Raw genomic sequence first — 70,775 nt, 5'->3', positions numbered from 1 at the left:
TGACAATTCAAACTAATGAAATGGTCTTAGGTGGGTTCCAGCCCTTATATTTGCCTCTGTCTTGCAAAGAAATTCCGTTTAGAAACATGGAAATGTGCTAATTAAAGCCAAATCGTCGGAGGAGACGCCGTGTGAGGTTTTTTCAGTCGTGTGTAAACGATTTCTTTGGTATAAATCATGGTAATGCGAGGTGAGAGGCGAGATTCTGAACGTTTGAGTAGGCAGCGTGACGGTGTTTGTCAAATCGTAGCCGCTGCGGGGTCTCGGCGTCTGACAGGAGGAAATTGACTCGTCTCCCTTACCTTCCCAAGCTGCTTGAGGACTTTGTACGTTCATTACTGGCGAGCCTCCAGCGTGTTTCTCTACCCCGCAAAGTGCGACCGCGCCACATATCCCAGACTGTGAGGCCTCTGAACTGTCAGCTGTGGTTAAAACTGTATAAGATCTCTCAGTTGACCTGCATGGGCAAATAAATTCACTCAGCTCACTTATGCCAGTTCAATCTTCACGCAGCAGAAGGCTGAAAGATGCTTCCGGTAATATATTCTTCAAAATGTGCGTGTTGAACAGATTTCTCAGGCTGCTTTACAGTGAGTCTGCGTGCAGTCGTTGGCTCGACAACAGCAGAGGTCGTGTGTGACACTGTCATTTTTCACAGATGGCGTGGAGGCCGCTGCGGCGAAATAGCCGGAATATCAATAGGCTGAGTCTGGAGGGGGGGAGGGGAGGTGACGTGGGTAGAGGGCACCTTAAAATGACGATCCGGCAATGCTGTGGGTGATTTGTTGCAAATCAGGATGAATATAATTTCCGCAAAGTGCCGTCTAAAGGTCAGGGTGAAGGAAATGTGAGGTGCACGGCAACGAGGGTCGAGAGAGAAATAACAGGCAGAGCGGCGAGTCGGAGTGTGAAGTGAAAAGCGAGTTATTTTCATAATCACAAATACCTACATCTGTTTCTCCGGCTCCACTGCCATTTCCTGCCTGTTATCAGGCCATTACCTCATCACGGCCACTTAACGCAGGCAGCAGCAGGGGGGCGGCAGAGGGGGGGCAGCAGCGGGTTCGAGGGGCCTCGTCGCACCTGCTCAGGCTTTAATCGCACCATCTCCAGCATTCCGTTGAACTCCACGCTTAAAAGCAAACGTCAAACTATTGGCTTGATATTTCCATGGCTTTGGGACGGAAGAGAGCGATTTGGGAAATGAATGCAAATTTGTAATTAAAGATCAGCAGCTTAAGCTTCTGGTGGTTACATAAGCACGTCCAGAGATGGCGGGTCATGGCGATGGTTATCCGAACCTTTTTCATTTCCTGAACCTTTTTCGTTCCCCCAAATAGGCGGATATGCATCTGCCCGCGCACGTCTCCACAATTTGCCTTGAAAGTCAAATCCCTCTGAAGTGTACTCAACACACACTCAGGGACAGATTGAACCAGTATTTACCTCGGTGGAAACTTTGACTTGGCAGTAGAACCCAAAGGCCTTAGGGGATCCTTTTAATGTGAAGACTTACATTTCCTCGTGCATATCAACATGATCCCAAGAGGAGCAGGTCAACTGAGCTGCAGTCCAATCGATGGGTAGCGCTGAAGGGTTCTATACCCTCTGTGGACCGGCGACGCTGCAGCAATGACGGGTTTTGCATTGCAATCACGTTCGGCTACAAACAGCGAGTAAACAAAGGCCTAACCCTGAACGCCCCCGCTGAGAGGGCCAGCAATGAAAATGCATATAATCATTGCAAGCAGGGGGGCAAGTGCCTCAGGCTTTACCTTGGATCAGTGCTCAGACGTCGGGGGAAGAGGAGTTCAGTCACTAGGTAGTCAGCCAAATGCATCACTTTGAGTGCAGTTACACACCCCTGCTCCATTTGTTAAGTGTTTTCCTTATGCTTGACGATGCATCTACAGCGCAGTAAGCGAAAGATAACACTTGTTGTGCGTCCCTGACAAATCCTGACCCGACTAAACGCTTACTTAGCTGAAACTGACTGGAAAGCATTTAACCTGCCATGTAACCAAAGCTGCCAACGTTGTTTATTACCTCGGCACTGTTCGCTCACCAGCCATCTGAGCGGCCTGGAGTCAACTGGAGGAGACAAAGTGAGGGCAGAAGTTGTGGAGAAAAGGCTGACTTTGGCCATTTCCGCTTCCCATAGGGCTGAAGCAATTTTCAGCTCTAGTGATCCAGCTAAGGCTCAACACAGAACAATACTCACTCATTTACTCATTTCCTCCCATGGCAGCAACCGACTTGTCTCTTTTTAAATACAATAAACAAAAAGCTAATTGGAGCTGGGAGTATTTAGCCGTGCACATAAAGGGAATTTATCCCCCCGAACGGCCCTTTGTTTTTTATTGGCCCTTGAATTCTGTTACATGTTTACATCTACACATGTTTACATCATCTACATGTGTGAAATCTGTAAATAAACCCTAAAAGAGTAGAAGGGAAGGTTTTTTATGTTAATAGTGACTACGCGAATGACCATTTATAAGGTGTAAAATCTGTACATTCGTCTCTATAACAGCATTAAATCAGACGTCATGCAGGTGAGCTGAGTGATTGATAGTCGTGGCAGAGTGGCGCTGCTGCTCTACCCAGCCGACAGACGCTCAGCGGGCCGCACGCCAGCATTTCAACAACGCCGACGCGAGGATGTATCATCTTTGTATTCAGTACGACAACCTCGCTGTAAATCACTTACACCACAAAACAGCACAATGAAACATTCATTTACCAGTTTATCCACAGGATTTATTAAAAAGTAATGATGTGATGTTTGTTCTCACAAAATGCATCAGTAATTAATTTGAGTCTTTCCTCAATGAAAGATAAATCAGGATGATTAAGGGGACTTCAAGGTTTTAGTATCAGGCAAATGGAATGGTTAGGAAGGAGGATAGTTATGTTCCTTACTCTAAGAAAGACCAAGACAAGCAGCACAAGACGTTTGCTTTGCTCTGGACAAAACTGCTCGAAACTATTATGAGAATAAACCTGGATCTGCACAAGAATTGACACGAAAGCACAAAACGCCTGAAGGAAACTTTTTGCTGTGACAGATGAAAGGTTTCTTTGTAAAGATTTGTTTGCAGGCTCAGTTTTTGTTTGATGAAAAAAGACTCACTCAACAATTTTTGCTTGTTGTGATTTCTGATGCTTCTATTTGATTGGCAACGAATATGATCACTGTTGGTACAAATAAGATGAATCATCTGCTCTCTGAAACAGGCAGGACATAATTTGACCCCTGACCTTCATAACTAGGATTGTTGAGATGCAAAATGATGCCAAAATGGACAGAAAAAGCTCCCCGCCAGTCATAAACAACATGGTGATGTCACGCAGCACATGTGGTAATAATAAACAAACACCGAGTCATTAATAGGAAATTAGAGGTGAAATGACTTACTGGAGCAAACAGTTCTGCATGAAGTCTGAGCAGAATCATCCCAGTTCTTTTATCAGCTTCAATCCCGTCAAGAATTCCCACAAACAGACAGCTTTGACTCTGACTTACTTTGGAAATCTCTTTGCCAGGGAATCTCAGAGGCTCCGGCTTTAATCTCATCAAACTTTCCTCTGAGCCTCACAACAATCACCTGCACCTGGGATAAGGAGATGCAGCTGGAGGGGAGGGGGAGGGGATATCTGTGACATGTGAACACTCACCTGTCATGATGTCATTGTACGACACCAGGCAGCACCGCAAACACAAGACGGAGTGGAGGAGCAGATACACATTGGTTGTAGTGATTAATGAAAAACCTCCTGTTTGTAGCAGCAACAGTGGAGTATTTGCATCAGTATTTCAATTTTGCAGATTTTAAGAATATGAAGCAATGGAAGGAAATCCAATAATTGGCATCTAATAAAGGGTTAAAATAGTGAAACACTTTTCAAAATGTTGCATATTTGGTGTTTTTCAGGCATTGTTTCCTGTTTACAGGCCAAGTGTGTATGAGTCACATACTTTTCTCACAAGTGTCATTTTGTTGATTGTAGAGCAGTGATCTTGTGGACTTTTAGGGCTCCTTACGAATCCTTGACATCAGTCTGGAATAAGCAAACCACTTTGTTTTCCTATAATTTTGCAACATTAACGTGTAAGCCATCAGATACCTCTTCAGACGTTCTATTCAGCTCTCATTTAAAAATAGATCCGACACCTCGCTGAGACAAATCAAGACCAATTACCCTGAAAGAAGTCTAATAAGGTAATGTAGGTGATGTTCGCTCCAACTTTCAACACTGCAAAATCTCAAGAATGTGCTCGACTGCTGTGTTTGCAGCATGGAGGGGTGGGATGAAGAAGAAAAAGCCAAACGCAGGCTTTCCCAGGATCAGCCCTGACTTTGTCTGCAGCAAGGCTGACGCACGGAAATGACTCACAACACATCTGGACGGAGGCTTTAAATGCAGGCCAGGGCTCCCCGGAGACCTTTTCAGCGACCCACAGCTCTCTGCTTTGAGCCGGAAAGAGGATTTGCGTGTCTTTATTTCGCTGTTGCCATGGCGCAGCTTTGGCAATGTCGTGGCAGTGAATTCAGGTGTGGGAACCCGGCTTACGGCAGCTAGAGGTGGACTAGGGCCGGCTGCTCACACGGCCGTCAACGCTCATCCACTTTCTCTAATCCACTTGTCTCAAGCAAGCCACAAGTGTCCCAATCGTATTGTTGGTGTTTTTGACTATAAATCAGTGGACATTTTGTGGGGATTAGGCCGGATCAGCTCCATGAGTAATGCAATGATTAGGGATTTCTGGCGTGGCAGATAAGTCATGTTCACGAGTCACACAGCAACTGCACTCAACTGTTACAGACCTTAAGCTTAAACGGCAAAGTTGCGGCAAACGCAGCGCTCGTACCGAAGAAATGGGTCGCCATGACGATTCATTGACTCTGGCTGCACTCTCACACTGTTTGGACTTCATCAGGTGGTCAGCGGGATCAGTTCTGGCAGAGGAGGAGCGCACGCTTGGACGTAATTAATGAGATTCTAATATTTACAGGAGCAGGTGTGCAATCACATGGCTTAGTCTGATTCATTAATCATCAACATGCTGGAGTAATTTGACATCTAATCACATAATCCAGGTGGATTAGTGCATCAGCTTTCCTTTATGCTGATTTCAATGTATAATGTTGGCGCTATGACATCAGCTCACACACACAGATCAGAATAAGTGAGAATATGTTTAAAGTACTTAAAGTTTCTATTTGCTGTCAGGCAACTTTTCAGACAGCGTGTATGATTCATTCTCCTTCAATCTGTAATGACAGCATGCATATCACAGGTTCTACTCTAACTTGTTATTTTACAATGCAAAACTCTGGAGGGCAAAGTTAAATCGCTTCTCCCGTCCGATGACATTTACATCATGAAGCACAAAGTGAGTGAGTGATGGAATCTGACGAGCGGACGCCTTCCAAAACACACAGCAGACAAACCACATTGGGCCCCGTATCAAAGAGTCGAGCAGTGTACGAATCAAAGCTGCGCCGACGACACGGGGGCCCCGTGTTTAAGGTTAAAAGCCAGAACCTGTCAGTCGCTTTGGGCATCAAAGGTTTTTTTTTTACGCTGTATGAAGGGAATTTTTGAGTGCAAGTTGGAAAAGGACCTTTGAAGATAAAATGTCAGCTCCAATTCCTTCAATAATTCCTTTTTAAGTGGCGATTGAACACTTTGTAATGTAGACAGTGTGGTCTACCTATCTATCTATCTATCTATCTATCTATCTATCTATCTATCTATCTATCTATCTATCTATCTATCTATCTATCTATCTATCTATCTATCTATCTATCTATCAAAGCAGTAGACTTCCTTTTCTTTTTGCATGAAAAGGTAGGAATGAACGTAGCTTGTGTTTCATATCCTGGCAGGATTGGGAGGCCGCAGCAGTCATCATTCTGATCTAACTCGACTTTTCTGCTGCTGCAAATCCACACTCAGCACCCATTCATAAGCTTAAGCGTTTACAGTCTGCAATTTCACTTTTACCCATAATGGAGCAGGTGTCTAATGGAGAAGTGTTATTTATGCGCTGATTATGAAATATACCCGTGCCAGTGATCTGCGCCGCTAATTACCGATCTAATTGGTGTACAGCCAAAATTGTCACTGTGGCTTGATGAATAGCTTTGAGGAGAGCTAAAAGCAGATGTAGCAGAGGAATGGATACACACGCAGATACACACACCAGCCGCCGTGTTAGGAAAAGGCACAGCGTCGATTCGAGGCCTTTCTGAGTTCAAAATGCGACGTCTGTCTGTCTGTCTGTCTGGACGCTGACATCACCCTCTTGATGAATAAGAGTTGAGCTTAAATTCGTGGATCTATGTTCCAGTCCATTCCTGTCAGGCTGTAATGAGGATTTCAACAATATCTACCAAAATGTGGCACATTCTGTAGAATTAAATGTACTGAATATAACTGAAAGTATCCCGCTGTTATTGTTGCTTTTACTTTCCCATTTATCCTCACCACTTTGAGAGCTTTATTGTCTCAGAGTTGCATAAAACATAAATTCTATCCAGGGAAATATCGATATGATAAAAACACATACAAACCTGCTCAGAGGTGTTTTATAACACCAACCCTCTCTTCTCTTTTGTTCTCTTTCATAGGTTCCATCTGAGTAGGAGGTGGCAACAAAAGACCAAATGCCATGGATGTATTCAACTTCACCAACTGGAATGCCTCTGAAGGCAATGAAACCGAAGTCGTGGAGGAGAGCGAGAGCCCCTACAAAACCGTGGAGGTGGTGTTCATCGTGTTGGTGGCCGGCTCGCTCAGTTTGGTCACAGTTATTGGAAATATCCTGGTCATGCTTTCCATTAAAGTTAACAGGAACCTACAGACTGTCAACAACTATTTTTTATTCAGCCTTGCATGTGCTGATCTAATTATTGGACTGTGCTCTATGAACTTGTATACAGTCTATATAGTAATAGGCTACTGGCCCCTGGGGCCGGTGGTGTGCGACTTGTGGTTAGCCTTGGACTACGTTGTCAGCAACGCATCCGTCATGAACCTTCTCATCATAAGCTTTGACAGATATTTCTGTGTCACTAAGCCCCTCAGTTACCCTGTCAAAAGGACCACCAAGATGGCAGGAATGATGATTGCAGCGGCCTGGGTGCTCTCCTTCATCCTGTGGGCACCAGCCATTCTCTTCTGGCAGTTCATAGTTGGCGGACGAACGGTGCCAGAAAGGGAATGCTACATCCAGTTCTTCTCCAATGCCGCTGTCACTTTTGGCACGGCCATCGCCGCCTTTTACCTGCCTGTCATCATTATGATTCAGCTCTACTGGCAGATCTCCAGAGCAAGCAAGAGCCGTGTAAAGAAGGACAACCGGAAGCCATCAAGTGCCCCTCCAGAGCCTCTGTCACCTGCTCAGAGGAGGAACAACACACCGAAACCCAACAACAACAACGTACAAGGAGATGTCACAGAGCGCTGCCAGACCCAGAACACTGAGGATGGGATGAGCCAGCACGACGGAAAACTGCAGAATGGCAAAGGCCCCTCCTCCACCACGGCCGAGGGCGAAGTGGAAGGAGAGGACATAGCAAAGGAGAACTGCGGCCCCGGAGAAGAGAAGGAGAGCTCCAACGACTCCACCTCCGGCAGCGTGGCCGCGTCCAACCTGAAGGAGGAGGAGGCCGCGCCCTGCAGGCCCGACAACTCCACCGCCGAGCCAAGCCAGCCTGCCCCGCGGCAGCGAGCCAAGGCTGGCGGCTCCAAGCTCACCTGCATCAAGATCAAGACGAAATCCCCCAAGGGCGACTGCTACACACCGTCCAACACCACTGTGGAGATCGTCCCGGCCTCTGAGCGGCAGAACCACGTGGCGCGGAAGATCGTGAAGATGACGAAGCAACCACCCAACAAGAAGAAGAAAGCAGCCCCGTCGCGGGAGAAGAAAGTGACCCGCACCATCATGGCCATCCTGGTGGCTTTTGTGGCCACCTGGACTCCCTATAATGTCATGGTGCTCATCAACACCTTCTGCTCCAGCTGCATCCCCAACACAGTGTGGACTATTGGCTACTGGCTGTGCTACATCAACAGCACCATCAACCCAGCCTGCTACGCCCTGTGCAACGTCACGTTTAAAAAGACATTCAAGCATCTTCTGCTCTGCCAGTACAAGAATATTAGGTCAGGCAGATAAACATGTGCCACTTGGGGAGAATGGTATGTTGATTGTGTTTGTGTGATTTGTGTGATTTGTGTGTGTGTGTGTGTGTGTGTGTGCGCGTGTGTGTGTGTGTGTATGTGTGTGTGTGTGTGTGTGTGCGCGTGTGTGTGTGTATGTGTATGTGTATGTGTATGTGTATGTGTATGTGTATGTGTGTGTGTTTGTGTATGTGTGTGTGTTTGTTGGTTTGTGCATTTTTCTGTATGTGCCATCTCTGCGTGTGTGTGTGTGTATGTGTGTGTGTGTGTGTGTGTGTGTGTGTGTGTGTGTGTGTGTGTTGTGCGTGTGTGTCTATGAAAGGTGTTTGTGGGTGTGCGAGCCATCACATGACACTTGCGGTTACTTTCAGCCATCTGTCGTTATTTTAAAGCGTCTTTCTCAATAACCGGTTGTAGCACTTTACACAAATCCAACTGATGCCACTTCCGCATTGGGATGTGTTGTGCAGACACGGCGCAGAAAAGAGGGAGATGAGAGTGAGGAATTTGGTGTCATTTAGAGATGGAGAGTTGGAAAGTGAGCGAGGGGGCGAGTGAGTGGATTGATAGAAGATGATCTGCGCCGCACGAAATAACAACAAAATTTCAAATGGGAAAATAGGGCTGACTGAATTTACAAACCTCCCACTTTGAAGTTCAGTGAAGACACCTGTAGATAACTGTACATATCAATGTATACTGTGTGTGTTTGCGTGTGTACACCCATGGGTGCACCTCTGCCTGCCTTCATTCTTGTCTGTCTGTTTGTCTGTCTGTCTTCGTGTTTGTCTGATTCCCCTGAGCGAGATAACTAACTTGTCATGTCAGTGTAAATTGCCTCTGACACGGTGGCATCATGGCTGGAAGCGAATTCCCGCATTTCCGGGGCTAAGGAGGCCTCTATAGGAATGACTCGCTGCCAGACACAGTAGCAAGAGGCCATTTAAACATTTAAAGGTTCACTGTGGAGGTTTTGTTTAAATAAATGTGATTTTTACACTGATTCTCACCAAAATATATCGGGGGCAATTCATTCATAACAACTAACATAAGATAACATGACAACTTCCCCCCTGATTCACCAAAGCGTTTTAGAGACACCGCTTCACTTCCTGTTTGACGCTGGGTTTGTGTGTTTGGAGCGTGTTACAGGCGTGAAACACGTCCATTTCACTGTTCCTTGTCTGTGTTGGTAATTTTTGTGGCCTTGGACGTTGTGTTTAAAGTGTTTTGTGTTTCATCTATGTTTGCGGCCCTCACTTTCACTCCCTGGTGGACATAGTAACAAGTACGTATCTACAGTGCCTCTACTGGTCAAAAACCCCACAGTGTACCTCTTAGATTTCAGTGTCACCCGCACACGGGATGTTTCCCAGCACCCACAAGACACCAAAACATCCATTATTTGCATTTTTAAAACATTTTTAGCCGCTTTTACCACCGCAGAAGTTAACATTGCAGCAGATATAGAGACTCTGTAGGATCATAACAAGAGCCGACGGACCCTGTTGTGATCTAGGCGGATGAAAGCTCGTCACTAAATACAACCTGTCATGTATCCTCACATCGATCGCACACTAACATGGAAGAACAACAAACTCAATGAAGGTTGCGACCGCTGATCAAACACAAAACATGGCACTGGATTGAACAGTGGGAATATTTGATTTGGCTGTAATTTATACCGCATCGCTTCAATCCGCTGTACGAGCGCGAACAGAAAGCGTGATGTTTACTTTGCGGCGGCCATTAAGAGTTTTCATCCGTGTATGTTGGCTGTCGAGTCATCGCAGAGAGAAAGTGCCGGAGTGAAGCAGGTGGCTGGAGCTCAGAGCTGTGGCGTGTTATTACTGCGTGTGGATGTGTGGGAGACTTCATTTAATTCTGTTGATTAGCGAATTGATGTCACAGCGCGTTCTGTGCCGCAATCTGCAGATAATGAAAACCCTTGTATGTACGTGTGTGAGTGTGTGCTGAGTGACGTGTGTTTGTGCGCTCCAAGATTGGAGTTTACTTCCGATCACAGGCTAAAACCTTGTGATTTAAATAAGGGCTACTTTCACATTTTGATGTGTACGGCGCGTTCAGTCTGACACGAAGGATTTCATGGAGGAAATGAGTTCCGAGACGAAAAATCGATGCGTTTCGTCCACAAATTAACATAGAGACATGTATATTTCGTGGACAGAATGACAAAAGTGTAATTTCCATGTGGTGTTATTTGTGTTTTGTCCATGCAAATGTATAGATAGGATGTTATTCTGTACACAGAGGTAACATCAGGACTTTCCAATTTGGCATGTGAAATCCTCCGTGTTACACCTGACGGCCCATATATGTGTGCTGTCTCCTATATATGTCTCAATCTAACATCTCATTAATCCCATATAAATCAAATCTCTGCATCAATATCCTGCCATCCGTCGCTCCTTGCACTTACGTAAGCGCGAGCTCCTGAGCTGGAGCCATGAATATGCAGAACACTTGTGCTATCAGGAGGTTGCCACGGCGGCTGGTTAGGCGGGGAGGCTTTCCAAAGAATTACGCCTGAACTGAGCAGATCCTGGGGGCGGCGTCCTCAAAGACAGCTCTGGGACGGATCCTATAATGAAAACTCTCCGCCAGCCTGATCAGATTATGAGACACCTACTTTGGAGATTAAAGATCGACCATTACACGCTCAGCCTGCGCTCGTACGCCGGCCCATTTAGCGGCCGGCTCAGCCCTGATCCTGTTATGGTCTCTGCCTCTCTTGTGAGGTCATGAATGTAATGTGGCTGGCGTGTACGTTCATTAGCCCGCTGTATTATTCATGCTCCTATTCATGCTTGGCTGCTGCGTTTCAATACGCAACTTCCATTTCCCACACAGTGTCGAGCAGTAAATGGCTCATGCTTTCATACGTGTATCTATTGTATGTGTGATCGACGTAGCACATAGGGTCATCAGCATAAGTGTTAACATTCTGAAGACATGAGGCTAAAATTACAGGAAAATAGAAGTTATAATGGTATATTTCTTCAATTGTTTTTCTTTGGCGGCCTCTTTGAGGGCTTCCAGAGTGTATCAGCTGTATTTGGATAGATTTTTGTTTCCCTGGACTCGTTAAGGCTCTTAAGAGGGTTTGGCAGCGTCTTTGCCGTCAGTTTATGAGATAATGTTAAAACATGCGGCCTTGATGCATGGTGTAAGCAAACGGACGGCCCGCGCCTCGCTCTCCCAGCAGGAACCCAGGCATCTATCCAAGTCCGGCATCCAACCATCCGTCACTGTGATAAGTGGAGCCGTGTCTGTCTTCTGTCACATATCTCAGTAGTGGGTAAGAGCCTTGTGGAATATCAGATTAATCTGAGCAAAGCTGTCGTTTGAGTGATACCAGCGGGAGAGTAAGTGGATCGCGGCTCAAACGGTGGTCCGGCGCTCCCAGTCGGAGCAGCTGCTCGGGTGTTGGATGGAAGGTGACAGCAGTTTATCACTCCTGGAACAGAAGCAGCGAGGCTTCACATGACAAAGCGGCCCGACGATCAGTGGCACCGAGCGACGCCACGTCGACACCAAGAAAGTGCTTTGTTCCCTGAGATCTTGTTGCCAGGTTGTTAAACAGACGAGAACAAACAAGATGTTCCTGCTCAGGCATTTTGTGTTGGGAAGGGCGGGGCTGGGATTACTTATAACAGTACGCAATGGAAAGAAGTAGCAGTAAAAGCCAATCAGTAATAAAAGGAAAAGTATTCAAAGTGAAGACGGCGCTGTGCCGTGAAGACGAGCGACAAATTAGGAAAAAAACTTCTAGAAACAAACAATGCTGGAGCACGTTGAAGCTTTAACCTCTTTTCTGCTTTTATTCATTCCCCTTGAGTGTCTTGAATGAGCTCCCACATCTCCCCAGAATTTAGTTCTTACAGTTTTACATACAAACCTTGCATAGATTCAATTCTGGAGCATTTGGAAGGAGATGAAATAGATGTGTGCCACTGAACTACAATGAGGTAAATGTGGCAGAGCATTTTCCTCTGAAAGTCGCTCCTGTACCACAACATCAGGCGGCAGAGCTGGACGTAAGCGGCTTGTGACAGAAGCAGAGAGCGCTATGAGGTGACAGGGCGAGAGGGAGCGGCTGTCATCCACGCTGGGCACAAAGCTCGACTGATAGCCCTCCGGAGGTGTACACACTGTCCGAGCATAACAGATAAGCCAGCCTTTGTATTCATGGTTACACGGGTCAAGGCAGGTGGAGTCTGTCAACGACGAAACCCAAAGCAGGCTCACAGGCAGGAGGACCAGGCTGAACGTGGACCATGTTTGGAGAAGTCGCAGCCATCGCAGCGGGTCAGCCAAGGGTTCCGCTGCAGGAATTTCGAACAATCCAGACGAACGCAGCGCTGTGGCGTAAACACGCTAGCCCCTCCCCCCTGTGCTCTTTTATTGCAGCTCATTCTCCTGTTGTGCAAACATAAAAATCCGCCTTAGTGATTCATACGTTGCGCTTTGTGGTTATTATGATTACACCTTCAGGTTTTATGAGCCCATTGAAATGCTTATACCCTCACACACACACACAGACACACACACACACACGTGTCCCAGTATTCATCCGTCTACGCTCAGGCATAAACACAGCGTCTCCATTGTAATCAACAGATCATAATGTGCCGTCAGAGCCAGCTGGGCTCCTCTTGGTACGGCTTATGTCAAAGGGCTAAACTCCTTTTACGGAGAACATTTGACACATAACGTTTGTCAGAGGTGATTTGGGATTTTCAGCGGTTGGCCATGTTGGGAATCGTTTTGTTCCCGGCCCGTGCAGAAGTAGAACGCAGTGTGGCGATGATTGCAAATGCAGCATCGGAGGAGGCCGCCGCAATCACGCTCGATGAGAATCCGCTTGGATACAAACGATATATCGCCAGATTGTACTGAGCAATTTCAAGTGCCTTAGAAACCGTGAGGATGATGATGATGATGTTGATGAAGAAATTGCTCTTTTATCGTGATAATTGTGTGTGTGGGTGTGTGTGTGTGCTGAAAGCTGTGTGTTTGTCAGCTCTGAGCTCCTGCAGTGAAGGTTTGGAGAGTGGACGAGCCGAAATCATGATCTGGTTGGACGCATCGTACAGTCGCTCACACAGCAACACGAGGCGCAGAGGGCAGCTTGGGTTGATTCTCCTTTGTTTGTGTGTGTGTGTTTGTCTGTGTCTAAGTGTGAAACCCTCCAGATTCAAAATGTGCTTTTGTAATTTTACTTTTTAATTTAGTTTGGCTTCAGTTTACTGCTCACAAAGCTGCACTGTGAAAACAACAACACATTTTTGCCACAATGGACTTTCTCAAATTATGTGACGAATAATTTTCTAGAAGAATTATATTTATGAAATGTAATCATCAGTTCTTCCAATTTTGCGGATTTTATTTAAGATGCCTATTTTTCATCCAATGAGCAGAGGATGTGCAGACTTGGTTCAGCTGTCAGGATATTCAAAAGCACAAAAACAAATATCATCCTGTCTCATATTTGAAATTATATATAGAATGTATTAACATTATTTTACATTTAGAAAGTAGAAAGCCAAATTCAACAAAAAAGTAACATTTCTGTCTTTCGACTCTGCAGGGTTCGTGTGTGTGCTCGTGTGGAAAATTGCTCTCGACAGACAAAGCGAACCCCATGTGTCTGCCATGAGATCAGCTTTGTCATTGTGTGTGTGCGAGTGTGTGTGTGAGTGTGTGTTTTATTTTCTAACAGACACGAAGGCGTCAGACTGGACAGAAATAAAGAGGCACACATCAGGGAAGAGGCTCACCGTGTGATTGTCTCCTCCTCCATCACATCTCCTCCTCCATCCATCTCTCAATAGCAACAGGCTTCCAAAGACTCACACACACACACACACACACACTTAAACAAACACACACACACACACACGCAGAGCTTTGTGTCACACTGAAATCAATATATAGTACATTTTCTATCACCTTTTATAAAACTTGGATTGTTTTATCGATGTACAAAGTACAAATGTTCAGTGTACAGCCAGAGAGTTTTGCTTTTGTGTGAAAATGTTAAATATGAACCTAAAGAGACGACTTATGGACCATGAAAGTGTTTTAAAAGCAAGATTATTTTAAAAGTAGAAGATTTATGAGTAGATGAATATATATAAAAGTATATATTTGCTTGCTAAGACATGGATTATGTAAAAAGTCTGACTGGATCTGAGAAGTTAGTTTTGCGGAAACCTGGACACTGGAGTTCAAAACGAGCGGCCCAGAGGGAATCGCATCGCGTTCTGCTTTCGACTTTGATTTAATGTGTAAATTCTACGACGAGTGGACGAGAAACAGCTTGTGAGCGACGTTAAGGCCTCAGTGTACTTGCCTGGGAGAAGAGCTTTAAGGACAAAAGCGGATCAAAATTGGGGGAAAATGGCAAAATTTGACCAACAATTTCCTTGACGATTAGCATCGTCAAGATTGTTCGCAGACATCGACAAGATTATGGACACAAACCCTTGGATAGAATTCTCCAGGAAGTTTAAAGGGCAACGATCCCGACTTCCTTTAAGTCACATGGCCACCATCAGGCAACACCAGACTCTCGACCACACTGCACCCCCTAGTGGCTGAAGTGGCATGACGCGATTCTCCTGCGTGCGGTACACAGAGGCCTTATATGGAGAACACTTTGTATTGTTTTTTTGCTATTTTAACACAATATCTTTGGGGGGGAAAACTTGTCGTGGCTCTGAACTGCTAAGAGTCATAATGTGGAATTTAAAACAAAATCAAAAATAACAATTAAACAAAAAACGATAAAAAAAATGCGTAGCCTGCCGCAAGTGTTAAATGTACATACAGGTGTTCATTTTTCATTTGCTTAGGTATGTAGATGTTTATTGCGTATTCACTCACTGTGGTTTGTGGCTCCTCTTGGAATAGGAAAAAGTATTTTAACAGTCTATTGTTTGCATTGTATATATCTATATTGAAGTACATTCTATGTAATTCGGATGCGGTACATTTGAAATGTACATAGACGTGTTTAATAGCTATTATCTGAGGCTGCGTCCACGCCAGGCTGGATACTTCTGAAAACTGGGGTGTACTGACGGTGTTCGCTCACGCAGCGTCGGATACGTTGTCGCCAGAGGCCGAGTCACATGAACGGGCAGCATCAGCGTATTCGAAACGTTCCTGGCTTTCCCGTCCACACTGAAACAATCCCAAAAGCCTTGTTTTCAGTGTCTTAGTGTGGACGTAAACCCTGAGAAAAAATTTGCGTTTCCTGAATGTATCGGCGTTGATGTGGACGCGGCCTGAATGTTCCGTCCCAGAATTCCTCATTTCTGCTCCTCCCCCCCTCCTTTCCCCCAGAACTTGGATATTTCCTGTACAGTAACAATGGTATTGATTTTCTTTTGATGCATTCTTGATTGATTACTCGTTCTGGACAATAAATCTGAGTGTTTACTCTCACCCAGCCACCTCTGACACTGTAAGATGAACTGCATTAAGTGGTTTACATTGTGCCATATTCTCTCAGAATGGAATTCAAATAAAATTATACGAAATGTGTTTGAAATGAGGCATTTTCATTGTTTTTTAAAGTTTTATTTTGGTAAATGTAATATGAAAGAGGGGGAGTTAAGTGGAAACTACAACAGCGACGACTTAAATGTTTACACAGCCGGGACCTGTGGGTATAAAATGAGGTACAGCAGAGCAGCAGGAGGGATTTTAACCAACAACCACTTACAGTTTTCACATATTCTCATGCAGCCTTCGCATAACACTTAGCCTTTGACGGTAAAAAGAAGGAAAAACGTTTATTTGAGCTATTTTATGATTTTTTTTTCTTTCACATTAATTAAGCAAAGACATTGTCGGCTTCGTGTCGAGCAAACCGGTTCATTAAGTCAGGACACGGAGCAAATAAGTGTTAGGCTAAGACAAATCCTATCCAATTTGCTCTTCAGAAACATAATCCTAAAATCACATCATTAGGTAAGGACACTAATAAACAAGTCTTTATATTCCATATTCATTACTTGTACCACTGGGGGTTGTTACGTCTCCTATCACAGGCATACACATTTCTACAGAGAGGACGGAGTAAAACTACAAGTCGGATTCCCGCTGGTTCTGTCCTAACGTCGGGCTACGGGGACGGCGGGGACGGCACGAGGAGTGGCAGGGCTCAAAAGGGGCGGTGCTCTTGCCCGTCCGCCCCTCCCCCCCTTCTCTCCTCCTCCACAAACGACGGCGTTAGTCCATCGGGGTGCGCTCTCGCTTCTTGCCCTCCTTCTTCTGCTTCTTTGAGTCTGGAAGACAAACAAAGAGGTAAAGACCCAAGATAGTTTGGTTACTTTGAACATATCAAGCGTGCAGGTTTTGATTCATACTTTCCCTCTTCTGCCAAGCAAAATAACTCCAAATTTAGAGATTTACGCAGTCAACGACAGGATTATGTGCTCCTTTATACACAGAGAAGGCTCCCTGCTGTCTCACGCTGTTTTTGTAGTTTTAAACATCTAATGATCTGCCACAAAAAAGCTGCAAAAGCTACTAGACTGCAAAAAAAGGCAGAACTGAAGAATTTCCGACAATTTATGAGTCTTCTACAATTCTTTCCTTTTCTAAAAGTGTTCCCTTATTTCTCAAGATTAAAAACAAGTAGAAAAGTAGAAAACCATACACTCCCTTGAGTTAATTATGTATTTCAGATGCTGTCATAATGGAAATTGGTTCTTTCTGAAGCAGGGACATTTTGATCAAATCTTAATTAATACATTTTCACATTATGTCATTATTTTGAAACAGCGCCTCCAGCTGGCAGCTATGAGCAACTCTCCTCCTAGCATTCTGAGCACACTCGCTTGAGGAACGTCTTCTTACAAAGCCAAACTCCGAACTCCCATAGCCAAGGGGAATCTTCAGACGTGGGAACTCTCTTGTCCATGCAAATGCAGAAATTGCTCTTCCGTCCCACTCGTTCGCTCGTTTTTTATTTGCTTGAGGCTTTGTCAACACATTTGTCTCCCCGGGGAGAGAGAGACAGAGCGAAAGACAGAGAGAGTCCCATCTCTCTCTGTCTCTCTATGTCTATACTTCCTGCTGTATTTGCACATTACACAACGTCGCTCTCTTCCTCCGCTTTGCATCTCTCTGACATGAACTCAACATCGTCGTGCCGCCGCTGCTTCCTCTTGCCCAGACGTGTTGAATGCGCTCGCCGCTTTCTTTTGTTCAACACAACAATACCTGCCCGTCCAGCCACGAGGCAGAAAAACTAAAATGCCTGCAAAACAAGTTCTATGGTGGCAGTCTCGTCTGTGTGAAGCCTTTTGTGAATTTAAATCAAATCTGGCACCCAAACACTCCCCCGTGTGTTCCAGCAGCAGAGATGGTGAAGTTGGGGGGGGGGGACAGGTATACACTGTCACTCCTTCACACAAACTGCAAAAAAACAGAACTCAAGACAGAAAGAGAGAACGTTTTCCTCTAAGGTGAACTGAATAAAGTCAAAGGCACACGGCACAAACTTTACCTGTCACAGTCACGACTGTACAGAGAGTGAAATCAGTTGTATCAGGGCTTTTGGGGCTGTTGAACTGACCCCTATGACATCACACGGGTTACTTCATGTTGGTCAGCGACTTCTACAGGCACACAAAGACTTCACAACGTTGCTTTCAAATAGCGACGACAGAGCCACAAGATCAGTAAGGTGAAGCCCATGTGAACAGTTCAGGGTCAAAGGTCATAGGAAACACACTGAGATATAACATATTTACAGTATAACATCATGTTCCACAGATGAATAAGGGTCCATTCAAACACTAACAGACCTGCTAAGTGAATGCCAAATAGCTCCAAAAACCGTCATTGACAATCTTTTTCTTTTTCTCTCGACAATTGCATCAGACGACGGAATGTTTTGCTTGTTTCTGAAAGGGTTTTGTTTCGTGCGGCTCAGCAGAGTCGCCGACCGACTCTCCTGACGAAGCTCTAAGCGTAAATCTGCAAATGACAGACGCCGCATCTCCATCCAAACCCAGGCACCTGCTCAGAATTGCAGATTTGACCGAGCAGAGCAGATCTAGGCTCTCCTCTCCCTCCATCTTCATCACTCCGGAGCCAAAACATTTTTCTGTTTTCTTATAAACCCTCTCATCCCGCTGCTGGGGACTGTATCAGTGCCATCCCACAACATGCACATAAACACGCACATAAACACGCACACACAGGCGTCTTTCCCAGTCACCCATCTGCTTCCCTGGGCTTATCTTGCAAATGGCAGACATGGGGAATCACTCCTGACTCAGATAGCGGGTCTCCCTTCATCCTTTGGCCTTCAGCTCTCGCGCCTCTTCCTCACATGCGGCCTTCATCAGAAGCGATACAGGTACTACACAGCGCTGCTTGACACAAACGCGTCGCTGGTATTAACTTGCATGTCTACATCCTCAAAGTGTGTGCAAATATTTGCATGCTGGGACATTTTCTGTACATAAATATCACACTTTGGGGTAACAGGCAACTGTCCTATATGATTCTTTTCTATCTTTTGAGTAATTAGTATTATCATTCACTTACTTGATGTTAAGTTACCTGGTTTAGTTTTCTGTTTTATGTCATACATCATTTAAATGACCTTGACCTTGTTTGCTGTCCCCCCCTCTCTCTCTCTCTCTCTCTCTCCCTCTCTCCCTCTCTCTCTCCCTCTCTCTCTCTCTCTCTCTCTCTCTCTCTCTCTCTCTCTCTCTCTCTCTCCCTCTCTCTCTCTCTCTCTCTCTCTCTCTCTCTCGCTCTACATATACTGCTATATACCCAACACCTTTTGAAAACACACATACTGTTCAAAACAAACCTATAGATGCTCCCAGTGGCGCCCTGCACTGTAGTATCAGCTCAGAAGCACAGAGGGAAGTGAGGAGTAACGCTGAGCCTGCTGTGGATGCATTAATGATGGACTGCACACTCAACATTTGAGCAGATTCCTCCTTTGAAAGTCAAATATAGTTTGGCACCTAGATCTCAAGTCAAACAGAGCGGCAGACAGGCGTTACAGTTGGCAGCCGCTCAGCCGCAGATGCGCGGTAGTAAAGCTGCTGGCGGGGATGTGTTTGGAGAGTGCTGACACAGTCTTATCTGTGTGATTTGAGGCTTTATCTGACTGAGGTTGTTTGATCAGACGATAGCGTGGTTATGCAAACGTCTGGGTGTGTGCGACTCATCTGCCGTGCATGATAAGGACACGGTTTACGACCACGGGAGGTAATTCTGCCCTGGCTTTAATCCTGTTGAGACAATGGGACTTTCACGCTGGATCAATGACATCTTTGTTGGCAAAATTAACAGGGCAGAAACACATTGGTCCTCTACTGCTCCAGCACCATTTTGCACACTGAGGGCAATTTCAGGTGCACCAGTTGGATCATATTGTGGAGATATTTGACTTTCATTCACCAGGTCGTGGGCCTTTGAATCGTTCAGCTCTCATTTGTTTTGAATGCTGCTCATTTAAAACAGAAAGCAGGAGGTATGTGGAGGAAGAAGCTCGCTGATTTTAATGACGTCAAACGATCAAAGACGCAATTACAGCTGAATAGCCAGTTAACCTTTTCACCTGTGTTTTCGCTCCATGAACACTTAAGATTGTGGATTTCCATTAAAGCCGAGCACGCCTAATCAGTCAGACACAAAAAGCTGAACTGATAAATAAAGATACAAATAGAAAGATGAATTCCCTATTCCAAACTCCAGTTGTTGTGCTTTTGACGGCTACATTCATCATCGTCCCCCTCAGATTGTTTGCGTGTTTATTTCCAGCAAAAGTTTCTTGTCAGGAGGAGGATCTGTGCCTCAGCTGGAGAGACACAGCAGAGAACTGGCACCCGAGTAAAGCAAACACCCCTTCAGCTATCATTAATTAAACAAACCCACTCATTTCATATTTCCCTGTTCATGTAACCCTTTGCTTCTGGGGCTTTAAAGTTCCAGCCAAACCAAAGTACCAATGCGATGCAGCGTGAATACGTAAACGCTTTCAGTTACCAGTGCTCAAATTGCTTCTACGTCTAGTAAACGCACTGCGCATCCTCTCTCTTGAGATGACGTGGGAGGTCACTGTCGTCATGGAGATTTGCCCTCTCGGCTCACCTTGCAGCTTGGTCTTGGGGATTTTCCCGCAGGGCTTGGTGGCTGTGACCGTGGTGGCGCAGGTGGCGTCCATGAGTGCCCTCTTCAGAACGCCCGTCCTGTTCTTCTTGCCCGTTGCCAGGTCGCACTCCCCCCACGCCTGGAATTCGTACTTGCATTCCCCTGCAGCAGAAGCAAGAAAAAAAGGAAAATAATTACAATCACAGCCGCAATGGGAGCGCAACATCGAAATGAATTGGACGCTTTAATTAGACGTTTTTTGTTTAACGAAGCCGGGGGCCAACGGAGCAGAAAAGTGGGCGAAATGACGCGGCGGAGTGCAGCGTTTTGTTTTTATTAAAACGCTGCAGATCGATGGAAGGGGAAGAAGAAGAAGAAAACAGTCGTGAGTCACCCAGTTTCATAAGAGCTTTTTAATTTACTCTCCTATTATCCGCCTCTTATCAATGGAAACCGCCTGCCATTGGCACCGAGCGAGCGCCAGTGGAATAAATCCTGTGATTAATAATAGCTCGTTTAAAGTTTGCCCGCTCTTATTTTACGCCCTGGACAAATACATAAAACATATACAGCGTCCTGCAAACGTGGGCAGATAGCGCTTTGCAAGGTTTTATTGTACATTTCCTATATGATGCATCCCTCTGACAGATGACTGTAATAGAAACAGCCTGGCTGTTGCTCGCCCTGAAAGCCTCACACAGATATGATCTCAGCAGAGCGGCGGCCAAAGCTTTTCAGCAACCTGTGAATTAAATTTATACTGTATGTGCTCTGGTTTGATATGGAGTTTAACCACCGTCTTAAACCTGGCAACACGGGATAAAAGAGCCTGGCTGGAGAACACTGTGGATACATATGTGCGAGTGTTACTATCTCCTAACCTCATTTTGCGGCCAGGGAGCTCGTCAAAGGAAGGCGGGGGGGGGGGGAAACGGAGAGAGGGAGTGACAGCGCCATTGTTGCACAGAATCGGGCAGAGGCTTCCCAAACATCCCGATTCTAAAAGCGAACGCCTCCGTACCTATAATTTACCCGTGAGAGAAAGCTTCCACGCTGGCCGATGGGAATTTAGCAGGCCACCCACATCCTCTTTAAGGTGTCACATGCTGTACATGGAGGCTGGAAACAGTGCGAGAACATTCGCCCGCATGTTCCACCTGTCTGATGAAGAATTCTGTGCCTAATCGGACTTTTCCACATCCTTATAATCCCGTAGAAGGAATCTGAAGCAATTCTCTTTCCAGTGGCTACAATATCTGCCTGAGTAACGTTTTGTCTCCTCGATATCTATTTTGCAATCGTGGAAACAAGGACGCTGCACGTACTCCCTTAGCTTGCTTGTGCTGCATTTTATAGCGAAGCTGTCCTCGCCAAATTTTTGTTTTTCCTTGAACGCACAGTGACCGCCTGTCAGTCGGTGGGGTCTGGTCGTGGTTCCTCAAGCTGGATGAGTATGCATAATGTACTTGCAAAAATATTGGACAAAAAATACTTCCTCCCCAACAACAAGGGGATTGGTTAGTCCCCAGCAGAATACAAGCATATATTTCGTCCCTTTTCTTCTCTGAAACCCATAAATCCAAACTCTCACCTGAGGCGATGAGGCCAGAGAGGCTTAAATTATTAATATCACTGCAAAACTTGGGCTCCACACAGCTAACAGGATTAAGTTGTGCATTGTGATGATCACTAGTGACCGCTGGCTCACTGCAGTGGCTGCAAATGGGCCTCACTGGGAGAATTACCGTCTTTCCACATTTGTCATTTCAGCGTTTTTGCAAGACGTTTCCGTCCTACCTCTTATTAGGCAATTCATCCCTATTGTAAGGATGTGACCACCATTTCCACAGCCAGATCATGATCATCGATTGTTTAAACATGCGTTAATGAACCCAAAGTGTACGGAGGCTATGTTGATGTTATCAGTTAGACATGCTGATGTTGTGATTTCGTAGCATCGCCCTTATAGTCTCTTTTAGTTCGGTGTTTTGGTTTCACAGCACACTAAGTCGCTCTTATCAACTGTTCCCAGCTGTCTCCAGCTGTAGAAGCAGTCGTTAACGACCGTCAGAGTTAATTGCTGTGTGGTGAAGGAAGTGAAGCATCTAACAGTATAAGATCCATATATTTTTACCAGAAAAGAGCTAAAAGGAGACGTTGGTGGGCTGCTAATGACGCTCTGTGTCTCCTACACATGTAACCAGCCTAAAATGTACACTGTGTTTACTATAAGATCTTGATTCATTGTGTCTTAGCAGTTGTTGTCTCACCTCCAAACTTCTTCTTCCAGTTGCAGGGTATCTTGCAGCGCTGGGTCTTGATGGTCTGCTTGCAGTCGGTGCCGGTGCGTGTTCCCTCCCTGGTGCCCAGGCCACAGTCTCCTTCGTTGGCCACGCACACGCTCCACTGCCACTCCCCGCAGTCTGACTTACGCTCCTTCTTACCTGCGATGGAATGGCATGAACCGTGATTTTGTTTAAGCCACACCTGAACACAAACGTAAAAACCAGCAATCGTTAACCAACAGCACATTCACCTTGTTTTTCCGGCTTTCCTGCTTCTGCCGCCATCACTGTTAGCACCAGGAGCGCCATGGCGGCCACCTGCATCCACCGCTTCTGCCCGTGCATTCTGAAGGAGAGAGAGCAGACACTCGTTAGTGCAAATTTCTACAAGTCATGTTTGGTAAATCTGCGTATCAGCGAGCCTTCGTGGGGAGAGAGAAAGCGAGAAAGTCCCATCGCACAGTTTAACCTCCCCCGGTATTTTCATCTCTTTTGTCATTTCCACTGTGCTGGATTCTAGTGGCAGCGCTTTGATTGTCTGCACTGTGCTGTCACTCATGGACATATTTACTGTCAATCACGGTGGAATCTCGTCACAGGTAAATTGCATTTGCCACACATGATTTGATTTTGTTCCTTCCCTACGACCTCACTGCCTGAAAACTGGAGAACTTAAACTCATTTCTTTTAGATGTTGAATCGTTCATTGCTCACACAACAGGTCTTGCTGTCTTGCTTGTGTTGGAGTCTGGCCTGTCGAGGATGCTGGGAATCCGATACTTGTTTTCTCTTTCCAATCCTCGGCTGGATGTGTGTTTGTCTCAAACTGTAATAAAACTTGCAGACGAACACTCATCACACACACACCTCCAAAGCAACATTTGTTTTGTTCCAACAATATTTTGGCTTGGAAAAGAAAGAAATACCCATCACAACATTGCTATTTTTCTGTTTCTATCTCTGCTCCCATTACAGATACAGTATCTTCATCATTGCAACCGTGGATTAGTTATTGAATGTTTCTACAGGCCCTTTAGTTATTTACAGCAATTCAATATTGAATTTCAATACAGTGTCTGTCAGATTGGTTTAACTGGTAACTGTAGCTGGGGGGCGCCAGACACACGTTAAGGTTCCATGAGCCTGCAACCATCTGTCTGTCTGAGAATGAGACCTTCAGCTTTCGCGAATTTCTTCCACGGTTTCATCTTGCACCTGGTTTGGGATCAGTCTGGCTTCACCGCACCGAGAGGCACCAAACTCACTCCTGAGCTTCTCCTTTCTGTCTTTATCTTCTTTGGGGAAATCCTAAAGTACACAGAGCCGTCTGAGAGCAGAGACAGCAATCACAGAGTGTGTTATGCCAGGAAAACTACGCTGCTCTGTGCTGGAATTCGTGCAGAAAGGAAAGGTTGAAGCCTGGCAGGGAAATAATATCCGTTATTCATTTTTAATTAATCACGAGCTGGCACCATTTCTCTGTCCCGTTGTGTAATGAATTTCACAACTTTTTATTTCGCTGATTTCAGACTCACTTTAGTGAGTTTTATGATGTAGAAGAAGATGGTAACAGTCTTGTAAATCTAAATCTCATATTCTCACTTTATATTTAATTATAAGATGTTATTGTTATCGGTGATTGAATACCTTCTGGCACTTATTGGAAAGTTGCAATTATCCTTACATGAGCAGCCACGCTCTGCCAAGGACATTCATCTGAAAGCCTCAAAAGACTGAATTCATATTTTTTACCGCAGCGGCAGACAAACCCTGTTTTGATTAAATACTTCAGACTGGATCCCCCTGCTTTTTCATGTGGAGTCTTTTTGAGATTCTCCGCTCCTCATCTCCATCACCACGAAGAAGAAAAGGAAACTTTGCACTCAGAGCGTAAGAAATGCAAAGAATGAGAGCTTCAGACGGGAAAACTCCTTGACTGTCCAGATACGGATCGTTCCCCTGGAAGAGGCATCGTGGCCCTTTTTAGAAGATAACAAAGCCTCTTCCTCACACAGAACGTGATGGGTTCTCGGTACGTAAATGAGGCTGGGGTTTATGACTTTGAATGAGCTCTAAGTTAAAGAAGTCTGGGAATTAAACTGAATTAAGTGCTTTGGCTGTACGCCGGGAATTGCAGCAGTAGACAAATTAAATGGAAGTCTTTCTCGAAACCCTGACGCTCCCGTGTCCGGAAGCATTGCAGTGGCCATAATGCATGACCGGTTGGATTGAAGCGGTGTTTGACAGGGCTGCTTGTGTAGCGATTTGATAAGAAGCCGAGGATTCTCTCCCACTCTCTTTTCTGTATCTTTGCCTCTCTTGGACACTCCACATCTCAAACTCTACACTTGCAGAATGAGCTTATAATGAAAATAACCTCCTGCCAAGTTCCAGCGCCTCCCTGGTGACATGATCACGACTCACTAGCTCATTCTTGTGACTCAAGCCCCATTAGAATGATTAAAGCGGTGCGATTTTATGTCAGACAGGTTAGGATTGTCAAGAGAGGAGTAGACGAGTGAGTCATCTGTGGTTGTAGGCCACAAAGAGGTGGTACCCAACACTGCAGGGGATTCAGGAGGGCATTTTCCTGTGAGGGGGAAGCTAAGCTAATGGATGTAGAAATGTTTTACCCTATGAGTGTCAAGCAGTCAGACACAAGTTTAACCTTTCTTGTCGTTCAGTTTAAGAGGTCATACAGGTCTGTTCCAGATCCAGGTCTTGTTTTGGTTCGAACACCGGCTTAGTCTCTGCTATGATCTACTGGTAACCAAGTGTTAACACAGAACAGGCAGTCTGAATGTTGGTCTGCGGCCTAATGATGTGATCATTTTAAAACTGCAAACTGCCTCAAGATCTACAAATGTTCCTTGACTCACTCAGCGATACTCACACACAAAAACGAAACGAAACGGGACCTCCTTGGCTGAGGTATTGACAGAGCATTTTCATTTTTTCCTTATCCTCATCCAGGTGCAAGTACAGTACATGCTACCCTTTAAAGCTGATGACTGGGTTTCATCCATTCATTCCTTTGAGTTTTGTGACCAGGAGAACTGCGTGTATTTGCGAGCCTCGAATCCCACGGTGTCTTTCCAGTGGAAACATCATAAACATCGAGCTGTCAATGGGCCCATGAGCCGACGAGAATAAGTCTGATCAAATCCTCCATTTGCCACATTGATCCAGACGCAGCTGCAGGTTAGCGGTGAAGGGAAAACGTCACGGGAAAGCCGATACTGGCCGCAAATCGATGCACCCACACTGACCCCCTGTGTGTGTGTGTGTGTGTGTGTGTGTGTGTGTGTGTGTGTGTGTGCGTGTGCTTTGGCAGACACACATCAGACACACACCAGATGCAAAATGTTCCACATTACTCTTTTTCCTCCCTCTCTCTCTCCCTCTCTCTCTCATTAGGGCTGACGTAATGCCAGCCCAGTGCATAAAGGAGAGTCTATTTACGCTATCAGATCCTTTTGCTTGCCTTGGATACAAAGGCAGGGGGAGTCGATCCTGCAGGAATAAAGGAGAGTGCTGTTTAATGAATCAATTATAAGGCCCTGGAAAAGGGGGAATCACTTTGGGTTATTAGCCGTATTCGCTGAGCGAAAAAGATTTCCACCATTATCGCGGGAAGAAAGGATTTTGGTGCCTTTAATTTAAGCCATTAGCTGCTCCAAAAATGTAATTTTTACTAAGGAAAGTCACTTAAATACATACGGGCAGCATGTAATTAGGCAGCAGCCCCCCCGCGGTGGTGTGTTAATGATTAAAACAAATATTATCATAGGACAAGCTTTTACTATCAGTGAGCCGCATTTGAATTATACATGTTTGAAAATCGTTCTATAGCCTCGGAGGAGAGGAGAAGGTTTTTTACCAGCGAGTGCTCACAAGCTCTCTCTGACTCCAGGACTTGCGAGCATCCCGCTGTTCTTTAAACGACACATTTAAGCCACATAAAAGCAAAAAGTGTTAAAAGCTCAACTGTTTAGTAGACATGGCACATAAAGAACATCAGACCTTCCTGCCAATCCTGCCATACTGCATAAACCCCATGCATACATCACAAGGTCCTCGATAGGCATCGCAGCGTGTAAATATGGGAATCAGTCAAGCAGATTAAAGGCCACTGAATCATGTAGATTGTTACAGTACAACACGTGTGTCTTTACTTATTAATGGCCGACAGCAGTAGTGTTAAGGTGATCCGGCGTTTAGAATGTGAGCATGGTCGGATCTCAGAGATCCCTGAGGAAACATGAGCGACTCATGTAGACGACTGTGCAGACTTTCATACGATTTCTGGTCGTTACTTTGTTAAAGGAGCAATAACATCACAACGCAATGAAACATTTTGGGAAATAAATAAATGAAAAATAAATGAGATGAGATGAGATTTTGCGACAATAAACGTATATTAGTTTGGTGCGCGCATTCTTTAATGCGACATGAAACCGACCGAAGCAAATAAAGGAGATTAAATGTAGGAAAAGGTCGAGCTCTTTCATTCTTTGATTATTGTGTTGAACTTTTTCTCAGACATACAGTATAAAGTGGTACTAGTACTAGAACCTTTATTGGCAATATTAATAAAGAGATAATTTGGACTAGTTGTGTTGTATACTGGCTATATATCGATAGATTTTTCTGTATTGTTTACTGTTTGTTCACTCAGTTGTGTGTTTCTTTCCCCTCACTGTGTCCTTGGGAGATGTCAAGCAGAGGAATCCACTTCAGAATGACTTTTCCCGTCTCTGCGTTGTGATTCGGAGGAGGGGGTAGAGCGGCTCACACGTACTGAAAGGATTTATGGAGGGCGGGTTTTCCTCAAGACGAGCTTTGCAAGAGATTCCACAGCAGATGAAACTGGGAGTGTATTGACTTGCGTACAGGCGAGAGAAATGTCTTTGCAAGCAACAAACCAAAGGTAATGTGAAGCAAACAGTGCACCTGCATAAATCAGCAGATGACAGGCAGGAAAACAAAAACAACCTGGCAGAAAAAGCAATAGACGTGAAATGAAATCAAGACTACTACTTTCTTATTTGAATACATATAGTTTTTTTACTTACGGTACATGCTGCCACCTACTGGGCACGAACAGCTTTTGCAATACTTCACTAAAAGTTAACCACCCATGTCCAAACAGCCAGAAAGATGACAGTGGGTGTGTATAAACACTGGTATATACTCCCAAGAGAGAGAGCAAGAGAGAGAGAAAGAGCAAGAGAGAGAGATAGCATTAACACCACAGGGTTTGATGAGGGCCACTATTGAATATTTTCAATTCTTGGGGGCCGCGGGGACGACTTCATTGAGGCGTTTTTACCTGTTTAGGTGCCGACGATTAGAGGGAAAAGCCACACATTCTCTGACTTTGTTTTGTAAAGGTCAGACAGTGCGTGCGTGCGTGCGTGTGCGCGAGTGTACAAATGTGTGTGTGTGTGTGTGTGTATGTGTGTGTATGTGTGTGTGGAGAGGGTCCCCTCTATCTCTCAGAGCATCCCCCCACCCCTCCTCCCCCAAACCCCAGAGGACACCTCCAGGGAATCACGCTCCGGAACAAAAAACAGCATGTGCCACACAAGTGTGTGTGTTTCACTGCATGCATGTGTGTTTGTGTGTGTGTGTGGAGAATAAGAATGACAAACAATGGTCCTGGAGAGAAGCATCAGAGCCAAAAAAGCTGAAACTGAAGACCTGGATTTATGCACGAGTGCCTCCATTACTTCAAACACCCACTCTGCCTCTTATCCCAGCTATCGTCTTCACCCCCATTCTTCTTTATTTGCACACATATGAGCATATTACGTTTAATGTCGCCGCAATGAGGACGGCGTGACGGTCGTCGTTAGCAATTGCCGAGGCTGCATTGTGCGTTTTTTCATTTATTTGCAAATTCGCCGCCTCTTATCGTCTCTTCGCTGCCTGCCACACACACTATGCACAGTTTCCGATGATTTTACCCGTTTTTATAGGGAGGAGGGCTTTGTGCTGAGAGGCCGGGGGCCACACAGGCAGAGTCCTCCAATAAGAGGCTCCATTCAGTGGGGCAGAGCTGTGAAGCAGCACCCAACAACACAAACAGCATATCTTCACTATATTGTTCACCGAAGAGACATTTTGGAGACAATACAGGACATTTCAGCCTTTAAGTTTGGACATAAATAGGGAACTACGTCGGCTCCGTTAATCACCACTCCTCGTCCTCTTTCTTTCCTCTCCTTGCAGACGCCTTTTTGATTGCCACAATGAGCTGGTTTTCTTGCTGGACCTCTGCAGTGACCCCCCCCCCCACACACACACACACACACACACACACACCTTTGTACTGCCTTCTGACAGCCCGGTAACAGAGCTCATCTCCCTGGAGCACCACACTGTTAGTATCAACAGTCACCACCTCCTTCTCTTCTGCCTACTCTCCGAAGGGTCCAATTTAGAGGTATCTGTCCAATTGAATAGACAACATATATCTGTGTGTGTGTGTGAGTGTGTGTGTGTGTGTATGTGTGTGTGTGTGTGTGTGTGTGTGTGTGTGTGTGTGTGCCTCTCAGGAGCCCACTGAAAGCATCTTGAGTCACTTGTTCATTAAAGTACACCAGATCAGCGTGGGCAGTTTTGTCCGCCTTTTGATAAACCTTCTACTCTCTCTCTCTCACTGTCTCCCTCTCTGTCTCTCTGTGTCTGTGTCTGTGTCTGTGTCTGTGTCCGTGTCCTTGTCCGTGTCTCTGTCTCTGTCTCTCTCTCTCTCTCTCTCTCTCTCTCTCTCTCTCTCTCTCTCTCTCTCTCTCTCTCTCTCTCTCTCCCTCCTGCGTTGTTCATTCAACCGCGATGCGCCCGCTGCAGTTGTATCTCCCGTCCACTTGAGCATTGCTGCGTACACTTGTGCGTTCATTTCGCTTGTAAACAGACGGCGGAATTACATTTTTGGAGTGGAAATGCATTGATGGCGTATTAAGGAGCCCGTAAATTACAGCCTCCTCCAGAGAGAGAATGTGCTTCATGTGCTGTGGATTAAGGTAAATAACAAAGTCGCAGCTATTTCTGCCAATCACAACTCATTCACCAGCTGATCTTTAGTTAAGTGCTTCAACATAATCCACAGGGTCATTTTTAAACGTTTCACTCTGACTGCAAGACGGCTTCAGTCTCTATCCTATGTGACGTTGCTGTAATTCCGTACTGTGGGTTGTAGGCTGAACATTAAAGTCAGTCACTGAGGGTGTGCTGTGACTCATCTTAGAGTCCTCACAGGCTATATTCAAGTCCCCTGCCCACGTTAGAAAGTTGCACTGGAAGTGAATCACTCTGTTCCGGGTTACAACTTCGGTCGCACTTGTACGGAAATCGATGATTACGTCGACAGATTTAACGTGACTTAACAGATTTCCGCGTCCCCCTTCATTTAGGGGTCGAGTATGAAATGTTTGCCATCCCTCAGTGTGCAAAACCAGTCTCCCTTGCTGCAGCACTCATGTGCACACTGAGTGACAACAACCGTTTTACGCTGTTAGCCAATGGTATGTTAGTTTTTTATGTTTTATGTAAATTTTCCCCAACAAGTTTCGATGTGGATATAATGTAATTGTGTTGTAATTGAGGCCAAACGGGATCCAGCTAAAGCCTCGTTCAGCTCAGAGGGGTCATCAGATCAGTTATATTTGGAGAAGAACGTTCAGGTGAAGGTTTCTTATCAGTTAAATTTGGAGAAGAACGTTCCGGTGAAGGTTTGCATCTTGGTTCACATTTGAAACTCAGAGTGCAGAGTTGACTTGGAGGGAAACAAAATGTCCATGAGCATTGAACCAGTGAAGTGGAGAGAAGTGCATGAATGAATTTTTCTCACATGGCCGCACCACAGGGGGGCTCAGCTGGCTCACACACACATCACAGGTTTCACTCTGATGGAGATGCAACACATTCAAGTACGTGCTTCAGCGCCTCCTGTCGTCACACTTCAGTATTTCTATTGTGTTTCCATACTTTGATCGTTTAAAGACTATGGGCTCATTTGAAAGCAGAAGAACCTCGTACCAAAGTAGCAGCGTTGCTTATTTTCTGGATTGAAACCTTCCTGGCCTCAGTTCACCTCCGCCCTGCAACCTACGTGCACGCCAACATTTCAACCCCCTGCACACACTCGCCGTCACGCTGCGAGGCGGAGAGGGATTGCGGCCACAGCTGCTGGTAGGAAGATAAAGCCTCCAGTTACCTGTAATCCCACACCAGCTTCTCACACACTGCATTATGGTCATAACAACGGAATCCAACAGCAGAGCAAAAGCGGGATTAAAGCCACACCGAGGCAGTGTGTGTGTGTGTGTGTGTGTGTGTGTGTGTGTGTGTGTGTGTGTGTGTGTGTGTTTGTTCTTTTTCTCTGATGAAGTTTGTGATGCTGCAGATGGCGTTCAAAGCTCGCCGGCTTGGCTAATCTAAACTAAACTAAAAGCACATTCAAGTCTCCATCGTAAGGCGACTGAACTGAAACTAGTGGAGTTTGCTGCAGTTTCACAGCCATGACATAATTGACATAATTAGCAGACAACCCAGGCTTGGTGGGGGTATGACCTCCCCGAGTGCCTTAATTCTGGTTTTGATTATTTCAGCCAAACCCGAGTAAGGAAAGAAGTCTGTTTTCTGTGCGTATACAGGATGAAAGCCCCCTTTTGTCTCAGATGTGTCGTGTCTGATATTCTTTGCAAGATGACGGGGAGAAGACACAGAGCAGCCAAGACGCCCACGTGGTCGGACAAATCTATGGCAATTTCCGGCGGCAATTACCTCGATACCGGTGCGAGACAGAGAAATGACTCGCACAGTGATGCTCGATTCCTCCGTGCAGAGAAAAGAAACCATGCTCAAATCTTGTGAAATATTGAATTAGCGAAGAAGAAGTTGTTGTTTAGTTCCCAGTCACAGCAAAGACATATTCAATTCAAACACTGTGATCCAATTCCACTCGTCATTGCTGTAGCACCGCTTGGCGCATTGAGTGAAAACAAGCTGCACCTGTGTTGCTTTACTGGATATCTGAATAAGTCCATAAAAGTGAGATTTATAGATTACAAAAGGCATCATGTCTCCTTTCAAATTGGCAATAAGTAATTTAATTTAACCTCTTTCATCTACTTCAATGCTCTTTTCTCCCTGTCTGTATTGTTATTTGTGACAATCCAACAAGCAAATCCATACTTGAAGATATTTCATTTGATTTGGAGGGTGATTACGCTGTCTGCAATTTCAGAGAAGAAAATGAGAGAATGAATACACAAACGCAATTGGAGTGAAAACTGTCAAAAGCTTTTATTAATGTTCCTCTCTGTTTCCTTCACATTCTGCCGCTGACGACTCACACGCCTTTCCTTACTGAGATGAGGACGGGGGGAGAAGTTTTGACTGTCTAATAACAACAAGTGAACACGCGTGGGTGGATTGAGTTTTATTCCATTTTCTCTAAACAAATAGTGGGACAGTGTTTGACAGCTCCTCCCGACACTAGGAAGAGATTTAATGCCGAGTTTGCTGCATCAGTGTCACAGCTCAGGTACAGCGGCAGTATTCAGTCTGACTTACTGTATATTCATTGAATAATCAGGCTCCTTTTGAGGTCTGTAGGTCTGGATTCCATTCTGGTCCTTACAATCTCTCTGTTCCTGTATGAAGCCTTTAACTCCATTGCAGAATTTTGTTCAACTCCGTCCAAAAACTTCACAGACATGAGACACTTAGAAAGGCGATGAAGCTGGCAAAATGACTTAACACAAATTGGAATTGGGCATCAGGAGAAATCTTGCCGCGTCACAAACCTTGACCGCGTCCACATTTCCACCCGAGAGCCTCACCGGCAACGAGCGGAGGCCTCAAAACGCCGACCGACTTGGAGACAACAATGGTCCGTCTCTACAGCCCTTCGACTCACGCCGTTACCTCCTACAGTCCAATTTCAGGGATGGCTGCTGCTGAGCGAGTTCGGTCCTTTTAATCGTTCACCTGTGCAAGTCATTGCAAGTCAATTGTCACCGGTCATTTTTGACAATTTTCTTCCAAACGACACCAGTCAATGCCCCAGCGATGATGCACCACATGCGCCGCAAAACATGGGAGGCAGGTGTGCGTTCTCCAGCAATTAGTACCCGCGCATCCAGACCTTCTGTTCGATTTCCATCTCCGCTTTCGAAGAGCCAGTTGATTAATATTCACCCACTCGCTCCCCGGCGGGCGACCCGCAGAGCGTCGGGAGTTTTTAGGTGTCGCCACTCAAGAAACACTGCCGGGGATTTGTTCCTCCCTCAAAAAGCCGCAGCAGAGTAGAGGAGGGAACATACGACAAAGATCTTATGAATCTCCTTAACACTTCACAGACACACACACACACTTTATATGCTCTCTACATATCAATACATCGCATGTTGTTTATCTGTTGTGCTTTACGCGGGACCAAAGGACCATAAAGATTTATCCCACTGCAGACAAAACAAATGGATTTCCCACACTTGAGAACGTTTTACTGCTAATGCATTTCATCCTTTAAGCCGGCGCTTTTTACTCGTCCACAGTGGCGTCTGTACTTTTACTTAACAGTTTAATTACTGTTCTCCTTCACCTGGCAGAAAGACAAACCGTATCATAAGCGCCTGTAATCTAACGATCTCAGTGTTTGTTTTTGCCATCGTTTTTGATCTCGCCGCATCGTTTGAAAAAATAGGCTGTAAAAATCGCAGCGCCTCAATTTCCAAAAGGTCACAAAATGCAACTTCTGCTCCCGTCACGTCGCACTTACTCTGTTATCTCTGCCATCTGTAATCTGTCCCACATCTCCTCTTAGATCGCTTTAATCCAGTCTTCATTTCGTTCAGGGCAAAAGGTGGGTGTGTGGAATGGGAGTAAACTCCTCGCTCGGGTTTCTCCTGGAGAACAAAGCTGCTTATTTTTGATAATTTAACTACAGAAAATAATGTGTTTTTCAGTTGAGTCTATCTCTCTGTCTAATGTTCGACTAAACCAGCGGAGGCAGGAGTGTTTGTGTGGCTGCCGCTCTTGCTTTCTTGTGATCTAACTGTCAGCAGAGGGCTCTCATGATCTATCCGTAATGGCTTTGACCTCTCATCTGCACTCGTTCTGCTGCAACCGCATTTGAAGACACCCACAATCAGCATCCTTTCACTGACCATATTGAACAAGCCCTTTTCTTCTGCACGCCGCCATCTGTTTTTCTACCTCAAACAATGACAGACGAGGCCTTAATGTTAACTTTACCTCGCTGTCAGACTCTTAAGTGTCTCAGCTTTCCTCTGCTAGATGCGCCATTGATTTATTCCCCGCGACTCTCCTACTTAGGCAGGACTGAGCAACCTCTTGCCCCCTCTCCGCTCTAGCTGTCGTAGCTAAGCGCATGACCTCGTCGACTGCATGCCGGCCTCTGCTGGGTGGAATAAGCTACTGAGGCTACCCGCGAGGAGAGAGAGGGAGTTAGAGGGGGTTTGGGGAGAGATGGGAGCGTTTCAAGCAACCTTTTGTAGATGTAAAATGTCAGCAATATTAGGAAGGGTATCATCTGTGGTGATGGCTCATATTCCACTATGCAGCTACACAGAAACCAGATAGATTACTTTCGGTGAGCCGACGCGTCTTCTCATCTCCCCCAACCAAACTCTCATCTGGCAGGCGTTGAATTACCTCCACTTGGCCCCAGCCTCCCGTGTTCAAATGCGATAGAAGCTGATCAAACAGAAATGGCTTCTGGTGCCGGCGGAGCGCTTCGCCCCAGACCGCCGATATTCCATTCCGTAAAACTGGCGTGAAATATCCACCGACTAAACCCTCTGTGTGTCTGTCTCACAGAAACAACAGCAGCAAGACAGGGAGACATATCATACAGATTACACTGATTTCAATGTTCTTACTGTCATTTCTTGATCTACCTTTTCAATTTTTACCTGCAAAAAAACACATCAGTCCACTTCTATTCCCCCGCTGCTGCGTGCACTGAATGAAAACAGGCCATCTTGTGTACTCGCCCTCCCTCTGTTTACGATCAGAGCCATTTCATGACACATGCTGAAGCTAAATGACCCTGATTGATTCCTACAATGGCTGTAAATCCTGACCAGTCACAAAGGAGGATAAACTGTGCAAAGACGAGAAAGTGAGATTTGGATTGATGAGGAGGATGAAGACGTCGGTATATAAGAGGTCTCTGCGCCTCAGATATATGAAGGGGAAATTCGTCCATTTCTTGGAGAAACCTTTAGAAACACAAAGGGCTGCTATTTTTATCTTGTTTACGCCAGTTTGCAGTGAAAGTGTCAGTGCTCTGTGCGGCTCTCAATGAATCAAACACAGCTTGCGACAGGCCAGGTGCACTATATCCCGCTTCCCAGTGACAGTCCTATTTCCAGCCATCGAGGAGAGGCAGGGGGAAGGTTATTTACTGAGAGGGCTGGACAGAGGGAGATTGGACACCCCTGATCTGTCAAGGACGCAACTTTTGTCCAAAGCAAATCCTTCACTTTTATTGTATTGTCTCTGGGGCCATTTGGCATGAGAAGACGCACCGGGACGAGGAGAACGCCGACAGTTGCTTCCATCTGACGGACGCAGGGAAACTTTCGTCTGTAATCTGTGTGTGGAGAGTCCACAGAGAAACTTTCTTTCCAGATCTTGGGCTCGGGGAATGTCTTCACAGAGGACAATGGCGTGTGTGCGCGTCTGTCACGAAGCCGAAGCTTGAGCGCATGAGCCGGCTTCAAAAAGTCTCCAATACCAGCTGGTTGGAAGTTAATTGAACACCTGTTTTCCCAGCGAGTCCTCTCAAATCCTGCCTGCCTTAACAGCAAAAACTAATGAACATGTAAATAACTTCTAATGTGTCACGTCCTCCATCAAAACAAAAAAGAAAGCGACAATAATTGGCGCCCCGGTTTCCAGGAGGTGACCAGCTGTGTGTGTGTGTGTGTGTGTGTGTGTGTGTGTGTGTGTGTGTGCGTGCGTGTGTGTGTGTGAGTGGGTGTGTGGAGCGCAGTCACCGAGGAGGACACGTGCAGCTCCACAGAGATCTACCGCCCGAGGTCCTCTGACGTCAGGCACAGGGGCTGATGGGAATTCAATGCCGTCTGACACGGCCTGGTTTGCTCCACAGCTGACGCTCGCTTGCCTGCAGACGCATTCGCAGGCATTAGATCAAAGCGTTACTAAAAACCAAAACGTCCCTATTTGGAGATACTTGTTATCGAGTATTTTCATTTCCTGATTAACTCTACAAGATTTAAGGCCACTTAAGGTCACAGGAAGTTGCTCTTTTCTTTTGCACATTTAATATCTCAGTTTCTTTTAGTGTAAATTCATAAGCAAATCGTGAAAAATCAAGATGAAAGCTGTACGGCGACTCATCGAGTGTTCAGCGCAGTGGGTGGTTGAAGACATTCCTACCTTCATCTCCATTTCTAAAGAGTATGGGGGGGGGGGGGGGGACGCTGGTGCCGTAGCATCTGCGCGCTGGCGTTTTTCTGCCACTCTGCAAGCGACACTCCCACCTCCAGCAGGTGCTGATGTAATTGAGGACAGGAATCTTCAATTATACCCTTGTTTCACACGGGAACAGACGCTGCCCTCCACCCCCCACCCCCCACAGAGGTCTGAACCGAGTGATCAAGGGAAGTATGGTAACGTTTCGGGTGCCGTTTTGTTCGACGCGTCATCTGATACAAGAGTGTCCAGCTCAGAGATTCACGTGTTCACCATCATCCTGGTCATGCAATCATCAGGAATCAGTTCCCGTCCGTATGATTTTTCTGCGCTCGAGTCCTCTGCTCTGCTTATGTACATTCCAAAAATGCAGTCTGCTGTGTTTACCAAACCATGAATGTCGGCGCGGCGTGCAGCACAATTTGCAATTTGCAGCCTGTTCTGCTGCATTGACAGAAGCAATAATTTCCCTTCAAAATGAAAATGCACTCAGAACAGTGAAAGGAATTGTCTATGCATTGGCTGTGGGGATGGGGGAGAGTGTGTGAGTGTGTGTCTATGGGGGAGGTGGGAAGTGCATCTTGCCAGCGGTCACAGCCTCAGCACCCTCGGCGTGAAACGTGACCTTTCAACTTGCCAAAGAGCATTAGCCCAGTCAGCGCAGACGTGGAGGCCTAATGTGAAAACACTCCACCGTGTGGCTGCTGAGCTTCTGGCTCTGCTGCCAACCCCTTTTACTTTCGCCCGTGTCAAACAACCCGCTGCGGTCAAGGTCAATTCCACCCCTCATGTAGTCCCCAAAGTGTGCAAAAAACGAGCATAGCACAAATCTGACAAGCGGCTTGATTCTGCATCGCGAGGCGTGCCTAGCTTTCATGAGGAGTGCCTAGCTTTGCCTGGTGGCGTCTGTGGAGATGGGTGTTTTTCTTCTCACCTCTTGACAAGTAGGAGATGAGGTTCATGTGGCAGATTTATAGGTGAGACGGGAAAGTCTCTGGATCTTGTTTAGAACGATGAGTGAAAAGTGGATTTGAGCAATAAAGCGGTAGAAAGGTCACTTGAAGTCGAATAAGTTGGTCAATGGTCAATTTAAGGACAATATTGACAGTGGCGGGAACAGTTGAGGACCAATAACTGAACCCTGAGGGATACCCTGAGCAAGACGTACAAGAAGAAACTGCAGAGCAACTACTTTTTAAGAATCAGACATGAAATTTCAAATTGACACACAATTCAGCTAAAATGAGTTTTGAACTTCGTTGATGGAATCTGCGACATGACAGCACATCAGAAACTAGCACCATTCTTTATTTGGGAATAGAAATAGCCACAAGTGTCTCAAAATTACACTCAAGTGTTGTTCCTCTCCCATGAGGCCGTGCTGTACTGTACTTGCTCTGGTCGTGTAGTGAACAGCGTGTGCTCCGCTCAGCCTGCTCATCCCGAAAGCTCCCACTGAGCCAGAGGGCACGGCCGGAGCCCTTGCCCGGTGTTTACGGACGGATGGAATGCGAGCTCCGGGTGAGAAAAGAGGGGTGAATTATAATGAGCCGTCCCCTCTCTGCTGCTTGTTTGTTTGGACAGACCGGCTGTCTCACAGTACAAGCTGTGGATGGAATACTAATGGATATGACTAATGATTCTCACTCACTCTCTCTCTCTCTCTCTCTCTCTCTCTCTCTCTCTCTCTCTCTCTCTCTCTCTCTCTCTCTCTCTCTCCATCCCACACAGCTCCTCCCTCTCTTGAAGCCGACATGGGGAAGAAACTTTCTCCAATTAAGGATTCGAGGGGTGTAATTCTGTTTAGCTTAGATGTTTAGTGGGACAAGCTATGCTAGATGGGACACTTTGTCCCTTTGGCTATGACTGAACACACACACACCTCCACCCTGAGAGCTTTATAATCACCTATTGCTGGGTGGGCATAAAATATGTCCGCCCGGGAGTGGGATGATCGAATCTTTACGTTTCCAAATTCAGCTTTTTTTCCCCCCCAGGGCAGAAACAGCAACATTCCGCCTCTGAAACTCTGGGAGTATTAAGAGCTGCTGAGATTTAACCCAGGATTAGACGGCGCCTGCGGCTGTATAAACTGTGTATGAAAAAATTACTTTGGTGTTATTTCTCCCTTCGAAACAGTCTGTTGACCGCTGCTTGGCTTAATGAAACCAACATTTGGAAAGCAGTCCGTCTTAAACGTTCAATATCTTAATTTGTTCTGTGAATAACTGACGCAGCACATTAAAGGGAACACATACTCTGTGTTCTTACTTTTTGAAACCACTGCAATGCTGTAATGTTCAAAACCCCGTGACCTTAGCTTTACAAAGGTCCCATCTTCCTACGGACCTGTTTTGAGATACTAGCTGAGCTGAAATATTTGCATCCACATGTTATGGAAGTAAAGGACTGAGGGGAACACAAGGTAGTTCAGGGCTGAAGGGCTTTACTGGACTTTTCCCTGCTGTCTTACATGTGTCCCCTTCAAAGCTAACAACACTCTGAAGTTTTTCACCCCATTAGAACATTTCCATTAGTACTTCAATCAGCGGCGAGACTGGAGCAGAGGACGGACGGACGGATTTAACTTTACACTGAGGAGAAACGGCTTTACACTGAGAGAATCCCACCACACATGGCGCCCTCTCCTTCCTCGCCCTTCATCCTTCGCATAACCCGCATGCAGTTCAGGCCTAATTCTCTCTGTCCAAATGGTTGCAATATTGCTAATAACTCCGGCGGCAGGATTGAAATCACTCTTGGCCACAAAGCAGGCAAAGAGTGGCTCTAAATAAAATGAGATCGCATTGATTGGGGCCGAAAGATTACAGTGTTTAGGCGGAGCTTTGCCAGCGTATTGGCTGCGTTTTGCTTAATCGCCCCCTCAGGGTTCAGCTCGGAGCCATTTAGCGGCGCTCTGCAACGCCAAGAAAGTTTTGTGAGCCATTAATATTGCTCACTTTTGTTTCTGCGGCTTCATGAAGAAGAAGAGGAGGGTGAAGGTCATGATGAGGAATGGTTCAGACCTGTTAATCATTCCTAACATGAAGATTACTCATAAAATACTAATGTATATAACCATGTTTCTAAGTGTGGTGAAAGCAGCGTAAAAGGAATGCAGCAATGGGAGAACCATTACAAGTCAGGCATTAAATATTCTGTATACAGGAGTAAATTAGAATGTACTCACAGGCCAAGAACTCATATGAGTATTAAACAAGTACTTACATTAATGGATTCATGCAAATGTTTTTCTCGCAACTGTTTTGAATGAAAGTACAAAAAAAACAACTAAATCTGCTTGTTTTCATGTGTTTACATATTGAAGGAAAGTAGAGAATGTGTAAATCTGCCATCAAATATGTGTCGTCGGGTACAATGTGTGACAGAGTAAAGGTCAAAAGGAGCACAAGTAAGTAAATGTACTCAGTTACTTTCCACCTCCAGCCTTGTTTTTCTCAGCCTCCTCTCTTTCTCGCTCTCTCTCTTTCTCACCCCCCCTTTGCTCTCTCTCTGGTGACAGTGGTGCGTGAGAGAGAGAGAGCGAGAGACGAGATCATCCCTCAGTTCATTAGAGGAGTACAAACACGACTCGCTCCCCCGTGGTTCTCACGCTGGAGCGAGCTTCACACACACACACACACACACACACACACACACACACACACACACAGACAGCCATACACACACACACACACACAAACCCTCAAGACCCATACTCCCTTTATGACATTTGCTATAGCTCCTCTGTTCACATCACTTTATGGAGGAAATAATAACCCGACAGCAGAGCAAGTGCGTCCTGCATACTGATACTGACAGAAACATTTTTCCTAAAATGCACAGAAGAAACAGAATCGAATTAGAACCTGCTTCAGGCTCAGGCTTAGGCTGTGTGTTTACTTCAGATGCCTCTCTTTTTTTCTGTGTACGTGAACCTGACTTTGCATGTGTGTGGGTTATCATTAGCTCATCTAGGATCAAACCCTACATGGAGCGGTTAGCCGTGTGGCCCGACGCAGGCTGGAGCCATGTTTGAATGTTTGATTTGGATCAAAAAGTGATCAAAGGGTTTCACAGATTCATCAGAAGTAGAAGTAGAATTTGTAATTACTAAATAAAAGTGGTAATATCTGTCTTATTCCAAAGCAAGAAGGAAACGAGTATCTGCAGTGAAATGTACTCAGGTATTCCAACTAAAACACATGCACTCAGGTCAGACAGGAAAGGAGAGAGGAGAACAGGAAGAGATTGAAAGAAGAAATGAAGGAAAGAAAGAAGTGAAAATTGGAAAAAGGTAAGGGAGGAAGGCATGGCAGCATGAACAAATGGAGAGAGGTAAAGGTGAAGGAAAGTATGAAGGACAGAAGGAAAAGGGGAAAATGTCCAGAAAATGATGGACGTTAATAAGGAAGGAAGGAATGAAGGAAGGAAGGAAGGAAGGAAGGGTAGAAAGTGGTAATGGAAGCAGCAAAATAGGAAGGAGAGAGTAAGAGTGGTAGAAGAAAAGAAGAAGTAAAGTAAGAAGGACAGGAGGAAGGCATGGCAAAAGGAAGAAGGGAGGAAAGAAGGGATAATAGAGAGTGGAGGAAGAAAAGGAGGAAAGGAAGAGGACAGAGTGTGTTGGTGATATTTGACACATTTATCTCAATATGAAGCACAAATGTGTTCACTCTCCACTTCTCTGTGTTCACACAGTCTCAGGCGTCTGAACTCTGGCTGCATGTAAACAAACCTCCATCCGTCCATCAGAATTCCAACACAAAAGCCATTTAGCTGCCCGTCAATGGGCGCCGGTGCACAATGGAGACCAGCAGCAGACCAAGGGAACATTTTCTCACCGGTAATGAGATAGCCGCTCTGCTTCGCGTTGCCATGAGAACGCTCACATGACCGGGAGATGCTCATCGCTGCCGGATGCGACGTCTGCTCCCGAAAGGACGCAGCTCAGGGTCACATTATTAGCTCCCCGTCCTTCCTCCCTATGATTCCTAAAGGAGGGAGACTCCTTGATGGGCCTCCTCTCTCCCCTCCTTCTATTCTTCCCTTGGAGGCCCTGCAGACCCCATCCAGACTCACTCTGTTCATCCCACATGCGAGGGGTCAACACCACTCAATGTGAGGATCTTTGTGTATGTCCTCATCCCCCCCCTTCACCCTTCTTCACTTGTGGTGCCCTATAGACCAGAATTGAGCTCCTTTCACACTGCTTCCCTCCCCTCCTTGCCATCCCGCGGTGCGATCTTCTCAGGGCCCTCGCCGTGCAAATTCTATGGGGTCTTACTCCGCCAGAGAGAGAGAGAGAGAGAGAGAGAGAGAGAGAGAGAGAGAGAGAGAGAGAGAGAGAGAGAGAGAGAGAGAGACTCATCAAAGCATTTTGCGAGGACATAAGAGGGGAAGTGAACTCGGCTTTGTGCTCGGCCGTGACATATAGGCGAGATCACGTGGTGGCATCTGAAGGGGGCGAGCGTTTAACAAGAGGAAAGGGCAGAATGTGTAAAATGTCCTCTTAAAGGCCTCCAAATGACCATCATGGGAGGAAAATGCCAGGAGCTGCCTCGGAATGAAGACGTTTTTATGAGTTTGGCCCCGCTGGCCGTCGTCCAGCTTAATCCACATTGTGCCTCGGATTTCCTACGGACCAAAGCTGGTTTCTCAAGCTCATCTCCTCCGTGTTTAATCTCCTCGGCTCTTTCATTAGGACCACACCATGTGTTGATTCTAAATAAATGAAGCGGACACCTCATTTCCAGCGAGAATGAGCCGGAGGGAGCTTTTGTCCGCTGAGCAGGAATGCCCGTAAGACAGAGGGGGACAGTGTTTGGACCAACTCGGGTTGCTATACCGGGGGCCCGAGGAGAGCCATGGCAACGCGAGCATAAGGTCTGCCACGGGATCACGTAACGGCAATACAATAACGGCCGCTCCCGGGTTTGTCATTCCAGTCAGGCCTGACCCAAATCACCACATCCTGGGAGAAGGAAAGAAGGAAAAAATGGCGCACACGCAAATTGGGCAAGGAAGAGAAAAATATGTAATTAGGCTTGTGCAAATTTGGCTGACAGTGGTGATAAACAGAACATATGGGCGTTTGAAGTGTAATCGCCAAGGAGCGCCGCAGTGAATGATTTAACACAGCAGTCAACAGCCCATTGGCAGCAGATTATCGGGACTTTCCGATTGTTTACCCACGGCACACAGCGAAGTACAGCGCAAAGACATCGACAAGACGGTTTCCGTCTGTCGTGGCGCTTTCCCGCCGGCGTATCTCTTTACCGGCCTCGTGGAGGAAATCCCACTTGAAAACGGAAAAGCTGGTGCGACTGAGAAAAGACGTGGATTGATCGCCGAGAGAAACTTTTCAAATTTCTTGTGGCGCTTCCCCCACAGCTTTATTATCCTGAAACTTATTATGAACGCAGCAGGGGGGGGGAAAAAGAAACACCACTTCTAGAATTCACATGAACCCCCTCACACACTCACACACTCTCTCTCTCTCACACACACACACCAAAAAAAGGCCTTCATACCATCTGTCCTCCAGTCTATCTGCCCAGAACGTGATCCATCTAGCTCAAAACTTTCCACTCCCCGCCCGTTTGTTTGATTGCTGAAATGACTGCCTCACCTCCACGCCAACGCCACACACACACACACACACGCATACAGCCACGCATCAGTGAGCGAGCTCCCCGAAAGAAATCCACTTACTTTATTCTGGAGGTCTGGTAGTTGTATATCAGAGCTTGAAGTAGTTTCTCTGCTCTCTTTTCATCTGCACCTCTGCCCTGCTGCCCTGCCTCTCCAATGCTATTCCTCTTTGTGTGTGTGTGAGTGTGTGTGTGTCTCTCTCTCTCTCTCTCTCTCTCTCTCTCTCTCTCTCTCTCTCTCTCTCTCTCTCTCTCTCTCACTTGTCCGGGCACAGGGCTGAGCATCCGATAGCAGTGTAGTGTGTGTGTTGTGTTCCGGGGGGGCTTCCTGACTCGTGATCAGGCGCTCATTACCCCCAAGGTCACTCCAGGGACGTCCCGCCTGGCACTCATGGAGACACCGGAGAGATGAGGGAGGAGGAGGAGGAGGAGGAGGAGGAGGAGGAGGAGGAGGAGGAGACAAGATGTGCGATGGAGGGTGAGGATAGAGAGAGGCAGCGAACGTGTCTGTTTGAGAGAGAGAGAGCACTTAAGAGCCAAAGCGCTTGGAAGATCCATGGGGAGAGAAAGAGAAAGAGCAGAGAGAGAGAGAGAGAGAGAGAGAGAGAGAGAGAGAGAGAGAGAGAGAGAGAGACAGAGAGAGAGAGAGAGAGAGAGAGAAACACACACATAAACACACACAAAGATGAGAGACGCTAAGGGAAGTGAAAGCCAAAAACTCCAAAGTGTGTGTGAGCAAACAGACACAACCAACAGTACTAGGAGCAGCGGTGCAGTCGCAGCACAGCGTTATATAAAATATCACGTTGATATGTGGAGCACTGTGTCCTGCTGCACAGATCGATGTGCTATTGACAAAAGGCAGTCTGTCCATGTTTGTTTGTTGTTGAGGTTCTCCTTTTGCTAGCGCAGCAGAAAAATGCAGGAAGGAGTGACTGAGAAGAACTCTCACAAGGGTCAGAGGTCAATGAGAGAGGAAGAGGAGCTCTACACCACGCTCTAATTTCAATTTCACATTTAAAAACGTGCTGTGATGGTCGCTGCGTCCGTATGCAGATATAACATACAGAGGGACAGAGGGACAGAGGGACAGAAGATAAGGGGGACGAGGGACTGAAATGGACATGCTGCTCTGCTTTACATTTAGTCGCCAAAGTGGGCGCGTGAACGCAAAATAAAACCCCAAGAGATTCAAACCTGGAGGCTGAAGCGAGTGTCAGTCACCCTGTGCTCTCTCTGCCTCTCGCGTCTCATTAGAATGGGCGAGACCTTGCCTGTAGGTGGGTGCTGCTCGCTGCATTGGGAGCTACAAATGGCAGAGGGTGATGACCTTAGAAGTGCAGGCCTGACCCTCTGCCGCCGCTGGACAGGACCGGATTGACAGATTACATCACACACAATCAATACAGTGTGCCATTAGTTCTGTCCACAAGCCACCAATGTACAATACTGATGTCAGACCGCCTCTGCAAAGCCCCTTCTGATCCACACAGAGAAAATGGCCATATATATAAACTGTATCTCAGCGTTGCTGCCTGTCGGGGTTATTGATTGAGTGCCTGGCACGGATTCATTCGGCCTTGCGGTGCCAAATGGTGGCTTTTTAGCTCGTAATTATTGGAAACCCTGTGTGGAGAGGTTCGTAAAGGTGCTCTTCACACTCCTTTGGAATTGGCTTAAAAAGCTCCATTTCACAACTCAAACTGTTATCTATAGGCCAGAGCGCATTCAATAGCCATTAGAGAGTGAGATGGAGGCTCGACAAAAGTAATTCAAAGAGAGTAGAAAATATCATTCAGCCATTCATCATCTTTATTCCAATAGCCGATGCTAAACCTGATCTGAAAGAGGAGGTGAGCGCCTGTTGAAGTTCCAGAGTTTGGAAAAGCTGATGTTTTAGTCACGCATATTAAAAAGCTGAACCTCAAAGTGTCTGTGTGTGTGTCTTTCAAAAGACATCAAAGGAGCATTACACCGACACCTCTACACACACTTCACCTCAGCAGCTGGGTGCATCTGAACTACACATCAACGTTGAAGACATTTGGGAAGATCTAGCAAAGCTGACATGCCTGTCAAAAGTTCAAAAGAGAATGTTCTCAAAAACTCTGTTTAAGGGCAGTTTACTCTGTGATGGTCCTAGAAACTTCTGTTGAAGAACTCTTGAAGAAAACAGAAAATGTTGAACTGCATTGACAGTACCATCGGTCGAGTAAAAGTAGTTCAAAAGGTCTTGCTATGCTTCTTGGAACTTGGATTTACACCCAATTCCAAGCAACATTAGGATCAAACTCGCCCTCAAACCGAATTGAGCCAATGAGGGAATTTATAAGGACAGCAAAGGTTCTATGAAACAAAGACTTGGGATCATCTCTTTTCTCTCCCTTTGGGTATTTTAGCATCAGACCCGGTCAATAATTAGTATGACTCATACCCCGCGGTGATAACGATATGCCATTCCACTACCTTCTCATATTCCACTCATTAATAATAAATTTCATCCATTTGCACCCCCCCTGTGTGTGTGTGTGTGTGTGTGTGTGTGTGTGTGCTACGCGTTAGTAGGAGCTTCTTCCCATGATCGCATTTCCTTCACTTGATTAAATGAAAAATGGCAAATGATGAAACAATGATGGAAAAGGAAAAAAAGGATCCTCGCTGTCCCGTTCAGTCTTTTTGCTTATAGCCCTGGAGTTGATTTACTGAGCAGCTCCAGCAAATCACACACACACACACACACACACACAGATATATATAGGAACTTGAGTGAAATAGGATCTTTAGATTAACTCCAACAACTCTCTCGTTTATATTTCCTGCCGCTTCAAAGCGTGCGTGGAGCCAGAGGATGGAGGATGCTGTTCGGCTCCACTAACCTCATTCCTGGTGCGTCAGGGCCAAGGGGCACGGCCCTGAGCGAAGCCCCACGTCGGCGAGCGTGATGAAACCAAACGAAATCAACTGCACATATTAAAGCGACGAGAGGAGCCATTTTCATGCACCTTTCTCTCAACAACAGTACTCAATTTGTGCCACAACGTGTGTCTGAGGAAATGGAGATCCTAATTGATGGACCGCATAACTGCAAGATCAAAAGCAGTGTCGGAACCTCCTATAATAACGGAGGGGTTTTCTCTGCCGCATCCGCTCATTACGCCCAAGTAGCGCACCAGGAAAAACGTGGCTGAATCATCTGCACAGTTTGACTCTGAGAAACGAACGCTCAGACATACTGAACATCTGTGAGGCCTCGTTCGCCGGTTGAAGCGGCTTCATCCAGCTGTTTACACCAAACCGACAGCTTGTTAATCGCCGGCACGGATTCTGATCACTTTTTACTGAAGCCGATCTGATTAGGTATCAGTGACATGCACGTCATTAGGCCTCTGAATTGCAGTGCTGTTCTCTGATGTGTTAGAAGTTCTTGCGTCTTTTTTACTCTTTTACCTTTTTCCTCTTCTGTGCTGGTTGAGGGTCATTTTTTCTCAACGCTGTGTGTTTTGTAAATATCGAGCTAAGACGTCAATGATCTGTCCCTGTGTTGGAGTAGGTGTTGGACAGTTGGACTGTTTTGGCAACGGCGGGTCTTGGGGTTATTCAGGGTAAAGTAAGACACTCCCAAATGCGACAACTGACCAAATGCGTCATTCTTGTTGGAATACAGGTGCGAAAACATGAGAGATTGGGGACAGAGGCACCATATTTTAAACACTCTTTTGTGGACAGATGCAGCTATTTATAACGTTATAGGTTTGGCAAAGCAGCCAAGGATATGGACGACAGATGAGACAGAAGCACTCGTCTGTGTTCAGTTCGAGGACTAACTTCAAAGGGACCTTGAAAGGCTCGGCGCATAACAAGAAAGAGTATTTGAAGTTGCAAAAAAGTTTAATACGCCAACTTGAGGAGTATTTTGTCCATGAAGCACTAATTGGCAAATTTGTAGCAGAAACCGGCTTCGTGATTGAGCAGATACGTACTCAGAAGTGACATCTAATGTTTAATTTCCTGTTTGGATGTGACAGATGTATACAAGCAATGTACATTTTGTGTGGACTAAGAAGGACACTGGGATCAACCTGAATTTAATCAGAGAAGAAGAAGTGACAGCTGTACTAGCAGGACAAAAAGGCGATCAAAAAACATCCGCCAGGTACTTCATTCACTGTGGACGTGACTAATTATTGCTTTCATGCTCTCGATACAACATGATGTCACTGTAAACGATGCAAGCTGAGGGCCATTCTCTCATTATAGCTCAAGCAAGAGAAACACGAGCAGATTGAGGATATAATTATGACAGCAACTTCCCCCGAGAGCTGTAAATCCTGGAAAGCCCACCCGGTGTTTACGTCCCAGCTTAATATTGCACAACCGTACTTGCATAACTCTGCTTTTGAACTTTTGAACTGGATCTTTTTCACATAACAAAATCCTCAAAGCCTTGAGAAATCGCCGCAATTGTACGACTCTGGGCAAACTCTGAATGATTGATGTCCACGAATGCGTGCAAACTCCTTCCTCCTTCATGCGAGGAAAGTGCTCGTATGTCAATGATAAGCACGCCGCAAACACCTCGGCAATGACAGGAAGCCCATTCCTATCGCGGGCCAATCCCCTTTGAAAGCACAACCTATCTCCCCACCAAGTTTATGACTCTCATCTATCCGGCACGAAGTAATGAACGGTGTCCCATTATGCCCGTTTAATTTCACAAGAAGCTCAGTTTCATTAATAATGAACATAAGCCCTAGGTCGAATATTAATATTTATACGCCAGTGCCCTGACTAATAAAAGGAAAGGGTTTTTTACTTTCTAAAGAATGACCTCGACAATCCGTCTAGATTACGATCACAATTATTAAGTTTGCTCTCTGTGCTAAAGAAGCGATCGATTCGCCCTCTGCAGTGTTTAGACTGTTTGTAACGGTCAGCATCTATACACAGTCTACCGTATATTAAAAGGTGCTGGTAGGTTGATGTATTGGACAGTTAGTGATGCTGCTCACGTTGGAACGCAGCGAGGCCGATGGATGAAAAAAGAAATTAGGGTTTTTTTAGGAGTCAAACAAATGGAAATGCAACTTGCTACAGGGTTCATGCTGTTGTGTACAACGCCTCAGAAACTTCTCAGATGAATTTCAATGCAGCTCAAACCAGGTTATTCAAACATGTCCTCTCCTGCACTCCTGTAAAAGCAGCGCCGCCACCCCCCAACCCCCCGCCGCCTCCACCGGCGACCTGATTCCTCTCTCAGGGGACCCCCCTGCGATCGCTCATCTCCCCACCGGTGTCGGCGAACACCATGCCCCGGCCGTCCCTGTTTCAACCACGGCGGAACTTAATTTATGACTGACAATTAATCTCCGGGAGCCAAACACCGACGTGTAGCTGCTAGAGCGTGACAGCGTTGGCGCAAATACAGCTCGCACCCCGATTCGTCTGCCAGCCGACAGCCAGGGCCCCGCCGGCCTGCGTTTATCTGCCTCCATACGCTTCCCCGCCAAAACTCATTAATCTCTAATGGCTCGGTTCCGTGTTTGCAGTTTGGTCTGCGTATGTTCTCGTTAATGGCTTTTTCAATCTTATGCTATAGAGAAACAAGAAAATACCCTTTTCCCACCAGCGATGTGTCTTTGGTTAGGAAATGACAGCGGCAGTGACTCTTGTTGTAATTATTTGAAGTTGGACATTGCAGATAATCGAATTTGAAAACCGTTAGGTGGGATGATGACAACATTAAGAATGTGTGAAAGATTCTACTGAAGTTCAATGTGTTCAGACACAAAATCTATGAGAACTACATCATGTTTTGAGACATAAACGGATTCTTCTGAATCCAATAACCCTTCAACTTCTGACATATCTGTGTGTTGTTCAAGCTCACATTGTCTTTCCGATACATTTTTTGTATTTTTTCCTGGAAAGGAAAAAACTAATTAGTCCGGGAATTGTAATGGAAGAAGAACAGTAAGAGTGAAAGAGCCTCTTTTTCCTCCTCCACTTCTTCTTCTTCTTCTCCATCTTCTGGCTCCACAACAGCAACTTACAGTCATTACCCAAAAACACAGAGATTCGTGTTTCATCTTGCAATGTTTCCATGTTCCTGGCAGTCATCTTTAAAAATAGGATTAGAGCCAAGCTGAGTCGCAGAAAAACTGAGGGGAGGGGTCACTGCTATCAATGATGGAGCCTGAGCCCCTGAGGGAGCACTCGTCTTTCTGTTTGATTTGTTCTCCGCCATCTCGTCTGTAGCCAGCGGGGCCCGGGGGCTGTTTGCTTGGCGCTGCACTGGCCTTTTTATCTGTTCGGGATGGGAGAGAGCGAAAGGGAAACGGCTCCGTGACCAAACGCTGAACCTTCCTGCTCTGAGGGGACACTAGAGGAAAGCAACACTGAACCCCCATCAGACGTCAATGGAACACCTTGAACAGCAACTCTACTCTACGTGAAGATATACAGTACATTCCAAAACCGTTTCTCTACTACGGTACCCGTTTATTGTGGCTTGCGTACCTTCTACTTTCTACCGTCTGCCATTCAAAACTCTTGACAACATCAATGTGCAGAGAAATCATGGTTGCATGAAGGTTGCACGTGCATGTTTAAGGCCCTCAGCACTGTCCCCAGAAGGATACATGTAAAAAGATGCAAGATGGCAGTACACTATACATGGCTACAAAAAGAGCCATCTACAGTTCAGTTGGGGATTACACATTTTATCCTGCCCCCGCCCCCCTGCCTCAGCGCGCTTTATAATGATGACCTACCTGCGGTACTTAAGTGAATTTAGATAGAAGTCAATATCCTCATAATAAAATACCTCTGTCTAGCTCCAGCTGATCACCAGTTGTCAGTGTTTGGAGGAGCCTGCAGTCCCAATCGATTGGAAAATAAATTACCATTGCTAACCCAGACCTTGCCACAGGGCTGAGGAGGGAGCACAAGGCAGAGAGAGAGAGAGAGAGAGAGAGAGAGCGAGAGAGAGAGAGAGAGAGAGAGAGAGCAAGAGCTTATTGTGCCTCAGCTGCAATTCACCCACAGGTAACAGCTTTGTTCCTCCAATACATCCAGTAATGAGACAGGCACACAGCGTCCGGGTGGCTTGAACCGTATGCAAAAGTGACAGATTCTTACATTTTGACTCTTCATCTGGGAATTAGTGTGTGTGTGTGTGTGTGTGTGTGTGTGTGTGTGTGTGTGTGTGTGTGTGTGTGTGTGATTTGCACCGTGTGTAAACACACATCGGCTTAGCAGCGGCTGGTCCTGCCCTTTGCAGGTGCTCGCTGTAACCTGGGGAGGTGGTAAAGTAAATAAAAAGTCCCATTTGTCAACACAGCTCGGACCATCTGCAATAAGAGTTTATGTGAGCTCCGACACACACACACACTGCACAGCTCACACTCGTCTGTGGGTGTACATTTTTAGCAGCAAATTACAGCCAGCTATCAATCTTTTAATTAAACTGGAAGGCAAGAAGTATCAGATTTGCAGAGTTTGCAAAAGTCAATCTATTCCCTTTGCTCGGGCTCACATGAATCAATCTTGATTAAACCAGACAAACTTTCCTTGAAAATTGGACGTGTAGAAAAACAGACGATCGTGATAAGCCAAGAGGAAGTTTGAGGTCCGGCCTGAAATTACAGAGGAATGAGTGAAATGACCCTTTGTCTAAATACGGACTAAACGCTGATCACAATGGCCCCTGACTCAACCTGATTAACGTCCATTTTTAATGAAACGAGGCGGCGGTCTCAGAGGGAATGCGCTTCTACGCGGTGAATAATGCGTTATGGATGGAAATGGACGTTCCTAAAGAGATAACGTGTTAGGATTAGCAACTGCATTGCGGCGCACCGTGTTTAATGCTTCCTGATGAGCTCGCCTGCCCTGTGTGTAAGCACCACTGCTGTATTCTCATTAGCAGGCATTAAACGAGGTGCATCAGCGTGCAGTCTGCTGGCCTCCATTATCAAGCAGCGAGCACAGGTGCATATCGCATATTTTATGGGTTCTTAATTCTCCCCTAAAACTTCTCTTCTTTAGGTATATTCCAGCTTTTGTCAGGCACATGAATATTGATTGATTGCATTAAAAACCAGTCATTTGGATTCACAGCTGGCATTTCCACTGACACCATGAGTAGAATGTGTTTCTTTCTTTCAATTTTTTTCTTTAGGTGTAATTTGGGTCAATCTCAGCCAAGCAGACGCAGCAGAGCGCTGGCCGCCATTGATGTCTGCGCTCACGTCTCCTGGCATACAGATGAGGGCGTGTCCGGGCGGAGTGGGAGCTCTGTGATTTCTGTTAATGAGAGGCGAGATGAGGCCCGGGCTGGGCAAGCGTGAGGCCGTTGACCTTTAACTCTCACCGTAAGCATCAGTCACAAGGGCCTGACAGGACCGCAAACAACCCCAGCTGGGCGCTCGCCAAATCATGCACATCGATCACCGCGGCCAAGCTCTCAGGGTAAACAGTCAATTCTGAGTTAATCTCACTGTCTATAGTCTCCTGCTCCGTCCTCTCCCTTAGGCTAATACAGATCAGCACTTACATAGTACATACATATATATATATATATTCTCTTTCAGTGAACTGAGATGGTGTTTTCTTGCACCCGCTCGCAGATCGAATGCTTACAACAAAAGGCCATAGACAGGTTTGCAATGACATTCTTCTGAGACCATTCAGCTAAAAACGGCACATCACCTGAACTTGAACCGCAGTCGCTTTATTTTTTACCATTAGCTTAAATGCAAAATAAGATTTACCACTATCGCTTGTTCCAATTCTTCCATTTGAGATGTTGGTTGAGGAGTTTGTTTGAATTACAAATGACAAAGTTTACAATTCGCAAGTCGAACTGCGCAAAACAAACATCACAGGAAAGGAGACAGGTTAGCAACATGAAAACATCTCTGTTATGGCTGATGAATTCACTTTATAGCCACTTGATATTTTCATATTTATGGTCCGTGTGTAATGGTTTGAAAGCCACAGCTTGGATCAATAAGCCTATTCCTCAAAAGTGCACGATTATGGTCACAAGTGCAGCCAAACGCTCAATAAAGAGTGACCTTCACAGAGGGCGAGGCGTGGTTAGGGAGCGAACACCAACAATGCAATCATCTCAGCTCGCCTGCCATACATCAGCGTTTCATCAAAATCAAAAAGGCCCGACTGAGCAAAGCAGCGGGCAGGCGGCTACCCAGGATTCATCAGTCCGCGGATCGATGGCCGATTATAGCCGGTGGCCATATTAACGGAGGTTTGAAGGAAAGTTCCAGTCTTAACCATCATTTTACAACCCCATTAAAAAGATGTAAGAAGAGAGCGACTGTTTCATTAAGTGGGGCGGACGTTCAGAGGAATCAGAGCTCCTGATGTTTGGAGGAAGCGACTGGCCTCAGACGAGATGTGACATTCGTTAGATTTCGGGTCTTTGGCAAAGATTAAATTAGATTAAAGTTTTTAAGAGAAGAAAAACTAATGAAAAACACAACAGAGACTTCAAACGTTGCATTGTTCCGTCTCTCTCGCCACATTAAACCTGTGGTTCCTCCAGCCAGGCTCCAGGATAACTTGCTCTCATTATGCACTTGCTATCATCAAATAAGACTTTTGTCGTGTCTCCGCGTCTTTGAAACCAGTTAGAGTGGAGCCTCTTATCAGTTTCTCTGCCGCCATTTCTTCCGTATTTTTCCCCCCGCTCCCGTAGGCGCATTAAAACATGGCGAGGAGGTAAAAAATCATTAGCTTTGTAGCGTGACATTTAAATGCAGCCAAGCCATTTGAGTCGCCGTCATCCTCTCGTGGAAATGTCAGACTAATAAGGTACAAACAGCCTCCATAATCCAATTCAGTGTACGTCTTTAAGCAGAAGATGCAATCGGTGTATTAGGCCCTGTGGTATCCCGGCAACATGTTGGCGACACTTTCTCTCTGTCTCTCTCTCTCTGTCTCTCTGTCACACTCTCTCTCTTTCTCTCACTCTCTCTCCCTGCTCGACACATAAGGGAGTAGGAGGGGACTGGCCAGCCGATCGTTTCTCCTCAGCAGCTTTTTTTACAAACAAGATGTTATTATCGACGGCGCCTGCAAATTTACACGACTCGCCTGTTTTTTTTATACAATTTGAAAATACAGTATGTGGCCAATCCTGCAGGCGAACCAGACCAGAGTGAGCTCGTCTTTCTATTGATGTTTGAACTTCTGCTTGAGCTCAGACGGTTGCATTGGGCAGTAATGTGTGATCAGTGGAGGGAGACATACTGAAATGCTTTACTGGAGTGAAAGAGACAATCAACAGAAGCGGTTCAAGTACCTAGAAGCCAGGACGGGGTTGTGTGACTGCGGGGTTGTGTGACTGTGGGGTTGGGTCAGTGTTGCCAGGTGAGAAATGTGGGATTATCGTACCAGAGACATAAAATTATCGTATTTTGAGTGAAATTATCGTACACCCATCATAACCAAAATAACAAGTCTATTGATGCGCTATAGTCACTCTAGTGTTGAACAGCGTCTAACAGGCACTCACAGCTTTGTGGCGTCAGTACGGAATGGATTCAGCAGCCCCACAGTTGCGTTAGGTCTCAACCTCGCAAATTGACTCTCCCACTCTTTCTGATAGGTTTGTGGGCGGTGCTGCTTACCCAGACTCTGCCCCGCCGACTTCGTCTTACACTTTCCACCTCCTCCTCCTCCTCCTCCTCCACCTCTTCCTCCTCCTCCTCCTCCACCTCTTCCTCCTCCTCCACTTCTTCCTCCTCCTCCTCCTCCTCCTACTTCTTCCCCTTCCATTTGTTCACTCATTTTCAGCGCTTCTTCTTCCAGACCAGCTCTGCGGGCGGGCGCAGCGGACTATTCAGCCAATCATGGCCGTTGTTCTGAGGCAAACGCATACACGTCACTCGTAGCTCACATTTAGAAAAGCACGATTGGCTGGAATTTCCAGCGTGCATTTGACAGATGCGCTCCGAGTCTCCGACTCCGACAGACAGTTGCGACAGGCTGATTTACAACCGATTACAACCACACATTCACGGAATGGTCAAATTATCGTACATTTGGCCTTTTTTGGGATTATTGATCGTACATCGTACAGAGGGCAAAATTATCGTACAAATACGATAATTATCGTACACCTGGCAACACTGGGTTGGGTGGGGTTTCTGGGTGTCCTCTCTTGGTTTTTTTTTTCTGTTTCTCTCTTCTCTCTTTCTCTCTAACCCAACCTATGATGCGATTTGTACTAACCTATTGCTGTTTGACATCATCCTGTAAGAACTGTATTTACCCTATGACATCATTGCAATTCCAATTTACTTGTACTGTACCTCAGGGTCTACGTATAAAGTTTAACAACAACAATAGTGATAATACAACCTTCCTTCTTTCTCTCTGTCTCTCTCTCTCCTCTTTCCCCTCTGTCTATATAAAAAATGATCTCCAAAATATCCTACAACTGTATGCGCAATGTCATGTACAATGTTTGCTTCAATAAAAACAAATTGCAAAAAAAAACATTACTTGTAATGTAATGCATGAGAGAAGATACTTTGAGTAGAAGTCATGCAGCTCTATTTAAGTCTATCACTCTTTTTTTTAATAATAACTGCACATATGACTTAATATTACACCTTTAGTCTTTGAGTATTTTGACTTGTTCTCTTAAATTATATAGAAAAGTAACCAAAAGTACAAAATCTTAAAATGTACCTAAGTACTGAAGTAGTGTAATGAAGAATGTTTTACTTTACACATCTGTGTGGGCGCTATGCATTAAAACCTCCAACCTCAGTCCAAAGGAAACTAATCAGTAATGTGTAAAGTACTGTTTTTCTGAATTAATCTGCAAAATAACTACAAAGTTACGATAGTGTGTGGTAGTAAACAAAAGGGAAAATATTCCCAGTTTCATGTAATTGAATAAAATGGATCAAAAGTACAGTGGAAATACTCGAGTAAAGTAAAGTATCAATAGTGCAAATTGTACAGAGATGTGATTGGCTTAAATGTACCTGTTAGAGTGTTTTTTATGGTGTTGACCAGAGAAGTTGAAGATGGTTGCACATGTTGAATGTCTGTGAAGTGTATCGGGTTGAGAGATATTTGAATGACAAGGATGAACGTATTTTCACCTTTCTCTCTTTACGACATGTGGGTCTCCTGAGTTGTTATCTGTGGTGTCATTAAGTCTAGGAGGTGTTAAGCTGACAAAGGATGGAGAAGTAGGGGGTTAGGTTACGCCAGATACACCAGATGTTAGGCTCTGGGATGGCTATAAAGATCTGGTACAATCCTAGAGGGACTGTCATTCTCTTCTGCTTTGCATGCAGTGGCACAGAGTGAACCGGTGCTGGAATAAACGGATGATTCTTTCTCCATGAGTCTATGTGATGAATTCGCACAGTACCTGTGATGTCCTTTCCACCTCTGTGAGTGAACGCTCGATCGTCAGGTTAACATGTGAAGTATGTACGCCATTTCTCCACGATATGCCGCAGAAAAGGAAAATGTTTGCTGAGGCCCCATGTGAAGCCTCCCGCCCGCATTAATGGTGGTGGAGGATTTGCTTCGCTGGGCGTAAAGTGGAACGAGCGAGGCAACAGAAGAGATGTAGGTGGTGGTGTTGCTGGTGGCAGATCTTGCTCGGTTACCAGCGGCGTTATGTGTGTTAGATAGATTACAGGTTGACCGCAGTGGTGCTCATTCCTCCTAAAAAGTAAAGGTGGCTATGACAGCGCCACCTTCAGGCCAACCTGCCCATTGTGAACCACTGAAATCCATAGATCAAACAATCATACCAACACCACCTAAAATATCTACATCCACATCTTATGATTAAATATTGGATTTTCACTTGCTGCACAGTAATTCCAACAGTAATCCCTGGATACACACACACACACACACAAACACACTCTGAAAAGATGGCCTGAGCAGCACTGGTGTGTCGTTAAAGCGTGCAGTGTATCCACGGTCTTCACGGCTCGTCCAGGCCACGGCTCTCAGGTCGTTTATCAAGCAAATTATGTGCATCACTCACTCCCTGCCCTCGCCTTTATCACTCCCGGAACATACAGACTCGCTTTAACACACAGACGCGCGCGCACACACACACACACACACACACACACTGACACAGAAACAGAGGACTTGTAGGGGTCAACAGGGGATTTGTGCAGCTTCATCCAGGCAATCTATATCTTGTATATGGCCCCGGCGCTCAGCCAATGAGAGGCACCATGTTTGTCTCCCGTGTTGGCCCATAATGTTTCACACCACAAGACAGCAGCCCGGCAGGTGTCGTACACGGCGAGGAAGCACATCCATCTGAGCCCTAAAGAGACCTGCACCTCCCTCGCGGGGGCGAAATGGAGGGGAGCCACACACCGATTTAGTCCCCCCCCACCCCCAAAACACAACAACCCCCTTTTGGCGTGGACCCATAAAACGGTTTCGATATACAATAATAATGCCGTTCAGGGGCTCTGCGGATCCCCCACCCCTCTCCCCCAACCCCTGGCTGCCTACCGTGCTATGCCACAGCGGATTTGACACATGGATGGTGACAGGCCCGGCTCCAGCCTGACCTGAACCAAGTGACCCACATACAGGCAATCGATATGTATGGTTGTGCAGCACAGAGCGGGAACGTCATGTACATCACACTCACTGAGACTCAGTGAGAGGGAGTTTGGCAAGTGTGAACTGTGGTTCACACTTGGGATCTGAAGGTTTAAATGGTTAGACTGTGTGTGTGTGTGTGTGTGTGTGTGTGTGTGTGTGTGTGTGTGTGTGTGTGTGTGTGTGTGTGTGTGTGTGTGTGTGTGTGTGCGTGTGTGCGTGCATGTGTGTGCGTGCATGCGTGTGTTTGTGTGTGTGTGTGTGTCCACGTCGGCTTCCATTTTGGCAGCCACATATTGGCCTCTGGATAAGGGTGGAATAGGACGACGAGGATGACGAGAACGAAGAGGCGGAGTGACTTTCCTTTCTTCAGGATCTCCAGCTTCTTGTCTACATGTGATGATCAGACAACATTAAACGCACATCATGAGAGATGCATCACGTACCTTTCCAGACGTGCAAAGCGCCTCTTTCAAATATTCATCTTCACCCAACAAGCTGCAAAACAGCTAAGCTGCGAAATAGAAAACCTGTCGAGGCAGAAACAAAAACAACTGCGACGCGCTTTTAACAGCCTGTCAGCGCCGCACGGCTTGGCGAGTGACAACTGAAGATTCGTCTTGCAACTGAGGCGTCTGATCGCGACGGATCCTACAGAAGTAGAGCAGTTCCATTAATATCCCGATTTGCCACTTTTGGATGACATGAAAAGCTGGAGAGGGGGAAGAGGGGTAGGGGGAAGACGCAACTCAATTCTGGCAGAAATGATTGCGAGCGGTTCCACTGACGCGGCCGCATTTCCTGACTTTCGATGGCATTTTTGATAGCGGGGGGGGGGGGAACTAATACAGATTTGGGTCATCACAGACATCGCAGATTCATCGGGCGGTTAAACAAAATGTGGGCGCTCTGCGCGGCTTTTGCAGAGTTTGGAGTTTTCAAAAAAGGGGGGAAAGAGGAAGCCAGGAGGGGAAACGGGTTAGCAAAGCGATAGATGGAGCAGCTGTCGTATTGCATTGTCCCCCATATTGAACTGAAGTTGTTCCTTTTAAATTCAGGCGGGTTGGGTCACTGTGTGTGTGTGTGTGTGTGTGTGTGTGTGTGTGTGTGTGTGTGTGTGTGTGTGTGTGTGTGTGTGTGTGTGTGTGTGTGAGTAATGGCGGCTTTTCCTGTGAATCTGGAGGGCCTGGCGACCTTCCAGGGATTCAAGGAGTTTCCTGAGCCCTAGCCACTCCAATGAGATCCAATTTACCACCAATTCAGTGCATATTTGTGCCTGTGCGCTGATGTGTGAGTGTGTGAATGTGTGTGTGTGTGTGTGTGTGTGTGTGTGAGTTGGCATGTGCACTTGTAGAAGCCTAGGTCTGCCCCGCCCACACACCTCCAAATAGCCGTGTAAAATGGCTGCAGGGAAGCCATGACAGCAGAATCTCCATTACCAAGTAACCACAATACATTTAGATAAGTATTTGAAGTAGTACACTCCTGTCAAGTCAAAGTACAAGTAGTCATTGTTAACAGTCATTTACTGTTATTTTGGCTGTGTCAGTGAGCAATCATCATGTATTATCATGGGTCGCCTGCGGGGTGTCAGAGGATGTTTTCAATGCACTTTGAGGGCCAATTTGAGACTGATTTGGTGTTTTGAGAGAATTCATCTTAACAACAACACAAAGTCAAGACTCATGGGAGATCGACATGACCTGCGTAACCTCAGATAATGCATTTAGCACTCTTTGTTTCTTTATCTGCTCTTCCTCCTCCCTTGATCTTTGCTCTTCTGATTCGCTGTTGTTCGCTGGCCTTTGTGTGGCCTAACAGCGCAGTAAAGGACTATCGATGTTTTGTCACACATTTGCAAATAGGTTTGAATACATGTGAAACTGTTGCACTTCACTGATGGAGCTAATAGTTCTCTCAAAAGCTATAAGAAGCAGCAGGTGAAGCGCAGCTCTGTCAGAGTGACAGCGCAGGTCCTAACGCTCTCTCTGTAAGGTATCAGTCATCGAGACATGTCTGTCCGGGGTTGCTCCCGCCACATGTTAGCCTGCCCGGCCTCATTAGATGTTGAGAGATTGACACAGCAGCACACACTTACACCCACACACACACCATCCGCAGCAGTGAAGCTCCACAAACACTGGCAGGGCGCAAGCAATAATGAATCACTATTAGCGCGGGTCACAATGGCTGACAACCAATTTACAGGGATGGAGAGGCTGCAAACGTTGACATCCGAGTAAATTTGAGCGTTTAAGTGCTTTAACATGAAATAACCATTTTCTATCACATATATACAAAAGATTACTCCTCTTGTGTTCTCTTGAATAAGTTTACTTTACGGTATTCTGATGTAAAGCATTAAGAGTCGCCTCAGTTGTATTTGACACTTTTCTGCCTTCTGACAACCTGGATTTGCCATAACAGGGTAAAGTCCGACATCTAGTGGTAATGATTAGTTACTACATGAGGGAAATGTGGCCTGTGGTGTTGTTTCAGGAAGAAGGGTGCGGTCAGATTTGCCTGTGTTTACATTATACTTAATGGTGTGATTAGTGATCCTGTTCTGGAGTCATATCTGGCATGAATTCTGACTTTTATTTACAATCTATGGAATGTCATCCGTTTTTCCCCACCAAGTGTGCTGTACATTTGTACTTCAAACTGTTCTAATCAACATGCTGGAGCTTTTAATGCTTCAATATAAGGCATAAATATTCTTTATTAGGAGTCTGGGAGTGGAGTTTGATGTGGTTGTCAAGGTCAAACAGCACATAAATGGTTACAATGTAATAAGTTGAAATAAGTTAATAGTCAATTAAGTTAATGCTTTATAGTTACATTTTATCGAGACCTGAGTTTTTTCTGGGGCTGCAGGAGTTAAAATCCTAACAACCAGAACATCTGGACACTAAAACGCACGTTTATTAGGCGAGCAACAGGCCAGCTGTGATGACAAGCCTGAGTCAAAACATTACAGGGCGGAGAGTGAAGCTGAATATAAGAAACACCGGGAGCACAAAGTACAGAAGTTACAGAGACAATCCGACATGTAAGGTTCCTTTCTGGAAAACTCTGACCTCTGATCATTTATCAGGTCACCTGGATCATCTGACATCTGATATCTAAAGGACATCTAAATGCGTAAAAGGTGTCTAGTTTCAAATCATACTGTGCCAATTAATCATCAAATATGACACAAATGGTAAAATCCCCTTAGAGTAATCCAGCAAATTTGGCTGCAAACTGATTCATACCAGTGATGACACACACATATACAGTTTGATCTCTGCAAATACATTCCCAAAACGGCTGAGAAATTATGAAACTGGTTGTTTTTGGCAAGTGTGAGCAGCCATCTTATCTTTCTTTGTCGCCGAAGCTGTGATGTTCTTAAGCATCACAGGGTCGCCTTCAGGAGCTCTGCAGAGACGATTATCTTAAGCGTGTCTTCTTTCCTAAAATTCCATCGTGACTCAAGTGATGGATGTGGAATTGATAAAGACTGACGGGCTCAAATTAGCGACAAGAGGACAATAAACCTGAGGAAGAACAGATGGAAGGATGGATGGGATGGGATGGGAATACAAGGTGACTGATGTCAAAATCAAGCTCAGCATTTGGTTTAAGTTTTTATGATCCGTTGCGTGAAATACAAAACTGTGTGGTGTTTTGCCAAACTAATTTACAGATATTTACACACCATCACAATGAATCATACATCTTAAGAAGAAGAAGAAAAAATTTGCGTGCCCCTCTCACACACACACCCACATGCATTGTGGAGGGGTCAGCCATCTTAGAACATTTCAAGATGATGCTTAATCATGTTGATTTAGCTTTGAGACTTGCTGTTTCAAATTCCAACCATTGTCAGCTGTTGTGTATAAATTATTTCTGTTAATCTTCCATCCAGGAGGAAATGAATTCAGCCCTCAGCACTTTGCAGGAGAAGGAGGCTTTGGACAATGTGAAGAAAAGCTACGAGGGCGCCGTGGCTGGCATTCAGGTGGGGACTCGTCTTCTTTTGAATTTCTAATGAAATAATATCATACCTACAGCTGGTGCTGCTCCTTCACAAGCCACATATACACTTCAGGGCCAAGTAGAGTTTGTGGAACAAGAGCTCCACGAGCAGTTTGAGAAGTTTCACAGTTTCCTCCGAGCCGAGGAAAAAGCCAGGATGGTGGAGTTGAGGGAGGAGGAAGAGCTGAAGAGTCGAGCATTCGTCCGGAAGATTAAGGACATTACCCAAACCATAACCTCTGTGTCTGAGTCCATCAGGGCCATAGAGGAGGTGGTGGCTTCTGACCACATGTTGCTCCTTCATGTAGGTTTGCAAAAGCCTGACATTTCATTCTTGTTCTCAGTTGCACAAATTATAATGAATTTACCCTCATTGACTTTCAGAATTGTAAGAGGACGTTGGCCAGGTAAAATACACCTTAAATATTTTATTTTATGTTCCTCAATTATACCATTTGTTGTGGTGAACTGTATCATTATGTGTTTTTTAGTGCTTGTGTCCCAGTGGAGGCTCCACCTCTGGCTCCAGAAATAGTGATCGATTTTGCCAAACACCTGGCCTCTCTCCAGTACAAGGTTTGGGAGAAGATGTGTAAAATTGTTCCCCCTACACAGCTCCTTCCATTCCCAGACTCAGACTCCTCCCCAGACCGCTCTGAAAGTGAATTCAAACAAAATCAGTTGAAGAAATTTGTTGGGGTCAGAGGCAGGCGCAACATCGCCCAGATTATACAAAGAGAAAGAGAAAGAGAAGCAACCTCTCAATCCTTGGACCGTTTGATACAAGCCATGGAGCAATATTCTAGATTAGACGCCACGGGCGTAACTTCTATGACGCCTGAAGCTTTCGCAACAGGGCTACGATCTGAACAGTCTCAACACAAGGGACAATTTCAAGATGGACGGCAAGGCTTTGTCCCCACCCAACTAAACGTGTCTGGGGAAATACATTATTGGAAGGAAGGAACCCGCAAGAAAAGTCCAACGAAACGAACAACCCAATTCCCGGTAACTCCTATTAATCCATCAGTGATGTCCGAGACATTGGGAGGTCTTATGCCTGCACAGCAGGGGGCCGTTTCTAAACGTTACCCATATCAGACTATGATTACAGAAAGGCCCAGAGAGACCCCTGACACTGCACCATGTTACTGTTGCAGCCAAATCGGCCATTGGGTGAGATCATGTCCATACAGAGTGGAACCAGGAAGCGAAAGAGGAAGAGGAAGAGGGGGGCGTGGACGTGGTCGTGGTCGTCTGTCAAAATGGTAGATTATGGTTGCATCCAAAAACGTTGACACCCGTTAACAGTTGTGTTGTACACCAAAACAAGGAAGTAAACTCCTCCTCCGGAATGTGACTCTTTGACCTCTGTTCCCCAAGGAAACCTATGGAGTTGTTTTGTCAGAGTGTGCAACCATCTTGTCTGCCCAGGAAGACTGAATGTTTGTACCCGAGCTCATATTAAAGGCCTGAACTGATTTCACCACTGGGAGTCTGAGTCTACATTCTTCACTTCAAAATAAATCATTTACACACACACACATTGTTCTTGTTTGTTACCAGATCTTGAGACTTTGCCACATTTGCGAGAAACCAGGTGCAACGTCTCCACACTTTGCAACAGCTTTTCTTTGACTGTTTTCCTTTCCTGCTCCAATTGCATCCATGCATCTCCCACTCGATTTTGTTGCACGCATCCCTGAGGTGTGCATTGGTGAATAAATCCTTACCTGCATCAGTGAAGGCGAGGAGAAGCAGAAGCTGCCCAGAGCCCCTCGATCCCGACACCCTGCCGTCCTGGGCTATCATGGCTTCATCTCCAGGAATAATGGCTGGAATATAAACGTGAGTGAAGACATCGCCTGGGCCGTGGTCCTGGTCTGGGTCCTGGGTCGTGGTGAACAGTCGGTCAGTGCTGAAGAACAGTTACCTGTCTGTATACTTCTACACTATAATGTACTTTGCAGGTACTTCATGAAAAAAAACCCACTGAATATATTTGGGATACATACTGTGTTTCTTTGTAATTACATTTCAGGTGTACATGAAAAGCATTACTGCTTTTTGCCACGAGATGGTGCCATATACCAATTTCTAACCAATATAACAGGGACTATTAACTAAGAAAGGGTTGTGTGAAATGTTTATATTTAGCTTTTGTAATATTCATTGTTTCAAATGAAAATATATGTGCATGTTTGCTTTTGATGTATTTACCTTCGTTTTTTCGTTTTTATTAAATTATTGTTCAACTATTACAACTTTAAAATTGCTAAAATAAATGTGATCTTGGATTGTATGGTGTTATTTATTATTGAGACGTGGATCTATATATAAAATTAAAATCTAGGCGTAAACAATTTATTAAAGTTGTTTTCTTCCTCGACTCCGCCTTGAGTGCGTGACTCATCCAAAAGCCAAGCAGGAAGTAAACGTTGTTGAGCCCGTATCTTCGCTCTCTGGTAGGTTTCACTCAGGATTTCTCCAACGTAGTATAGGTGACAACTTAAACAAAGAGTATATGAAGAGTTGTGTTTAGTTGAGTGTTCCTCAGGCGCGGTGATTGTGGCTGTAAGCTCTGTGTCTGTCCGAACAAACAGGATATCGGTGTGTGTTCGTCAGAATGGCCGGCAGGCTCTCGCTCCCAGAGGCGGACCTCTCCTGTCCCATCTGCTGCGAGATCTTTCGGGACCCCGTGGTCCTCAAATGCAGCCACAGCTTCTGCTCGGCCTGCCTGCGGCAGTACTGGGCAAGCCGGGGACGGCACCGCGACTGCCCGCTGTGCAGGAGCGAGTCTGCGGAGGAGCCCGTGTCCAGTCTCACGCTGAGGAACCTGTGCGAGTCCTACATCCAGGAAAGCGAGGACGGGGACGCCCCGGCGGGGGAGCTGTACTGCGAGCCGGGGGAGGTCTGCTCCATACACGGGGAGAAGCTGAAGCTCTTCTGCCTGCTGGATAAGGAGCCCATCTGCGTTGTCTGCCACACGTCCAGGAGGCACAAACAGCACGACTGCTGCCCCGTCAGTGAGGCCGTTGTTGACATCAAGGTGACTGATGTCAAAATCTAACGGTTAGGATCGGAGAGTGCGTGTGTGTGCATGGCCTCCAGACCTGGCAGACACTTGTTCGGTGGTCCTGCGTTTCATTTACATGTTTTATCTTAGGTGTTATTTGTAATAAACAAATTGTGCAATGTATAGTAGTGGGAGATGGGGCACATGAACAGATGACTTGAATGATGTCACAGTTTTCACAGTATTGACACACACACAGGACTTGAGAGAATCGGAGTGTGTATGTTTGTTCAGGGCTCTAGCATTTGCATAGGGTGATTTTCATTTGCAGGAGAAGGGAGATGTGTGAGGAAAAGTTGTGTTTAAATTGTTTCTGTTAATCGTCCATTCAGGAGGAAATGAATTTGTCCCTCAGCACTTTGCAGGAGAAGAAGGAAGCTTTTGACAAAGTGAAGCAAAATTATGAGGACACCGTGGCTCACATTCAGGTGGGGACTCGTCTTAATAATATCATACCTACAGCTGGTGCTGCTCCTTCACAAGACTCATATACATTTCAGGTCCAAGCGCGATTTGTGGAAAGACGGACCCACGAAGAGTTTGAGAAGCTTCACAGTTTCCTCCGAACCGAGGAAGAAGCCAGGATGGTGGAGTTGAGGGAGGAGGAAGAGCTGAAGAGTCGAGCGATCGTCCAGAAGATTGAAGACATTACCCAAACCATAACCTCTGTGTCTGAGTCCATCAGGGCCATAGAGGAGGTGGTGGCTTCTGACCACGTCTTGCTCCTGCGTGTAAGTTTCCAAAAGCCTGACATTTCAGTCTTGAATATTTTGTTGCGCCACGTGTAATGAATTTCCCCTGAACTTGTCTTTCAGAATTGTAAGAGGACATTGGCAAGGTAAAGTACATCTTAAACCTTTTGTTTTACATCCCTTAGTTGTATCACTTGGTATGATGAAATGTAACATTGTGTGTTTTGTAGAGCTCGTGTCCCAGACATAGATCTGGCTCTGGTTCCAGGAACGCTCATCGATGTGGCCAGACACCTGGGTTCTCTGCAGTACCATGTTTGGGAAAAGATGCATCAAATTGTCAAGTACAGTAAGTACTTAAAGTATTGGACTCAAATACAGTCCAAAAGGCCATACAGCTGTACTCCAGAGTATTTTCCATGTTGTGACACTTTTTGAGGCTTTCCATTATTTTAGCTAAAATGTTGCATGCAGATTTTACTTGTAGTATTTCTTGGTTACTCTTTCAAAATTTCACCACTTCACTGCATGTATTCATGAGGTGCGGGATTGTGAATACACAACATCAACTGATCTGATCTATGTTGTATTTAGCTCCAGTGACTCTGGACCCAAACACCGCCGCCCCGTGGTTGCAGCTGTCGGACGACCTTACCTGCGTCAGTGACAGCGACGACAAGCAGAAGCTGCCCGACAACCCGGAGCGCTTCAACCTCGACACCGCCGTGCTGGGTAGCTGCGGCTTCACTTCCGGGAAGCACGGCTGGGATATAAACGTGGGAGAGAACACCGCCTGGGTCGTCGGCGTGGCCAAACAGTCGGTTCTGAAGAAGGAGAAGGTGTCGTCGGTGCTGAAGAATGGCTACCTCTCTGTGTACTTCTACCACAAAATGTACTTCGCAGGTACTTCTCCGTTGACGAGGCTCAGCCTGAAGAGGAACCCTCAGAGGATCAGAGTTCAGCTGGACTGTGACAGGGGAAAATTGTCCTTCTATGACGCACAGGACAACACACACATCTATACCTTCAAGCAAACCCTAACCGAGATGGTGTTTCCTTACCTGTGGGTGGGCTGCAAGCAGAGTCCTTTGAAGATCGAACCCCTGGAGGTTTCTGTGAAAGTCGATGAATGTTGTTAGGGTCCAGCTGGTGAAGCTATACTTTCTCTTGTGGATGACATTCACCACTTGCCTTTCAAAATCACTCACAATTGTATGGATGATTAATGGTTTTTCAGATTTAACATACATCACTACAGCATGAGGAAGGATCGGGGACGCACTATTATTTCTGCCAGTTCTTACTCAACACAATCTGATTTAACTCCCTTTTTTCAGCCTGCATTTCTGCAATTCGTCTCTAAACAAATCTGGTGTCTTTAAGACTGCCATAACTTGTTGAACATGAAAGCTCTGCACTTTAAAACACTGTTATGATACGTAAGGTGATGGCACAACCAAGAGTTTAACCCACATTTGAATGGAATTCAAATGCAGCCGGCAACATGTAGTTGTAATCGTGTGGAGTAGACGATGTACTGAATGAATAAAAGGATTCTCCATTCGCAAAAACTTGTGTGGTCTGATTAAAAGCACGGGAGGGAATTTCTATTACCCTGACCATGTTTTGCCTGACAAGTTATGCAAACAACACTATAAATGTTTTATACGCAATGCAAAATGCATATGTATGGTTTACTTGATGGTGTAATCCAGATTTCCACATTTAACCCTGATTAAATTAAAAGTAAATGGATAATTTAAGTGACTGGTTAACACGTGAGCAATGCGAGTGGTAAAGGCATCATGTTGTCCTCTTAGGCTGGGAAGAAAGTGATCATTAACCACTAAGAGGGTTGATTGGTAAGCGGTTGAAGAAAGTGAGCGAGAAAAGCAGAGGTTGAGAAGGACAATCTCAGCTAACATCTGTATTAGTATTATTATTCCATCATATTTCAAAGGAGAGTGTCAAACAATGATATAAAATGAATTGCATTATCCCTGTTGGACCTTTCCATGCTGGGTTCAGAACTAATCAATTACCACTTGTATTGATACACTGACAGATTTATAGATGTACATATGACAGCACAACAAACTTAAGGAATGTCATACCCGAAAATATTTGCTTATGTCCTACACACGCGCGCACACACGCACACACTTAACTGCTGCTCTGCTCTGTGTGGCGGGCGGCCGTTAAAACTTCACAACTACTCACTAAACGTGTAATAATTGGTAAATTTGTTTCCGAGCTCAGCCGGCGTGTGAAGCTGTCGATTCGCGGTGACGTAACGGCTAATGAAGGTAATTCAACCACATTAACAACAGGTGTCGATAATTAGCAATGATGGCTAGTTAATTAGCTTAGCTAGCTTACTTTTAGCTAAACTAGGTCAGCTCATTAATAACGCCTTTACATTATAAAGTATATCTTGTTTGGTTGATAAAGCTATCACAGCTATCGATTTATTGGTTTTTAATCGTAAAAGCAGCATATTTTTTAGCAATAACCCGGCCAATGGACAGAGGGGAAACTTACCATGTATGACGCACTTAGAGGTGGTAAACGTACATGATGAAAACAGTTTGTGTATACTGTTTTCAATGTCTGTATGGACTTTATTCATTTGTTATTAAATAAACGCTTACAAACGGTAGTCCTGTCTAATTTCAAAATCCAATTAAGTTTGACCTCCAGGCAGAGACCATATGTGTATAAATGAAAGCACCATTACCAACATAAATATTGATATCGAAAAAAACGTTTCTTAAACCTGTAACTGTGAATTATACTGTCTCATCTTGGGTAAACTAGAAAAAGTTGGATTTTAACTGATAACACACATTTTTTATAGAAATTTCAAGATGGCTAGCGCCTCATCCAGAAGAGGAAGGAAGAGAAAAGCAGCAGCAGATGTTTCACTTTCAGAGCCGGTGTCCATATTCCAAAACTCCATCTTCCAAAGCCCGTCTGTTCTCCTGCTGGGAATCCCTGCGGGCATCGACAATGACCTTCCGGTGTGGAACGCCATCATGTCCCAGCAGGTCAACATTGATTGGCGCGTCAACCCATACGGCGTCAGCGTTCATTTCACTCCCCAGCGGGATCAGATGATTTTGAGAAAGCGTGAAAGTAATCCTGCTCCTCCTTCTGATGGTCAGCTGTATCAAGCAGCTGTCCAGTCTCCAAATCCTCAACACAGCATTTCCATTACAGCCTCCCATGTCCTACTCACCACCAGCACCACCACCAAGTCACAAGCATTAACCCCAGACACGCCCATGCTATGCAACATCCTGCCCCTGCCTCTGGTCATCAACCCACCCAGCATCTCTCCCAAGAAACAGGCCTGCCCCCGGACCCAACCACCACCAGCTGACGCCAGCCTGCCGCTACCCCCATCCAAAGCTCCAGTCCCATTATCTTTCCACACACAGAACCCCCACAACATAAAGATCTGTGACCCTTTCCTCCTGGGCAGGTGTGGCTTGGGGTCAAAGTGTGAGTTGAACCACACGCCACTCCCTTTTCACTGGCAGCTGTGGTGCGTCACCACCTACCAGTGGGTCGACATCCCACCTCGCTCTCAGATTTTGTTGGAGAGGCTCTACTGCGATGTCAGCCAGAAGGCGATTGACCTCAAGGATGGGTAAGTCAGATGTTAAGACCAAGTTCATCTTACTTCCAGGTTTAATTTTGATATTATTTAGTACATTATATTGTAATATTGCTATCTTGTTTTGTCATGCTTTCATTTTAGACAATCCAGCTACCATCTGAATTTCGAAAAGTTGCAGTTGCACGCTCCCTCCAAGTACGATGGGGTTAGACGACTGACTAACACAGACGACACAGACGTTAACCCCTACTTCCCCAGCAAATGGCAGATGTACTGGTGGTACAACGTTTCCTGGGAGGCGTACAGAGAGGTTTTTGGTCTACCTTTCTTTTGTATTCTCTTTGTCAGTCGCGAGACTCCACTGCTCTCATCAGTTCTTTTCTTTGTAGGACTTGTCAGAGTTGTTGGTAAAGAAGAAGAATGAAAAGGAGTCGGAGTGCTTCTTCAGTATCGGCTCACAGAAGTACAAGGTTACCTTCATCAGCATGATCCAGACCAACATCAGCACAGGATTCCAGAGGAAAATCCAGTGCAGGCCCATCTATCGCTCCCTTGCTTCCATGGAGCCACAACTGAAGTAGGTATCCTTCCTCTTTAATTCTGTCCCACATGAAGACATTAAACTTCTTCCCTTCTTCCTTCGCTCGCGCCCAGGACAGGAATCCTGACAGAGGCCACCCAGCCTCCCAGCAAGCCTTTTAGGGACAACTTTGATGTGGACCCGCTGGAGGAGTTTAACTCTTGGTACCCCCCAATGTGGAGTTTAGCCTCAAAGCAGGACTACAGCCTGATGGAAGTCCCGAAGGGCACGCAGGCCTACAGGAGTGTCCAAACCATTTTCCACAAGAGCTTGTCTGAAACCAAAGTGGATATCGTCAGTATTCAGCTGGTCCAGAACTTTCTGCACTGGGACAACTACCAAAGGTTCTGCTGCAGTTTGTGTGGTTGTGTCATTTTCTTTCAACATCTGTGTCAAAACACTTACCTGCGTTTTAATTGTAGGTACAAAGTCCACATGCAGACGCGCCACTCCGCCTTTAAAGAGCCTCTGGAGAAGCATCTCTTCCACGGCACAACCAAGGAAGCAGCTGAGGACATCTGCCACAACAACTTCGACCCGCGCATGTCCGGGGTTAACGGCGTGTCCTTTGGTCACGGCTCCTACTTTGCCACCAGTGCCATCTTCTCCAACATCTTCTCATGTAAGGATGAGATTCGTCACATGTTCCTGGCCAAAGTGCTTGTAGGGAAGGTCACCGTTGGAGAGGCCAACTACCGACGCCCCCCGCCTCTCACCAGCAAGAGGAAGAAGCAGTGTCGTCACTGTCTGTACGACACCTGTGTGGATAAAGTGGAGAACCCCACCATGTTTGTGGTGTTTGATAGCTGCCAGTGCTACCCCTATTACCTCATCAAGTACAAAGAGCTGCCCAAAGAGGTTTATATTGAAGAGTGAAGAGTTGACACCGTTGGTTATAATTGTTCAGACGTTCAGTGTGGCCAGTTGTAAGATGGCCTGAAATGTTGAAGAAGAATTCTTATTAAACCCAGTTTGTTTACGTCAAACAGTTCGATCCGACAATGAAAAGATGTAAGCAGAGGAGTTAAATGTTAAATGTATTCTTTCAAAATGTGTTTATTGTTTTTGGTTATTACATTTTACACAAATGGAAAAAGTTGCTTTTGCTCTCAGTGTAGTTCCAAAAGTATTATGTTTATGAAAATAAACTAAAGTTTTCTGAATACATTCTATCCATGATCCGTCGTGTCTCCATCTGTCCACATATATCCATATTTCTGAATAACTGGATTGTGTTATATAAATCGAATGTAGGAAACTCATATATATTTCAAAATATCTCCTATAAACTTTTGTTTTCTCTTCAAACTCCATTGCACATTTTCCTTATCACTTTAAATTACAAATTGACAAAATCCACAGACTGCTGGCACACCGATTGTATGATATCAAACATTTTAAACTTACCAGGCGTTTGTGATTGCATGTAAATTATGATGTTTGTAATTCATGAAACACTGAAATAGTTGAAAATAGGACCTGAAAATCATCTTCAGTTGGACCGTTTTCCCTAAAAGGACCTGGGTTTAACGATGCTTAACTGACTGCCATTGTAAAGGATCAATAAGATGTGTTTCGGTTTAGATTATAGACTGTTCAGTTGTGTTTTCGTTTAGACTGAACAGGCAAAATATGTGGAACACTGAAGAAGTTTGTCCAGGTAAAAAGCTGTTATCCCTCACTGAAGTGGGCCATCCACAGAGGAGGAAAATCTGAGAGGAGATGTTTAGAGGCTTTGATTCAGTCATTTTGAGTCATTCAGAGTAGACAGATTTGTTAATGTAAGATTTTGGTCATAGCACTGTTGGGAACTTTCATAATGACACACATAATGACATCAAATAAGAAAGCATCGTCATATGTAAGACAGATATTTTCATATATGTACAATAGAACCATTCTGTCTGTTCCCATGTGCAATTCTGCTTGTGTTTTCCTTTTCCATTAGAAATCCAACCCGCTAAGACAAAGACACGTCACGGTATCGCATCATACAAAAATTACAATTGTTCACAAAAAACACAAAAACCATAAGACGTTCACATTTCACCTTCCAGCAAATAAGACACGGGTGACAACACTTGAAGAAATCCATGATGAGTAGATGGCAGGATTAAACCATAAAGCTACATTTCAAGATGCAAAAACACTGAAATCAAGATTTAAAGGCAACAGAAGGAAATAATATACATGTCACCAGTTTACACAATTTAACATGAACATTAAGGAGCGTCTCTGTTTTTCCCTTTTAGTAAGTACATGTGCACTTTCAAATGAAATGTAACTAAGGAGAGAAGAGGGTTAGTGAGTATCAGGGAATGATGAAGTGCCACCGGGGGGCACCAACGTCTCACTGGTCTCCTCTTGCGGTGTTAAAAGCTGTAGTGTTG

General features: G+C 45.5%; 5 protein-coding genes across 7 annotated transcripts in view; 3 read left to right on the top strand and 2 right to left on the bottom strand.

The window, feature by feature from the left end:
- Nucleotides 1-6,679: 6,679 nt before the first annotated feature.
- chrm2a (cholinergic receptor, muscarinic 2a) lies at nt 6,680-8,191 on the top strand. Of its 2 annotated transcripts, XM_076150359.1 has the most exons (2): nt 6,758-7,450; nt 7,481-8,191. In XM_076150359.1, the coding sequence occupies exons 1-2, from the start codon at nt 6,839-6,841 to the stop codon at nt 8,189-8,191; spliced, it is 1,323 nt and encodes a 440-aa protein (XP_076006474.1). In that variant the 5' UTR covers nt 6,758-6,838. The 2 variants fall into 2 exon arrangements, with proteins under 2 accessions (XP_076006467.1, XP_076006474.1); XM_076150352.1 differs by having other exon boundaries at nt 6,680-8,191.
- Nucleotides 8,192-15,836: 7,645 nt separating this feature from the next.
- On the bottom strand, nt 15,837-43,007 carry ptn (pleiotrophin). The gene is made up of 5 exons (XM_076150371.1): nt 42,822-43,007; nt 22,892-22,986; nt 22,626-22,799; nt 20,356-20,517; nt 15,837-16,514 (listed from the first exon to the last, which is right to left on the bottom strand). The coding sequence occupies exons 2-5, from the start codon at nt 22,983-22,985 to the stop codon at nt 16,459-16,461; spliced, it is 486 nt and encodes a 161-aa protein (XP_076006486.1). The 5' UTR covers nt 22,986; nt 42,822-43,007; the 3' UTR covers nt 15,837-16,458.
- A 19,820-nt stretch (nt 43,008-62,827) lies between these two features.
- Nucleotides 62,828-65,372, top strand: LOC143003442 (E3 ubiquitin-protein ligase TRIM35-like). The gene is made up of 7 exons (XM_076154113.1): nt 62,828-62,880; nt 63,019-63,464; nt 63,824-63,919; nt 63,992-64,222; nt 64,307-64,329; nt 64,414-64,532; nt 64,778-65,372. The coding sequence occupies exons 2-7, from the start codon at nt 63,042-63,044 to the stop codon at nt 65,320-65,322; spliced, it is 1,437 nt and encodes a 478-aa protein (XP_076010228.1). The 5' UTR covers nt 62,828-62,880; nt 63,019-63,041; the 3' UTR covers nt 65,323-65,372.
- Nucleotides 65,373-67,050: 1,678 nt separating this feature from the next.
- On the top strand, nt 67,051-69,261 carry LOC143003673 (protein mono-ADP-ribosyltransferase TIPARP-like). Its single transcript, XM_076154452.1, has 5 exons — nt 67,051-67,835; nt 67,947-68,115; nt 68,195-68,382; nt 68,460-68,729; nt 68,808-69,261. Exons 1-5 carry the CDS (start codon nt 67,051-67,053, stop codon nt 69,259-69,261), a joined length of 1,866 nt encoding a protein of 621 aa, XP_076010567.1.
- Nucleotides 69,262-70,334: 1,073 nt separating this feature from the next.
- tulp3 (TUB like protein 3) overlaps nt 70,335-70,775 on the bottom strand; it is a 15,057-nt gene continuing 14,616 nt past the window's right edge. For both annotated transcript variants that reach the window (XM_076154516.1, XM_076154524.1), the window contains one exon: nt 70,335-70,775. This exon is cut by the window's right edge and continues 287 nt beyond it. The gene's annotated coding sequence lies outside the window, so the exon portion shown is untranslated.

The sequence above is a fragment of the Genypterus blacodes genome, unplaced genomic scaffold (assembly GCF_046128005.1).
Source record: "Genypterus blacodes isolate CSIRO-AG114 ecotype Tasmania unplaced genomic scaffold, CSIRO-AGI_Gbla_v1 ptg000007l_1, whole genome shotgun sequence".
Taxonomy (NCBI): Eukaryota; Metazoa; Chordata; class Actinopteri; order Ophidiiformes; family Ophidiidae; genus Genypterus; species Genypterus blacodes.
Note: the sequence above shows the minus strand (reverse complement) of the source record. Positions and strands in the feature narration are given on the sequence as shown.

Excerpts from the sequence above, each read along its gene's own strand:
- chrm2a (XM_076150352.1), top strand. The coding sequence starts at position 6,680 with ATGGATGTATTCAACTTCACCAACTGGAATGCCTCTGAAGGCAATGAA.
- ptn (XM_076150371.1), bottom strand. The coding sequence starts at position 22,985 with ATGCACGGGCAGAAGCGGTGGATGCAGGTGGCCGCCATGGCGCTCCTG. Across the intron at positions 22,800-22,891 it reads AGGAAAGCCGGAAAAACAAG|GTAAGAAGGAGCGTAAGTCA; the intron begins GTGAATGTGCTG and ends ATTCCATCGCAG. Across the intron at positions 20,518-22,625 it reads CTGGAAGAAGAAGTTTGGAG|GGGAATGCAAGTACGAATTC; the intron begins GTGAGACAACAA and ends CTTCTGCTGCAG.
- LOC143003442 (XM_076154113.1), top strand. The coding sequence starts at position 63,042 with ATGGCCGGCAGGCTCTCGCTCCCAGAGGCGGACCTCTCCTGTCCCATC. Across the intron at positions 63,465-63,823 it reads AGGCCGTTGTTGACATCAAG|GAGGAAATGAATTTGTCCCT; the intron begins GTGACTGATGTC and ends TCGTCCATTCAG. Across the intron at positions 63,920-63,991 it reads ACACCGTGGCTCACATTCAG|GTCCAAGCGCGATTTGTGGA; the intron begins GTGGGGACTCGT and ends TATACATTTCAG.
- LOC143003673 (XM_076154452.1), top strand. The coding sequence starts at position 67,051 with ATGGCTAGCGCCTCATCCAGAAGAGGAAGGAAGAGAAAAGCAGCAGCA. Across the intron at positions 68,116-68,194 it reads CCTGGGAGGCGTACAGAGAG|GACTTGTCAGAGTTGTTGGT; the intron begins GTTTTTGGTCTA and ends TTTTCTTTGTAG. Across the intron at positions 68,383-68,459 it reads TCCATGGAGCCACAACTGAA|GACAGGAATCCTGACAGAGG; the intron begins GTAGGTATCCTT and ends GCTCGCGCCCAG.